This window comes from Ruditapes philippinarum, unplaced genomic scaffold, assembly GCF_026571515.1.
Source record: "Ruditapes philippinarum isolate M1 unplaced genomic scaffold, ASM2657151v2 ctg6012_1_1_1_1, whole genome shotgun sequence".
In the NCBI taxonomy this organism is placed as follows: domain Eukaryota; kingdom Metazoa; phylum Mollusca; class Bivalvia; order Venerida; family Veneridae; genus Ruditapes; species Ruditapes philippinarum.
This window is the reverse complement of record NW_026865643.1, coordinates 19,657-91,745: the sequence shown is the minus strand read 5'-3', so window position 1 is coordinate 91,745 and position 72,089 is coordinate 19,657. Positions and strand designations below refer to the sequence as shown.

At 33.0% G+C, this 72,089-nt stretch overlaps 3 protein-coding genes and 1 long non-coding RNA gene across 6 annotated transcripts; 1 reads left to right on the top strand and 3 right to left on the bottom strand.

Moving 5' to 3' along the window:
- Positions 1–2,631: 2,631 nt before the first annotated feature.
- LOC132729877 (uncharacterized) lies at positions 2,632–11,554 on the bottom strand. The gene is made up of 5 exons (XM_060715713.1): positions 11,392–11,554; positions 10,638–10,761; positions 8,029–8,218; positions 3,861–4,122; positions 2,632–3,261 (listed from the first exon to the last, which is right to left on the bottom strand). Exons 1-5 carry the CDS (start codon positions 11,477–11,479, stop codon positions 2,942–2,944), a joined length of 984 nt encoding a protein of 327 aa, XP_060571696.1. The 5' UTR covers positions 11,480–11,554; the 3' UTR covers positions 2,632–2,941.
- An 11,229-nt stretch (positions 11,555–22,783) lies between these two features.
- Positions 22,784–48,725, bottom strand: LOC132729879 (rho GTPase-activating protein gacF-like). 3 transcript variants are annotated; one of them, XM_060715716.1, is made up of 12 exons: positions 48,627–48,725; positions 47,694–47,783; positions 45,536–45,598; positions 38,707–38,742; positions 38,483–38,545; positions 37,660–37,759; positions 36,572–36,610; positions 35,057–35,190; positions 34,124–34,307; positions 26,373–26,552; positions 25,489–25,677; positions 22,784–24,143 (listed from the first exon to the last, which is right to left on the bottom strand). In XM_060715716.1, exons 4-12 carry the CDS (start codon positions 38,710–38,712, stop codon positions 23,566–23,568), a joined length of 1,473 nt encoding a protein of 490 aa, XP_060571699.1. In that variant the 5' UTR covers positions 38,713–38,742; positions 45,536–45,598; positions 47,694–47,783; positions 48,627–48,725; the 3' UTR covers positions 22,784–23,565. The 3 variants fall into 3 exon arrangements, with proteins under 3 accessions (XP_060571699.1, XP_060571698.1, XP_060571697.1); XM_060715715.1 differs by lacking the exons at positions 45,536–45,598; positions 47,694–47,783; positions 48,627–48,725 and adding an exon at positions 39,168–39,289 and having other exon boundaries at positions 35,063–35,190; XM_060715714.1 differs by lacking the exons at positions 45,536–45,598; positions 47,694–47,783; positions 48,627–48,725 and adding an exon at positions 39,168–39,287.
- Positions 48,726–49,083: 358 nt separating this feature from the next.
- LOC132729878 (uncharacterized) lies at positions 49,084–53,981 on the bottom strand. The gene is made up of 3 exons (XR_009625687.1): positions 53,406–53,981; positions 49,892–49,948; positions 49,084–49,172 (listed from the first exon to the last, which is right to left on the bottom strand). It is a non-coding gene; the product is annotated as an uncharacterized LOC132729878 (long non-coding RNA).
- Positions 53,982–56,165: 2,184 nt separating this feature from the next.
- LOC132729874 (sulfotransferase 1C2-like) lies at positions 56,166–62,371 on the top strand. Its single transcript, XM_060715709.1, has 6 exons — positions 56,166–56,229; positions 56,694–56,813; positions 58,979–59,205; positions 59,818–59,947; positions 60,382–60,651; positions 62,044–62,371. The coding sequence occupies exons 1-6, from the start codon at positions 56,166–56,168 to the stop codon at positions 62,163–62,165; spliced, it is 933 nt and encodes a 310-aa protein (XP_060571692.1). The 3' UTR covers positions 62,166–62,371.
- Positions 62,372–72,089: the final 9,718 nt, after the last annotated feature.

The window sequence follows — 72,089 nt, the reverse complement described above, 5'->3', positions numbered from 1 at the left end:
CGAAGAGGTTCCATAATTGCACTTCCAGAGGAGATTTTGAATTTAACTAGTTTTTCCAAAGGATGTCACAAGTAATATTTTTGCGCGATTTTCACTACTTTTGCGTGGTATTCACTAAAATTATAATTTTATATCAAAATCTAAGATGTGCTCCGCACACTAACCAAATCCAAGAGTTGTACAGTGTGGAGGGAGGTGGGGGGGGGGGTAGTTATGTTCCTTACCCCATTCCCCTTTCAAATTAAAAAAAAATATTGCAATGAAATGTTAAGAGAATAAGATTGTAAAATAGTTATATTTTGTATCATCTGATTATGTTGAATACATTTAGGAAGTTAATAAGGTTTGAATGTTTATTAGGGTTTAACGGCACACTGACACATTACTGGCCATACCACATCAACCACTAATTATTATATTAATATACTTAAAGATCCTGTATTGTTACCACACTTAAAGTGATATTTTATAAACATTGTATATGTATATAATCATGCTTCTAAAACAATTTTCAAACATCAAAGAATATGTATAATATGTACTGCAAATATTTGTGTACATTATATGTAATCATAAAAATATATGCATTCATTTCTTATTGGAAAACTTGACTCAGACTTTATAGAAAATAAATTTCTAATTACCCCCCTTTATTAACTTGAAATGTTAATTCGGTAATATCTTTAAAAATAATGCTTTTTGAAACTTATAATATAGAGAAATCTTCATTTGAGCATTATTTTATGATATAAAATCATAAAAAAATGAGTTACAGAATCTTTAAAATGAGTTCATACAAGTTTATAAAACATGTTGGATAAATCTCTCAGAAGACAAGTTTACTTCCTTTAAGTAATCGATCAGGGTTTTGAATGGAGCTGAGGCAAAAAAGATCTCTTAGTGAATGTATTGTAATATACTGAATTTGTCGCAGTCCTGTGCAAGACTGTTCAAGATTGAAATGTTTGACGTTGAAATTATTATCACAAGCTGTAAAAATGGGACATCGTCTCTAGACTGTGTCCGGTACGATATCTTGTACGACATACGATTCATGACGGTTTAGAAGAGATAGAGATGACGATACGTCAAGACAGAAGTTGATATCATGAACTTTTTTAAATACGGGTTGCCCCAATTCGAATTCTATTCAGTTGATATTTTAAGTAAATTAACGGAAGGTTTAAAATGTTATTTTGTAACGTATTTCTACTAATAATTCTTTAGCCTAAGTATCAACCTTTTTGATTTCCTCGTATTCTTGAGTGGCTTGGGAGCCTACATAATTGGAATGACAGTTTTTGTAAGACATTATGCAATCGCAACAGATGTTTCTTGATCATTATATTACAAGTGCAATTATTTTTTACATCACAAATTGATTACATTTTTTCTTCGAAATGTATGACAATGTCACACCAAGGGCTTTTGCTTCAGCAGTAAAGATGGATTCATTATCAGGTAGTCTTCATTCTAGATGTAAAATTATTTACAAAGCAATCCAATACCGTATTTTATAGAAAATTGTTTACACAAACCATCTTTATATAACCGCTTCTCGGATTATCGAAATGTAAAATATTTGGACAGATGTCTGCATTTGAATAAAATGTAATCCAAGAAATATTTTAACTTTAGACGGATGCGTTTATGTACGTTTATGTAATCTATTTTGGTGGATTGGAAAACAAAGCAATCGTACATACACATGAGTTACTTTTGAAGCTGAAAAGGGCTTATTTTTTCTGATTTGTTTTTCTTGCTTTTTAAAGATTTATCCATAGTTAGATATATCTTTGCGTTTCATCGTATCATTATTAATCTGTTGCATGCTTGGATGGTTATCGTCTGTTACATAATTTTGTCGTCTGCTTGATTTATGGATTTTATCTATATTTTTCTAAGTAACAAATAAAGGATGACTGTCACTTTGCTTGGCACCTGACAAGACACTGAAATAATCGGCATCTGTTCTTATACCAGTCTATTTGCAAATAGTCCTAGCAGGATTGGGACTCTTTGAACGTGACCTTGTCTTGTTGAACATTGTCTTTATTTTTCAGTTTATGAGTTATTTAAAAGCTAGAAACATTTTGAGAAATATATTCAAAGGGTACATGTAACGATTTAAGAGTTATATACACATACACTTTTAAGTGACATTCTTTGTAGTAAGATTTTATTAGATCTCAGAAATTTCATGATGATATTCCGCCAAGTTACGGCCTAATTTACCGCATTTAATGGCCACCTAGTAATGTCTATTTTATATAGTTACCAAAATACAGTAGGTTTCTTAAGATAAAAATTACTTTCATACGATTAATTTTTCTTTTTGCAAGAATGTATTTCAGACAAACGTTCAAACATTATGTGTAAAATATGAAAGAGAAGACCAAAATGTGAGAGAAACGCTCACGGAACGCAGTCACGGACAACATAGATTCACAAGAATCACTCGAAAGGCTTGGCTCCCAGTTGGGCACCGAACAGAAAATGGCAAAGACTTTTAAATGCAATATACTTATTTATAATTATATACACATGTCTATTTATCCTGTTCCAAAATTTTAATATAAAATCTATAAACAAAAACATACAAGAAATTTTTTTTTTCATGTTTTATTTATTTATATAAAACATCTAACAACAAAATCCCATACAAAGCAATACTGTCATTTATAAACTTATCAAATTAAATCATTTATAACATATAAAGTAGAGTCAAGGGGAAATCATTCTTATCTACTGAATACTAATGTACGTAATTGATAAAACACCTGTTTATTACTATTTTGTAGAATGGCACAATCTAAAGACTAAATTACCATTACACGACAAACTATAGGGCTTTTGAATGTACTAGTTTTAAAAACATATTTAAAATACTAAAATAAATAAGGTGTAACAAAATATCAAAATTTCGTTTTCTTTCAAACATTTAGTTTACTCTAGCCCTTGGGCCAACACCTAGCCAACCTACAAAATCACTATACGGTCCGCGATCGGCTGTTCTTGGGTCGATGATCGGGTCGCCGCTGTCATCAGTATTACGAGCTTCCGTTCTGCCGCTCTTGTGAGACCAGTAACCGTTGTTATCTAACCTATAGAAATGATAATCCTCACCCGGCCAGACGACGAGGGCTATAAGACATTCGGTACCAGCATCTGGTGCCCTCAGACCGGTGAGTCCGTCCCTCAGACAGGCCGAGTAAACTTCACCTCCAACGTTTTCTCTGTATCTTCTTCCAGATGCCCTACCTGTAAACATTAGACAACATTTTTATGATCAATTCCGTTTAAGAAGTAATCACATCATTGCTAAAACTCAATTGGAACTATTTATTAAAATGATTTATTTTATGATATTGAAAGTAAAATGAAATTATAATGTTATTCCCAGTATATGAGAGTAATCTCTAGATCACAATGACAACGAAAATTATACATGGAGTTGAAACATTGGAGAGTCTTTATTAGTGTGTATATTCATAAGAGATAATGATATGCGCAGCGTCCCTCATGCCCCCTAGCACCGTTTGGAGCAGTGATTCTAAATTCAAAGTTGTTTCTTACAATTGAAATTATACTGTACTCATTATTGATATTACTAGTGAAAAGATGGAATGCTTTAATCAGTGAAAGGGAACAATTATATGTAAAATTAAAGCGATTTGATATTTTGTATGGTATTCAAAATACTACATTGTTTACAATTTGCTACTTTTATGACAAACAAGTTCGTTTTAAGCACTACTTTCTTTGTGTGATTAGCAACATGCTCTAGAACAATATCATAACGTTTTAAAACTCTTGATTCGTTTCCAAGGCATAGTGTGTTTTGAAAGTAAATTACTTACCTGGCTGTGCAAATGTGTTTGTCTGTATGTTTGTGGCATAGTTGTAGCAGTTATTGCGTCTTTGGATGGGGTCTATATTCCAGTTCTCAGGCTGGAAACGTGTTGAGCAGACACGAGCAGCCTGGCGTTTCTTTCTGTAAAGTCTTTGCTTTATGATCACGTGGCTACTTTCGTCATCATTGTTCGTTGTTATGGAAACACGTGCGATAGGCTGTCTCACAATTTTTGATATTGGTGAATTTGGAAGAACTTTTCTACGGTACTGAAACAAGATAAAGACATGCTCAAAATTAATGATTAATCAAGCATATTTTTACTAATTCAAAGCTTATTGACATAATGCCATAATGGTTATCGAATTCATGCTTCGAAGCATAAGATAATGTCAAGGTTATAATTCATAAATGGACAGCATGCGAACCTATAGAAAATAGAAGACAAATGTTTACACGTATGTGAATAATAAAAAGGGAAAATCTTGAACGTCGTATATTAAGCATTGCCAAATTGATTTGTTTAAGCTTGATATAAGAAAGTATTTTTTGTGCAAGCTTTCGTCCACGCCCCCCCCCCGAGCACCGGGTAAGACATGCAATATTTTATTTCGCCATAATTGTGTAGCTGTATAACTAAAATGATACATTCTGATCGAGATCTTAAAAGCCTTTTAAAGCATTATAAAGATTACATTACTAAGCATACAGGCGTTTAAATTATTGCGTTTGGTTTTTATTTGGGTTTTATTAATGTATAACATGCGTTTGTAAATGTAACTCCTTGTGCATTGTGACGTTTACTTTGTTTGTATGTGACATCTTGCCTGGTTTTAAATATGTAAATCTTTTAGCAACATTGTCGACTTTCAATTTGGTTTTATTTTAGCTTGAATTACCACAACCGTAACTTTATCCCTTTTGCCGTTTTGGCGTTATCAAGTGACTTTTTTTCGTGTTTTTTTCTATTTTCTTGCATTGGTTGGACAAAAAGCATTTTATGTTTCCGGACCAGTGAAAGACCATCCTGTTTCTCTATATTCTTAATGTTGATTCAAATACCTTACTGTATAGTTGTATAGCCATAACAAGCAAAACATTTTATTTCTTATGATATTTAAAATACAAATTTTCACTTTAAGATAAAGTAAATTGAAGCCCAAATAAAGATCATTTTTCCTCACTGAAGGAAGAAATACAAGAAAGAATGACAAAAATGAATACATCTTTGTCAAAAATCGGGCAAGAATCCGATTAAGGAAATAATTACCCTTGCTATAAGTTCACTTTATCAATAAATCATTTTGAACTTTTTATTATCATCATCATTGTAATTATTACTATTGTACCTATAATAAGTGACAACACCTGTGTATGTTCCTTCTTCAATACCATTTACATATATTATACAACAATGATTTATGTTCAAGAAGTTGAGAAAAACAAAATACATGCTTACTGTATAGTATATATATAACTTTTTGCTCAGTATAATTTTAAACTAATATATTAAATTTGTACAGTTTCCTTTGACATTTTCGTTATTAAAGGTTAAGTTATTTTCATAAAAGAAACGAAGTGGTCATTAATTTTATTGTTGCATACATAAAACGCCTTTAAAAAAGATATAAATTATTTTGTGTGTATGGTTTATTTTCAGCAAAATGAAACTGTCAAATGTATGACAAATTTGACAGTTTGACAGCTTACTTGACAGGTCAACACAGCTGCACATATTATCCGACAAGTAATAAGCAACTCATTCGGCAAAAGTCCTTCAAAACTCAAAAAAATACAAATGTACAACAAGAGTGTTGCATAATTGATGCAATGTTAAAACCGAAGCGTACAGTACTCATACTTAATATTCGTGTGTTTTAGGCATTTAAGTGTGATAAAACAATAATTTTTTTGCAAAATACCTTTGTCATCACGAATCTGTATATATTAGTAACATTTATTGCATATCATATGGGAAAACGCTTTTTAGGGCAATGTTCGCTGAAACTGGGACATGTGGTGTCAATGTAGGTGTCAAATTCACACATACGAATACTGAAAGTGCATGGTCAAAAGATGACATCCCGTTTTCGATAAGGAATTCGATATTATAGATGATATATTAACACAAGCGTGAAGAAGAAATATTTATATAAATATAACCGAAATACAAAAGAATAAGGTGAAACAAATGATATGTAGACACTCATAAGCTTGTGTGGCTTTCTGTGCCATCCCAAAACGTATTTTGTAAATATTGTCCACATGCAAAATGTAATTGTGTTGAAAAAAATGTTTAAACTTAAATAGAATTGAAATGAATTTTATAAGACATATTACGTTACAAATATAATTGCTTGTTGTATAAAATAAAAAAATATTTTCATATCGTCAAAGCAGATCAATTTTGAAAAAACTGCGATAAATATAATATTTGAGTAATGAGATAAATTCACGTCCAACATCCTGTTTTTTTATACTTTATTAATATCACCTCGTGATTTATGCTGACTTTAGTGAAAATTGTTGAAATAATTTGAAATGTGGCAAAGTGTGCAAAGTAAGTCTTAGTACTTACCTTCCACAGAAAAAAACTTATGAGAGAATAGTGTCTCCTCTTATTCTGTTAGTAACGTGGGTATAATTTTTGTCGTGAAAATAACAATTTCTGTCATATATTACATTCAACGTTTCACATGGATTGTAAATATTTATAAATTCTCTATAAGTTAACTTTTTTATATAATCTGTCTATTTTTAAACTTTAAAGTCACAGGTATGTATATTGGTAGCTTTCACTTTACCATGCTTATTTATTATCTAAACATGATAAACATGAACAAAGTATCATCATGCTTTGATTTGAAGCAAAATACAAACATATGAAACTACATTTAGAACAAAGGATGTAAGAATTGAACTTAGGACACGTGTACAAAATGAATGAAAAACTTGTAAAACAACAGCAAAATTATTTACAAGAAAACAAATTTGTTTTTTTTTTGTGTAAAATATTTGCAACCAATCAGAATCATTGTAAAAGTAATATTATATACACTATAGGATAGTCTTTCCGTATACAACAGAAAAAACAACAACAATAGTACAATAGTTTTACCTTTACAAGCTTTCATGTATGTAAAAGTTAAGTTGTTCATATGGTAGTATTGTTTGTTTAACGAAGAAACACTTGTATTGCATGATGTACTAACATATGTTACAAGCCTTTCCCACGTCGTGGTAGTATTTTTGATAATTCATGTAAATCAACTTGCTTGTACGATGATATTTGATCGACCTTTTTAGATCAAACAAACTTCTTGATATTAACATGTTAAGTTTGCACGAGGATATTTGATTGACCTTTATAAATCAAATTTTGGCAGACGAATATTGCATAACAACAATGTTCTTAAGTAAATGATGAATGCTATTGAAGCGGTGCCTGGGAGGGGTCAGTACCATTGTCGCCAATTTAAAATGGTCCATTTAACCGTGTTTGCAACTTTTATCATTTTTTCCCATAAGAATAATATTGGACGACTTTAAGTTTCCCATTTTAACTAAATGTACTGTAAGGGTGTATTGTTTTGGTGAATAATGCATGACAGTTTTCCTGATTGAATTCCAGTTTCTGTTTCGTATAGTGGGTTTTGCTTTGATTCAATCTATAAGTACATCTTATTCCACCACAGCTTTTTTCTATCGGAGTGTATGTTTACTGTATTTTGATAGTTGGTTTACATTTTATTAATGTCTCTTTGGGTCCCTGCTTTTACTTTAGTAAATCACATAAATTGCAAAACGTATATTGCACACGGCTTTAAAGATTTAATTCCTTTGAACTTTCTTTAAGCATGTATTTGTTACACTAAGATCACGTTTAATTGCCAAATGGTTGTATAAAACATAACTTCCGTGATTCAAACAGAATTAAACGTTACCGTAAGTGGAAGGTACGTAATTAATTTGTCATGTCTGTTTTATCACAAAGGAAGTTCTGTCTACCAGAAATATTTACACATTCGAACCTCACAAAGCTTTTTACCAATTTTTTTTCTTGTTATTATTGCTGCTGGGTGTGTACATACATGGTATTTTATCGGCTTACCAGCATTTAAATGCAAGAGGAAATTGGAATGAAAAAAAAAAGAATACAAAAAATAACTTTTTACCTGGCCGACTATTCCAGAATAAACATGGTTCATTACAGATTGGCTGAGACCCTCAGAACTTGGGCAAGACCTTAGAAGGATGGACTCTAATCGACGGTTTGTGTGGCGGCCAATTGTTTTCCATGCCCTCTGTCCCATTGCGTTTGTTGCCTCAACTACGAAGCCCTCGTATCCGAGGCTATCATCCATTCTGAAAGAAAACACAGTATCGTTATACAGAAGATCTTGAATTATACAGCAATTGAATATATCTGTTGTAATTATTATTCTGTTATTAAATTATATATACTGCTCAGTTATTACTTTCACATAGAATATCTATATACTGCTCAGATATCACTTTCACATAATATTATATACCATAAGTACAGCTTGAATATTACTTTAACATACCAGTATAGATATAAACAACTTAGATATTACTTTCTTATATCATTACAAAAAATCATTTTTGCATTTCCTTATAACAAAAAACTGCATACACTTTACTTTCAGATTCTTTAACGTCAATACTAATTAAACTATACATTCATATTCTTTTACGTAAATACTACTTAAACTATACTTCTGGATACTTTTATGTAAATACAACTTAAACTATACTTTCAAATACTTTTACCTAAATACTTCTTAAACTAAACTTTCAGACACTTTTACGTAAATACTACTTAAACTATACTTTCAGATTATTTTATGTTAATACTACATAATCTAAACTTTCAGATTATTTTAGGTATACTACTTAAACTATACTTGCAGATACTTGTACATAAATACAACTTAAACTATACTTTCAGATACTTTTACGTAAATACTACTTAGATTAATTCAAGGTATTCAAATATAATGAGTGCATTCTTTAAACATATATATTAAGCTACAGGAATTCAGGTTTTTTATAAATCAAAGTATGTGAAGCATTTATTATATTTGTCAATTCATATACATTTAAGATTCAATTTTTTACATAGAATTATTTTTAAGTTCAATGACAATTAGAAAAAAATATACTTTATTTAGTATTAACATCTTTATTTTAATAAGGAAGTTCAAAACAATGATTAACGATTTTCATTTCCTAATTTAGCATGTATATTTAATTAAGTCATTAATTTGTTTTTTTTCAACTGTCCATTCGTCAAAGTACATGTCAATATAGATCGTAACTAAACCGATACAAAAAATAACAACATCGCTCACTTCAAATACATTAGACATATTACTAGTATGACATTCGTGACGTAATGAATTAAAGTATTTAAAACATGTATAAGTCACTGTTAAATATTTTAAATAAAACTGTTTACTATCTATATTTAACATAAAAGGTCAAAGACGGTGTAGGCTGTATAGGTGACATGTTAATTCGTCAATTTTTCGACCAAATTACTTTGATGTACAGAACAATGCTTGTATTGACAAATCAGAAATCGCGTGTGGATAAATCCATTGAAAATACATTATTGTAATTATATGTTCAAAACCACCACAAGACAAATTAAAACGTCAGAAATACCATAAAATGGGCACATGTTTATTGCCGCTGTTTAAATGACATTATTATTGTTAAATATTTCGTATGTAATCAAAAGCTAAAATTTATTGTGTTGCCCCTCCGTTCATTTTACACGATGTGTTAAGAAATTCTATAAACATTATTGGAACGAAACGGCTCGCAGGAGGGTACAAAAATTGCTTGGTGAAGAAACTCTAAGCATAGCTTGTTTGGGGGGTGGGGGGCAGGTTTTAACCCTGCGAGCAATGCAGACCAAAATCAGCCGACAAATCCGTGGTATTTGATCATGGTCTGCACTGTTTGCTATTCAGTGTCAGTGAAAATATAAGGTTAATTTTGCAATAACAACGATAAAACAGGACTTTTGCAAAAACAACGATAAAACAAGACAGAGCAAAATGTTTATAAATTTAAGTGGACATATATCTATTACAATTTGTACACGTTGGAGTGACCGGTGGTGATTTATTGTAAACTCGTGCTAATAAAGAACAAATATGTGCACTTCCATGACATTATGATGGGTAAACATACGTTTAATTAGTCTTGCATTTTTATTTTTTATAAGATTTTTTTTGACGTGTGTCTTTGTTAGGAAACAACATTGATGAAAGTTGATATATGTTTCTTCCTGCTTTTATTGAGGTTTACAAATGTCCAAATATTATTATTTCTTCATCAAGGTACATCAATAAATATTAGCGTCTATTGTCATAAAGATACAGAAAAAAAATGTCATATTTTGTTTTCCCGAACGTTCAAAAGTTTATTAAGAAAAATCAGTACATGATATTAATGGAAAGTTAAATTATATAATGACTCATAGATGCAATGCTTTCAGTAAAGAATTTTATAAAAAGATTCGAAGCACGTATAAACATTTGCAAGTTCAAATCTTAAGTTAAAAAATGACATCATCAACAAGTAATAATTTGAATTTAGAACCTAATAGGTCATTCATTTCTTTCCTCAAAAATTGGTGCAGATCTATTTTCGATACATTGTTATAGTTTTCTTATATTCCCGTCATTTCATTGAATTAAAAAAAATATTACATTTGAATATTTTATAAAACAAAAAAAAAATAACTTACGGTGTCGGGGGGCCTTCATTGACTAGCCACGATATGCGGTCGTACAGTGAATGTTTTTCATCGATATCCCATTCTGGATTTTGACGACCGGAGAATACATTCATACCAACTTTGTACCTGACACCTGAACAAGTTGTGTATATTCATTAGTACAATATAGAAATATCAAATATTGAATGTTTTTAATAATTGAATTGATAATTTTTTAATTCGTACATTGTCGGTGCAGTCCATGTGTTTGAAACATTAATGATATAATATATACAGACATATCAAATTTTGTACGATGTAAATATACTCAATAAATATATGGCACATTATATTTTTTTTAAAAACTGCATGCCTCTTAATACAAATACATTTAGGACTGAAATCTAATTAAAATTATGATATATATTTATAGCATTTTAGTGACATTTATTAGAAAAAGATAGTGTATTGATAAAGTGTGGTCACCCGCAATCATAAAAATTGTGTTAAAATTGACAACACATATATTAACCACATTTTTTTTATTTCGACGGTGCTCCATTTTTATAGAAACGACTGTATAATAAATTGTTATATATCATTATCATTAGTAGTAGCTTTAGTGACACCAGTGGAAATATTTTTTTTGAGGGTTATTGGTAAATAAAAATGAAGCAAAGTTTAATAGAAAAAAAACGTGCGCAAAAAAAATTATAAGAAAAAAAAACACGTAAAATATGACAAAAAGGAATAAAAAATATTAAAATAACATATATTTACTTACCAACATTGAGAAATGTGCATTGGACTAGTTCAGAAAATAAACAAATTCCAATGACAAAAAGAGACCACTGTACACCGGTCCGCGCCATGTTCGCGTTTGAAGGTATGAACGCCGTAACGTAAGAACGGAAACTAACGTGTGATTAATGACGTGCCGTCATGTTTATAGTACGGCAAGCAATTTAGGAAGGGGAATAAAGCTTTCTAGGTGACAATATGACAATTACAGGTTTACTGCCTTCTTAACAACTTTAGGGTCATTAAAGAAGTGTATACACGCATATAATATTCCGGACACTGCAATATCTTAGTATATAATTTTTACACTTATTTCTACATTTTACATAGAGAGACAGCTTGAATACATCATTGCAACATTCCTTTAATATACCATAACAGTTACTTCTTGTTGGGTTTAGTAAAATTGTTCTTCTATGCACAACAATGACATTGCAAATAAATAATTACTTTTGCTGTATTTCATACAGATGATAAATATATGTGTTTTTATCATACAATTCTATTTTAGATTCATACCAAGATAATATAGTACAATCCGTGATATGATTTATATTGTAGATAGTAGTCTGAAAATTTGAAGTTCAAGGAAAGATTTTGTTAGCAAATAAAAATGGGTTAAAACGCAATTTAGTTGAATATACAAATATAACAATAAATAAAACGTATATGTATTGCGGATTATGAAGAATAAATAACTCATTTATGGACAATTGCAAAATAAAAAATTAAAAATACTCCAGTATAGCTTTTTCTTTCTTTTTATCTCAATTTGATTTTTGTTGTTCATGTGATTTTCTTAGGGGGAGTTTGTTGGTTTAATTAATTTTTTATATTATTTATTGTATCTATTCTAAAAAAAAATGTTATCATTATTTTATTTTATTTAAAATTTATTTATTTACTTATCTATTTTAATTTATTTATTTATTTATTTATTTATTTATTTTATCTGTATATTTTTTTTCTTTGCTACGTCTTTACAATAAAAAATATCTGGTTTTCGGAGTAGATCTGATTCGCACTGATTTATAATGACAATTTAGGTGTAGGATTTAAGACTTCTTGAAGGTACGGTTATTACAGTTAGAAAAAAATCTTGAAAAATCTGTCTTCATTCCTAGCATTTTAACTCTGTATATGTGTTAATAAACGCTTCTTTAAATGTATCTATTGTTTAACAGAAGGGAGACTCTAACCATATGTGAGCACATGACTCTCATAAAATTTGAACACGTGGCTCTGACCGAAAATTAGAAAGTAACTCTAATCGAATATGAGCATAATGACAATTTCCGAACATAGGCATGAAACCCAAACCGAACATCAGGACGAATTCGAACTGGAATTGAGCACGTTATTGTAAACAAATATGGGCACGTGGCTGTAAACGAAAATGAGCACGTGCCTTACGGAATATTAGCACGTGCTTTTAACCGTGTATAAGTTTCGTGACTCTAACCGAATATGAGCGTTTGTCCGGAATTACTCCTAGCTTGGAACTCGTTAACTATTATGAAGCTGCCGATACTTCCTAAAACGCTAATTTAATGAAACAAAATGGCGGCAAAAAAGTATCGTTGGTATTACTTCGCATCAGTGTAAAATGTGCGTAGCTTTGCTTAATAGTGTCAGAAGAATTGTGGAAAGAGGCGGAAAGTTGCAAAGGAGCTAAATGCGAATAATGCATCCTTATCCTCTTTCAAGAAAGGCAATAAGATACGTAACTTCCTTTGCGTAAAGAAAGTTATATTGTATAAATATTGTAAAAAATTCATCTTGAAAGAAAGACAAATTAGTTACTTTATAGTTTTCGAGGTCCTTAACCGGAATGTGGCGGAGAGGGCCGGAAAGTTGCGGTCGGAGGCGGATAATACTTCCTTATCGTCAAATTGTCTCTATAAAATACAGCTTTATTGTATATATATTATAACAAATTGATCTTCTTTGAAGACAGAAAAAAATAGTTATTTTTCCCTTATTATGGTAAGGATGTCCTTTTTATGACAAAATTATGTTACCTTTGACATACTGCAATGGATAGGAAAGCATAACAATTTGTTCCCATTTTTCTTACATTAGCACGACTCCTTACTAATACTTCTTAATAAAGTAGATATGCGACAAGATCGGAATAAAAGCTTTCTGTCCACATCAAACTATGAATTAATAGAAATATCAAATAATTGGTATACTTGCGATTCTTTTTTTTTTCTTAAGACGCCAACGTCCTCATTTGACGCCAGGGTCCTTAAATGATTGAATTTATTCACATGTCCTTCCATCTGATATTGATATACGAAAATGAATATTGAATCCCTGTTAAGATATCTTACAAATAGCCTTTTTTGTCGATATTATGTGAATAAATATATATATATATGGAAATATTCGTACATTTTTTGCGTTTATGATCGTGTAACAAATATTCATTTCTAATAATTGTGTTAGTCTTTGAAAGTTTTGTATACGTTATTAGATACTTAATGTGTAGAATAAGAATGTTATGTTTATATGTATGTAATATCGTTAGCATAGGTAAGTTCTGCATGTATGTTTTGTTTATTATTTTGTTAGTTTAACACAATTGTGTTAGTGCAGAACTTTGTTGGTGTAGCATAATTGTATTAACGTACCATCATTATTTTACTATAGCATAATTGTATTTGTCAGTGTAGCATAATTGAGTTAACATAGAATAATTGTTTAACTGTAGCATAATTGTACTAATCAGGAAAACATAAATATGTAGCATTATTGTGTTAGTGTTACTGTACAATAATTTTGTCGGTGTACCATAATTGTGTTGGTGTAACAAATTTGTATTAGTGTCGCATAATATTTAAATGTTCGTGAAGCATAATTGTAGAACTGCGGGAAAGTTACACATACATTCTTTGCCTATATTTGTAGGTTTAAAATATTTTCAAGTAGCGAAAACTCACTTATGCAGACGAAACACTTCATTGTAGTTGTGTAGCAATTGGCTGAAATTAGGTGTCAGATAATAATCTGTCACCATGTCGCTGTCCCAAACATTCCTCGGCGGAAAAACAAAAAATGCAACATGTGCAAAATAAATGAGCGGTGATTTGTCTAACGTAGAAAGAAACAGGTTATTCGGGTTTAATTATTGCAGTTGTGTCAGGTTACGTGTTTGTTAAGTCACTTCCTGTCAGTGTTATTTATATCTAATTAGTCACCAGACTGGAAAAGACATATGTAAATAAACAAAAAAGGTCATTTGAATACACAGGTCATTGACATAACAGGTCGATATGACATAACAATTTACATAAATTGATGGTTGTTGGGACAAAATCTGTCAAAAGTATTCATATTTAGCATAAAGAGATGTGGTTACAAGAAAAAAATAAAGGCCAGTTGCGCATGCGCGATCCTTTGTGTCTGACATTTTTTTCTTGGGCATGTCTGGACAATTAACAAAATAAATTATCTCCGAGTAAAAGACAAAAAAGAAGAATGAAGAAAAGAAAAGAAAGAAAGAAACAATCAAAAAAGAAAGAAAGAAAGAAATCAAGATAAAGAAAGTAAAGAAAAAAAAATGTTTTAATATTCCAAAATTCCGATTAGACCTCTGAATCAGGTTTTTAATAAACTTAAATTATTGAAGGAAAAAACCAACAACAAATTATCAAAATATTTAACATTTACCGTGCTAAATGTATGGAATGGATTCGTCCTACTTTGAATTTGGGTCAAGCTATTGTTAATTGTAGGGGTTTTAGTTTTAAAATCTAAAACGAGCATAGAATGCAGAGGCTAGTTATACTGCAGATCTAGCAAAATCAGAAAGCTGGAGTTGTTACAAATTATTAACTTAAAATGGCCCGTTTATTGGATTTCAGAATTACAAAATTTTGTTAAAAATGCATAAATGAATAAAAATGTGCATATATGCTTCATTTCTAAAATTGTAGGGGTCTTTTTTGGCATTGAATTTCGTGTTTTCGGGAGAGATTTTTCTGAAGTTAAGGTAAGACGCGTTTAACGTGTATTTGATAAAGGGAACAAATTTAACTTATCTGGACGGTTACTAGTACATGCATTTTCAAAACACACATTTTTATATATCATATATATTTTGAAGTTGTTTAAGAAACTGTTAGCTGATGTTTGTTTCGTATCTTTCGGGAATATCTTAGCTATAATACCTGAAAATTTAACTATTTCGCAGAATTAATACCAACGATTATGCATAAGCATGCATCACGTAAAATCTACGAAAAACAATACAAGTCTTTAGTCTATGGAGGGCGATCGTTGCCAAAGTTCCAGACATGCAATGTGTTCCTTTTGAAAACTACTTTTGAAAATGCGAACGTGTATGTCTAGCATTTTTTATTGTATTCGTGCACAGCAAATGATATGCCTCTTAATCCAATCTTTTAATTGAAGGCACCCGCTTTTAAATAACAAGTTTACATGTAAATTTTAACAACTGACCTAACATGGAGAACAACAACAAAATTTACAGGTTTCGTATCTTCCATTGCATATAATACATAAGTATGTTTTTCACACTTGTAGATATCTTCTGTACCTGAAAAATACAAAATGAAATGTAAAACTCGAAAATACAGAAAATAGAATTTAATAAAACGTGTTTCCAGTCGTAGAACTACAACAGTAACGTTTACAACAGTTACAATGTTTAAAATGACACAAAAAGTAAAGATTCACAAGTTAAACGAATTTTAAGTCATGCATGAGACGCCCCCCCCTCCCTGATATTTACGATCTTTCTATTACGGAAAAATGTACAGACAGGTATATTACCCGTCGCCTCTCTCCTATTTCTCAATAAAGTGAAGGAAAACCCGGCGTCCCATTCTAAACTTTTCTTTTTATTTCTGTAAAAAGTCAAATATTTTTAGTGGTCAAATGAAAGAATTACTTCATAAGCTTTTCCCTATGATGCCCTCTGAAATAAAACTGAATTAAATAGAATGTATTGAAATTTTTTGTTTTCAAAAATTTTCATTTTTTCCTCTGAAATTACACTCTCGAATTGGTAAGAAAAAACACGGTAACGTTCCCTCATTTGTTTTTTTTTCGTAATCAATTTTGATAATTTTTTGGATTGAAATAAAGGTGTGCTTTATACGATTTTATGAAATATAATTATATAATGGCTAAAAAAAAAATGAAAATTAAATAAAATGAATTAACTTTTCGTTTTAAAGTTTATCAATGTTTATTTTCTGTAAAATAGAAGAAAATAAGAATCACCTAAAGAACGCTTAAAAACGGCCCAAAATTGAGAAATGTTTGCAAGCTCGGGTTTGGGATTGAGCCTGTTCATGGGAGGGTACTGGAAAGTGCAAAAGTTTACCCTCCACGCCCCCTAGCAACCCGGCTTTTAAGCAAAATTTCAAACATTTAACATGAACTGGTAGCAAATTTTGAAATTTTGAAACATCCGCAGATGTGTTAATATGACGATTATCATGGAACCTTCAATGTGACACGTAAGTGCCATTCCATGAAAAACGGCATATGGTCCCCAAGTAAAAAAACAAAACAAACTCTGAAATTCAGTAAGAGAAACATGGCGCCCCATCTAACTTTTTTTATTTAGACTCAAGTAAAAGAATCCTTCATGAACTTTTTAGTGATGCCTTAAAAATAAAAAAAATTACGTAGAAGTATTAAAAATTTTGTTTCAAACTTATCGTTGTTATTTTTTCTCTCTTAAAACCACACTCATATATTCGGCAAGAAAATCACGTCGCTTCCTTCAAAAAAGAAAATGAATATTGAATGAAAGTCAAGACCATAAGCTTTGAACAAGTATATTAAAAATCTGGAAACAAAGTGGTCCCTCAAAAGCATTAATCAGAACAAAATTACAAAGGAATTGCAGACTTGGTTTGATTGAGTCTGTACATGAGGGATAATGAACAAATGCAACATCCCTCACGCTGGCATCATTGATCCCGAAGGACCAGAAAAATATAACAACACTGAAGTGAAGTAAGGGGCAACTTTTTACAGCTGCCACACGGCACTTGACACCTGCTGTTGTGAAGTATAAAAATCTGGAAACAAAGTGATCCCTCGGAAGCATTAACAACAAAATTACATAAAAATTGCAGACTCGGTTTGATTGAGTCTGTACATGAGGGATAATGAACAAGTGCAAAAAGATTTTTATTTATACTGAAAAACTACCTTATTAAAGATTGTACATATGTGTACGGATAAGTATTTTTCTTGATTTCGGAAAGGAAAATCTCGGTGGCCCGTTTAAAATCCTATTTTTTGCAAATACTTGCATAGTTTTTGTTGAAATGAAATTTGTGCCATACATTTTTCAATGATACAATAAAAACATTGAATGGTTTTTTAGATTATCAATAAAAATTTACTCCTTGAAGTTGGTCATTGTTTCCCCTAAAAATTTCCAAATCGCCGATGTTTCTCAGGAAAACACGATGTTAAATAATAAGTTAATGCATAAGTTATCTTCATCATAAATGGTAAAATCAGCAATTTTCAAGTGATGTTGCTAGTGACAAAACTTTTGTAACAAATGTTACAAATATATGTTCAGAAAAATGCGGTATGTTGTCCTTCAGTTTTATTTAGAAATATGGGAGAGGCGTCGTTTTATGCCCGTCCGCAATAGAAGTTCGTAAATACTCCGAGAGGGGCGGGGCGTTATGCTTGACTTGAAATCGTTTAACTTTGTGAATCTACTTTTGTCATTTTAAACATGTTACTGTGTTATCGTACTCTTGTAGTTCTACAACTGGTAACACGTTTTCTTAAACTCTATTTTCTGTATTTAAGATTTACATTTCATTTGAATATTTCAGATCTATAAGTGTGCAAACATGCATATGTATTGCATGCAATGGAAGATACGAACTTGTAAATTTGTTGTCGTTTTAGATGTTATGTCAGTTGTTACTATCTATATGTAAACTTGTTATATAAAGGCGGGAACCTTCAATTAAAAGATTGAATTAAGAGGCATATTATGTGCTATGCACGGTACAATAAAAAATGGTAGGCATACAAGTTCGCATTTTCAAAAGCCATTTTAAAAAGGAACACTTTACATGTCTGGAATTTTGGCAACGAACGCCCTCCATAATAGTCTACGGAAATTTCTCGTTAATTTAAAGCATTATGCATAGGTCAGCACTTGAAAAGCACTTGAGTTGTATGGAAAATTTATGTACGAATTATGGATGTTTTGTGTATCAAGTCGTGCCTTTTCATTCAAAATATTAATAAATGATTGACAATTTATGAGAGAAATAAATATTACAATACTGAGGTTCAATTACGCCATTTTTGCCTTACATATTTTGTTTTCATATTATTTGAACATTTAAAATTCAGTTTCTTACAATAAAAAATCTTAAATCATAAGTAATTGTGACATTTGTGTAGTAAGTTATGTCCCCGCTATGTATTTGGTAATTTGTCAGTAATGTCCACTACGTCACTGGTGTAGTAAGCAATGTCCACTATGTCATTGGTGAACAGTCAGTAATGTCCACTATGTCATTGGTGAACAGTCAGTCAGTAATGTCATCTATGTCATAGGTGAACAGTCAGTAATGTCCACTATGATCAGTCAGTTATGTCCACCATGTCATTGATGAACAGTCAGTTATGTCAACTATGTCATTGATGAACAGTCAGTTATGTCAACTATGTCATTGGTGATCAGTCAGTAATGTCCACTATGTCATTGGTGATCAGTCAGTAATGTCCACTATGTCATTGGTGATCAGTCAGTAATGTCCACTATGTCATTGGTGATCAGTCAGTAATGTCCACTATGTCATTGATGAACAGTCAGTTATGCCCACCATGTCATTGGTGATCAGTCAGTTATGTCCACTATGTCATAGGTGATCAGTCAGTTATGTCCACTTTGTCATTGGTGATCAGTCAGTTATGTCCACTTTGTCATTGGTGATCAGTCATTTATGTTCACTATGTCATTGGTGATCAGTCAGTTATGTCCACTATGTCATTGGTGTAGTCAGTTATGTCCACTATGTCATTGTTCTAGTCAATTATGTCCACTATGTCATTGGTGTAGTCAGTTATGTCCACTATGTCATTGGTGTAGTTCACTATGTCATTGTGTCACTATGTCATTGGTGTAGTCAGTTATGTCCACTTTGTCATTGGTGATCAGTCAGTTATGTCCACTATGTCATTGGTGATCAGTCAGTTATGTCCACTATGTCATTGGTGATCAGCCAGTAATGTACACTATGTCATAGGTGATCAGTCAGTTATGTCCACTTTGTCATTGGTGATCAGTCCAGTTATGTCCACTATGTCATTGGTGATCAGTCAGTTATGTCCGCTATGTCATTGGTGATCAGTCAGTAATGTACACTATGTCATAGGTGATCAGTCAGTTATGTCCACTTTGTCATTGGTGATCAGTCAGTTATGTCCACTATGTCATTGGTGATCAGTCAGTTATGTCCACTATGTCATAGGTGATCAGTCAGTTATGTCCACTATGTCATTGGTGATCAGTCAGTTATGTCCACTTTGTCATTGGTGATCAGTCATTTATGTCCACTATGTCATAGGTGATCAGTCAGTTATGTCCACTATGTCATTGGTGATCAGTCAGTAATGTCCACTTTGTCATTGGTGATCAGTCAGTAATGTCCACTATGTCATTGGTGAACAGTCAGTTATATCCACTATGTCATTGGTGATCAGTCAGTAATGTCCACTATGTCATTGGTGAACAGTCAGTTATATCCACTATGTCATTGGTGATCAGTCAGTTATGTCAACTATGTCATTGGTGATCAGTCAGTAATGTCAACTATGTCATTGGTGATCAGTCAGTAATGTCCACCATGTCATTGGTGATCAGTCAGTTATGTCCATCATGTCATTGATGAACAGTCAGTTATGTCCACTATGTCATAGGTGATCAGTCAGTAATGTTCACTATGTCATTGGTGATCAGTCAGTTATGTCCACTATGTCATTGGTGATAAGTCAGTTATGTCCACTATGTCATAGGTGATCAGTCAGTAATGTCCACTATGTCATTGGTGATCAGTCAGTAATGTTCACTATGTCATTGGTGATAAGTCAGTTATGTCCACTATGTCATTGGTGATCAGTCAGTAATGTCAACTATGTCATTGGTGATCAGTCAGTAATGTCCAGTATGTCATAGGTGATCAGTCAGTTATGTCCACTTTGTCATTGGTGATCAGTCAGCAATGTCAACTATGTCATTGGTGATCAGTCAGTTATGTCCACTTTGTCATTGGTGATCAGTCAGTAATGTCAACTATGTCATAGGTGATCAGTCAGCAATGTCAACTATGTCATAGGTGATCAGTCAGTTATGTCAACTATGTCATAGGTGAACAGTCAGCAATGTCAACTATGTCATTGGTGATCAGTCAGTTATGTCCACTTTGTCATTGGTGATCAGTCAGTAATGTCAACTATGTCATTGGTGATCAGTCAGTTATGTCAACTATGTCATAGGTGATCAGTCAGTTATGTCAACTATGTCATAGGTGATCAGTCAGTAATGTCAACTATGTCATAGGTGAACAGTCAGTTATGTCAACTATGTCATTGATGAACAGTCAGTTATGTCAACTATGTCATTGGTGATCAGTCAGTAATGTCCACTATGTCATTGGTGATCAGTCAGGAATGTCCACTATGTCATTGGTGATCAGTCAGTTATGTCCACTATGTCATAGGTGATCAGTCAGTAATGTCCACTATGTCATAGGTGATCAGTCAGTTATGTCCACTATGTCATAGGTGATCAGTCAGTTATGTCCACTATGTCATTGGTGATCAGTCAGTAATGTCAGTAATGTCAACTATGTCATTGGTGAACAGTCAGTAATGTCCACTATGTCATTGGTGATCAGTCAGTCAGTAATGTCAACTATGTCATAGGTGAACAGTCAGTAATGTCCACTATGTCATTGGTGATCAGTCAGTTATGTCCACTATGTCATTGGTGATCTGTCAGTTATGTCCACTATGCCATTGGTGATCAGTCAGTTATGTCCACTATGTCATTGGTGATCAGTCAGTAATGTCCACTTTGTCATTGGTGATCAGTCTGTAATAGTCAGTTATGTGCACTATGTCACTGTTGTAGGCAGGCATGTCCACTATGTCACTGGTGTAGTCAGTTATGTTCACCATGTCATTAGTGTAGTCAGTTGTGTCCACTATGATATTGGTGTAGTAAGTTATGTCACTGTTCTAGTCAATCATGTTCACTATGTCATTGGTGTAGTCAGTTATGTCCACTATGTCATTTGTGTAGTCAGTTAGTACTAGTAATGTTCATTGTGTAATTGGTGATTAGTGAGTTATGTATTGATGTAGTAACGTACATGATTAACATTTTATGAGTTGTGATAGTGTAACCATACAGAAATTAGTTTTATTTGTGCTTTTAATCTGTAAATCGCGGGCAAAAGCTCTTTTTAAATTTACATCCTAAAGATTGTTAGTAATTTTATTGGAGTAGCGGGGGATCGAACTCGCAACCCCTTGATTCGTAGTCAAACAGTGTTACCACTGGACCACAGCGCCCGCTCTGATTTATAACTATTTTTGAAACTCCTATACACGTGATCACAATAAATGTGTGAACAAACGGATTAAGCTATTAAATATTAACACTTTAAAAGATACTATAGCTGTAAAGTAAAACATTTGTAATGTTTTTTTTGTCAGACAATTACTGACACTTGTGTCCTTGCTAGAAGGGGTTACAATATGCAAAACTTTACAGAAATATTTTTTTTTTAAATCAACAACGAATAAAGCCCTTGTCAAGCAAACAATACTAGTATCCCTTCCGGTACTATAAATAGATTTAAGTTAAAATACAAATATTGATAATGATTTGTGACTAACAGTTTGATAATAGTGATACATAAAAGTTCTTTTAAGTCTATTGGCCGGAATTATATGGAAAAAATCCCGTGACCACCTGATGACTTTAACGTATGCACGTGTAATAGATATCGCGAAGTCACGTAAGGGAGATACAGAAGTAGTGTAACATTTTTTTCATTATTTATTTATTTATTCGATCCTTTATTTATCTATTTACGTTTAAATTACAATTTCAGATATTTCTAAAATCCTTAGATTGTCATTATGAGTTGATGTGAAATATGTATCAAATAAAAAAATAAAAACGATATTTAACATTATTTGTTTAACACGTGAAAACTGATACAAAAAGGGTAATAAAATTCAAAGTTGTATGAGTGATAGCGGTAACGGGTGTTATGGTTCGGGGATCATCTATTCTGGTGGGGTCTTAAGGTTATCATACCTTAATTAACAATGGAAGACTTTCTTTGTTGTTATTTATTATTTATTACTTCACAGAATAACAGAAATTCATATCGTTGAAGCAACCAAACACCTAAATATATAAGCATTGCTCAATGATAACTTGAGCGATAAACATCATTAATTATACATCAAGTACTGTATGTTAAGTAACGAACACCATACTATGGTGGCTGACTTGTGTCATGTCGCGGGGATCCAGGCGAAGACACGTGAATAAAACAAAGTGGTAACATTGTCATATTATTCGTGTTTTCGGCTTGCACTCCGCGGAGCGAAAGTACGACAAAGTAATGACTTTGTCTTATTTTCGTGTTTTCGCCTTGCGCCCTGCGGAGCTAAAGTACGACATTGCACAAATCATCCACCATACCATACGCTTTCATCACCGTGATAATTGTTATTTAAGTTATAAACTCTTCAATAAAATTGCTCACTGAATTCAACAAAATAAGACACTGAGACTTGCTAACTGAACACTATCTATGGTTCCATGAATATTGTATTGCTCTCTTAACTCATGGTCTTAAATTTGATCATGATTTTCATAAAGCATTACAACTCCTTACACACTGGTTACTTGTAGCACACCTTTACATCACTCAGACTCCCTTGAACGTAACACAAGAAACAGAATAGTAATAGATTGCGGCAAGGAAGATAATTTGTGCAATCTTTTCTAGATAATTGTCTTGGATTATCTGTCCATGAAAATAATATCCGAAATAAAAGGTCAGAACATTTTCATTCACATACATTAAGTCTGAACGTGAGTTTATTTCTATTTTGATGTAGTTGGACGTGTAACAGTTTTTGAACTCGAAGACGAAGTTAAAGTCGAAGATGTTTGTGAAGGTGTAGTTGAAGAAGATGTTGTTGAAGTTATAGTTGAAGGTGTTATTGAAGATATAGTTGAAGTTGTTGTTGAAGTTTTAGTTGAAGTTGTTGTTGAAGTTTTAGTTGAAGTTGTTGTTGAAGTTATAGTTGCAGGTGTTGTTGAAGTTATAGTTGAAGATGTAGATGAACTTGAAGTCGATGTTGAAGTTGACACTGTAGTTGTAGGCGAAACGTATGGTTCATTAAAATTTTCTTTGCAAATTTCCTCGCCTGGAATCTCGTTTTTTGTTATTATTGTTCTGTAGTTTGCGCACCACGATAGTCTACATACGGGAACTACATTATCTTCGGAACATGTTAAATTCTCGTACCGATCTTTATTCAAGCTAAAAACCGTGCGTCCGGGTTTTAGACAGTTTTTCAATTTCTTTGCGTCACATTTCGCTTGAAGAAGATTTTGAAAATCTTTTGATGTCTTTGAACAGTCGAATCGCTCAGAATTTGGTTGTTTGTTGTCACATTCTGAAAATTTAAATATATCTATACAGTGTAATGAAATTAATAACTTTAACTACCGGAAATTTTCTTTCCGTTATTTTCACTGAAAAATGTTGTTATTTCCGTTAAGGAATACGCTTGTTATGTACCAAAGTGTTATACAACACGACTAAAAACCTCTTAATAAAATAGGGACCTCCCTGCCAGCCCCAAAAGTAATAAAAGTATTAAAGTATTAACTGTTTGTTAACTTATTAATGGGGTTGGTCCTCAAAATGTTAGGCGATCCTCAGTGGTGTGTGTGTTTGCTAATGCTGTGTTCTCATCGCCGATCAGATCACCTCGATCAAGCACGATCAAGCGATCGGGTACCGGTCTAGCTCGGTCTGCATGCGTGATCGGGGGTGGTCGGAGCGGTTTACCTTGGTCGGCATGGCTCGGGCTTCCTACCCGAATTTTTTTGACATGTCAAAAATATTCGAGTAGCGATCGAGTAGATAAGCGGACGAGTAGCGATCGTATAGTGATCGAGTAGAAGATCTAGTTGATCGAGAATAAATCGTGTAACGATCTAGTTTGGTCGGGTTTACGTCTCTTACCCGATCTGTACACGATCATCTCGACTTCTACTCGAGCATTATTCACGACTCGATTACGATCATTACGATCTGGTCGGGTGGAATCTGGCAACGATCGAACAGAGGTCCAGTTAGTCTAGTTGAGTTCGTGTATGACTCGCGTATAGTTTTGGGTGATCGTGAAGAAGTCGGGATTTTGGTCGGGTTGTCGTCGAGAAGAAGTCGTAAAACATCGTGTAGGGTCGACTTGATGTCGTGTAGGAGTCGTGAATTTGCGTTTAATCCAGCTTGGTCGGGCTTCATCGGGGAATTAATGTGATCGATTAAGGACGATCGAGTTGATCTGATCGGCGGTGAGAACATAGCATTATGCAATAAACTTGAATTGTTTTATTGTACTTAAATAGACACAGAATAATTCACATTTCCAGAGACTTCTGTAAAACGCGGGGATATTCGACAAAGTGAGAAACGTTCAATAAATTTAATCTTATTGATAAAATGTGTATTATAAATTATACTAATAGATCTACATTAACTGAAACAAGAGGGCCAAGATGGCCCTAGATCGCTCACCTGACACATCGAACTCATCCGAGCAATTTCTTAGGCAAGCATCCTGACCAAGTTTGATGACAATTGAGTCAAAAATGTGACATCTAGAGTGTAAAGTTTTTTCTAAATTTGGGCAGTGTGACCTAGTTTTTGACCAAGGTGGCCCTTCGTGGTCAGGTGAGCTAAAAAGTGTTCATATATCAATCTTAATACATTTTTCTTAAAAAAGACCTTACTTGAGTCAATGCCACACTCTGGTAATGTAAAGGGTGCGTTCAACTTCAACAGTTTGTTATTCGGCAGCCGCGTCTCCACTTTGCAGCCGAGGTATACGAAGTTTTCTACAAAGATGTCCGGCAAAGACGCTGAGCAGCTCATCATGTGACCGTCGGTGTCGGTAAAATTTCTTTCACATTTTAAATACTCTGAAAACATCAGAAGCTATTGTTAACAGTCTGACTTACTAACAAATTATGAAAACTTTTTTCGAGGAGCCGATTTTAATTAGAAAGCTATTGTAAATATTGTGTAAATGAAAATCTGGAAAAAGGGTGATCCCTCGGAAGCATTAAAAACAACAAAATTAAATTAAAATTGCAGACTCGGTTTGATTGAGTCTTTACATGAGGGATAATGAAAAAGTACAACATCCCTCACGTCCCCTAGCACCGACTTGAACGGTACTCAATTTCCAACAACTAATGTGATCAATATAAACAAATCTTTTTTCAAGACTCAAGAGTATGTCTTATCTAAACGCTGGTATAAAGTTAAAATATCTATTCAAAATAGGAATACAAGGTTGTATTTGATAAAAAAGATCTTAGCAATGAATATAATGACAGTTAATACTAAAGCATCTTCGAAATTCCAAACAGTTTACTGACGCAAAAATTATCCAAAACAAAATCATTTTGGAAACTTTCGCTTCCTTTCGGCAATTCTCGTCATATCTATTTTAAGTATATTTAAGTCACGTGACGTGGTGTTTTTTCCACTGTGACGTTATTGAGAAAATACCAATATGGCGACTGCCATAATTGCTCATTTGGGTTGTTTATAAATGGAGAAAGGTTGCATTTTCAAGAATAAGCGTTCTTGATCAAATTGATTGACTTACGAATCAAGCTTTCTTCTGATCCTGATTTTGTTCTTCTGTATATTGTTGTGTGATAGTTGTTACAACCATTGTGTAGATTACACGTGACCTCAAATTCTGTCACCAAATCACCGGAGTCTGTCTGCATACATCTGGAGCCTGTTAACACTTTCTGTGTCATTGTTGTTTTCAGGGTTGCTTCTGTTAAAACATTAAAAAATGTAAAATTTTGACTTATATTTTGTTTTTTTTAAATGGTGGATTAAAAAGAGACGGAAACGTTGTTGTTGACGATATAGAATCTCTGTCTTTACAGGGAGAAGCAGACTCTAAAAAAATCTCCTGTGAATGATGTCACTCACTGACCAGACTGATACATGTTTGTGGCGCCGTTATATGTCGCAATGACGCTAAATGCCGTAATTGCCGCTAAATGTCACACTATTGCCGCTAAATGTCGCAAACACCGCCAAATGTCTCGAAACATTTGCCGTAATGATGACGTTAAATGTCGCACCATTTCCCTTAATGTTAATTGTCACAACACTACCATTAAATGTCGCAATTTCTAAATTCAATTGACATTATGTCAATATGAACGTTATATAAGTAATCTGGGGACTAGCTATCTATAAGAAAGAGAAGGATATGTTATGGTGTACAAAATAATTGGTTGAAATTGATGTCATCTTAGTCGGTATTATAAATTGACTACCACAATTTATACCAAAGTACCCCTTGTTGATAAAACACATTTGTATACGGTTTTCATTTAGCAACCCTGATGTCGTGGATTCGAGCCGCGACACAAGATGAGTTGGATTTAACACATCATTTATACAAGAAAAAAATCAATTAAAATTCAATCTCAGATCAGAATTTTTTATATTTTGTGTCGGCCTTTCACCTACAAACATGTTTGCCCCCGGTTTTATCGGTATTATAATATTATTATTTTAGCACAATCAGATTACAGTTTTACACATTTCATTGATGCAGTCACCACTGTATGTATGCAAAATGTCAATCCCTGTCTTTTCTTGAGAATGTCATAGGCGTCCGGAGTGAAAATGATGCAGTTGTAGGCAGAAACGTAATTTCAAGGCTGACTATGATGACGGAAAATGTTCTGAAACTTGCTAACATTCTGACACAAAATCAAGCTAACTCTTTTTATATTTTTTTATTCGCACTGTACCTCTATCCTCAATTGAGGCTTTAAACTGGTATTTGTTAAAAAAAATCTGATGACAGAAAAATGTTAATGCGAAAGGTGCATCGAAAAAACTTTTTATTGACATACAGTTACATGACAAAACAAGATTCACTACGACCAATTGTTTCTATGTATGTAATATGTTATTTCACTGACTGTTGAGTTCATAGAGGTATGGTTATTCTTCACATTTTTAGGTAATGTGAAATGGCATTGAATTGATGGGCTCCGTCAGATTTGAAATTACGTTAACAGTGTATCTTTAAAAGTGTTTCTTCGATGTACATATCGCATTGATAACTTTTCTATTTTGAGAAAATATAACAAATGAAAGTTTAAAGGCATATGCAAATGAGCTTAGATCAAAAGCAAATGTGTAAATATGACTATTGTTAACAACACTGCTGGAACCGAATTGAATTCACCATTATAGAGATGCAAGTATACCAGGTTGCACATCCGTGCAGACTGAACCGGCTCTGTACTTATGGCTGACTAGAAATTACTATCTTGATATACGCAGATTGATAGACAGTTCCAAAAAACGGTAGCTTGAAAAGTGCATTTTACAAATGCAGCAATGGAAAGATTTGCAAATACGTGCAGTATTACCCGTGTCAGAATTGTCGTCTGCTCATGTTTAATCTACTTTGTTCTCATAGTCCATTACATTACCTTTTCTATTACAAGTAGAATAAATTAAATGCGCACTTTGGCAAAAATGCCCCCAGGTATTTGAAAACAAAGTGTTAAATATACCTGCAATATTAAATACATGTGAAACGTTTCTGATACGTTCAAGTTTTGCAAATTTAGAATAAAACTGTTATAATTCTGTTATATACAAAGAACGAAAAGTAGAAAAATCTTAACACTCAAAATTCACCAATAAATTAAATATGATCTTTTTAAAATTTCATAGCGGACTTAAAAGGACATACACTGAAACCCGCTTGGTTTGCATTACTATTGTTGTATATAAACCAATTTATGAGGTGACTCTGAAAATTAGCCTTCTTATTAATAACAATGAGAAAATGGCATATTTTTAGTCTGCCCTTTAATAAAAGGGCGGACAACTCTTTGTCCCTTCCTCGTAAGAGAAGGGGAATCCTGTGATGCGTGTATGTGGTCGCACGGTCACTTTCCTTGCAACATGTCCTCGATGCATGTATGTGGTCGCATGGTCGAAAATCTCTAGTTTTGGAACGAAACAGTCTGGTACTAATTCTTAATTTTAATTAATAAAATAAAAACCTGTTAAACTAGTTTCTAGTTACTAGTAGTCTTTTTAGTGAAAAGCCTGTTCAGAACTTAAAAACCAACCAATTCTAAAAAACAATATAGGTTTGGCTTTAATAGCTTCCTCAGTTCATTTAAGTATATTACTTTGTATTTTTCTAGTTAAACAGTTTTTTAAAAAAAATTAAATTAAGATTTAGTACCAAGCGGTTCCTTACCAAAACAATATTGAAACCGTTGTCGTTTAAATAGAGATTTTCCATCATGCGACCACATACATGCATTGAAGACATGTTGTAAGGAAAGTGAACGTGTGTCCACATACACGCATCACAAGATTCCCCTTCTCTTACGAGAAATGGACTAAGAGTTGTCCGCCCTATTAAAAAAGGGCTGAGTTGAAAATATGCCATTTCCTTATTGTTACTTATAAAGAGTAATATGAGCCGCGTCACGACAAAACCAACATAGTGGGTTTTCGACCAACATGGATCCAGACTGTTCGCTGTCAGTTTCTCCACTTGTAATAGCGTTGATAAGCGAACAGCATGGATGAACAATATGATCTCCTTTTTTGTTTATTTAGCTAGTCATAATTGTATTCTTATATTGTGATATTAGTGATTTTTGACAGTTATTTTTCTGTTTGTTTGTTGTTATAACCAGTTGCATATTATATGCCTTGGTTTAGTAAAAACTGAAACTGGATCCTGATCAGACTGCGCGGATGCGCAGGCTGGTCTGGATCCATGCTGGTCGCAAACGCATTAAGTTGGTTTTGTCGTGACGCGGCTCATATACTTCTGTTTATAACTTTTTAAAAAAGTTTTCACTTTTATTTAAGAGCTATAAAAGCCTAAGAGATTTTGTTACTACCAGTTACAACTAAATGGGAAAATTTATGGGAGAAATAAACCTAATTACAACTTTGTACCTGTTAATAAGAAGTTTTAAAACACCATAATTAGGAAAATAACGATATTATTAGGAGCTGGGAAATCAAATCTAAATCAGGAGGAATTTCAGATGACTAAATATAAAGTAGAAAATTAATAAGAATTTTGTACCTTCTTATCATTTTTATATGTAACCTGTGTATCGTTTTCTGTTTATCACTGGTATATTTTATCCTCCGCGTTATGTTGTATTTGGTTGGTATTCGCCTAACTGTTGTGTCGTCGTTTGTTTGCCTAACTGTGGTAATGTTTTGTATAGTCTGTTTCGTATGAGAGGTCACTGTAAGTTGAAAGGTTGTATGAATGTGTTCACTAATATTTCACGTGCATGACCCTAAAATCCCCGCGAAACATTTTCTTGCTTAAGTAAAATATTTCCCTTCGCCAGTTCCGCATTATACGAGTAACTGATAACTTACTTTACAGTATAGTTGTTGATAAAAGTAGTTACTTATTATAGTAAACTTGAACATCATTTATGGAAAGTTCTTGTATGCTGATCCTGGTAAGAATTTATATATTTCTAATGTCATATTTATTCTTTTCCATTGATGAATTGGATGAAATGTGTAATTTTATTATTTTGTAAATCAATTATTTGTAATTCCTTTGTATTTTGTTTGTAGGCTCGTTTTTGTATGTCCGACAATAAAATGATGAAATAGAAGCAAGTCTTCAATCATTTATCCCCGGTTACAAATGGCTCCCCGACGGGGAATTGAACCCCGGTCTCCCGCGTGACAGGCGGGGATACTCACCAGTATTAAGCAACCTGCTGTACAGAAGTACATTAGAGAAGCAAATCGGCTTTTCATACAAAATAATATTCTGTACAGAATCGCTACATTGGATGGTCAACAAGTCAAACAGCTTGTCATTCCTGAATCACATAGGAACATCGCCATGAAAGGTATTCATAATGATGCCGGGCACCAGGGCAAAGAGAAGACATTGTGGCTTGGTAGACAAAGGTTTTACTGGCCTGGCATGGAAAAGGACATTTTCAGTTGGGTTGAGAGATGCGACCGCTGTATCAAGCGTAAGACGCCATGTAACAAGCCTTTCGCCGAACTGAAACCTATCCATACTACCAGACCAATGGAATTGGTTTCCATAGACTTCTTAAAGCTTGAGCCCAGTAAAGGTGGTATTGAAAATATCCTTGTAATAGTGGACCATTTTACACGTTTCGCACAGGCCATTCCATGTAGGAACCAGACTGCAGCTACCACAGCGAAGGCACTCTATGAAGGGTATTTTCGATACTACGGGTTCCCAGAGCAATTGCATAGTGACCAAGGTCGCAACTTTTTAAGTCGCACCATTCAGGAGTTATGCAAGATTGCTGGCATTAAGAAGTCCAGAACTACTCCATATCACGCCATGGGAAATGGAGGTGCTGAACGTTGGAACCAAACACTCCTGAAAATGCTTGGAACCCTTGAAAACCACCAGAAGTATGACTGGAAGGCATACATAGGTCCATTGGTTCAGGCATACAATGCCACCAAAAATGATGCAACCGGATATGCCCCTCATTTTCTGATGTTTGGTTGGCACCCACGGCTTCCTGTAGATGCTTATCTTGGCACAGATCCTTCAGAAGAGCACACAGGGAATCAGTCCTCTTATGCATCAAAACTCCATCGGAGATTGCAGATAGCATACCGCAGGGCTGCAGAAGAAGCTGGTAGGATGGCTGCCAAAAACAAGACCATATATGATCAGAAAGTGAGGCATACTCGACTTGATGTTGGAGATAAGGTACTGATTCGGAAAGTTGGAGTGAAAGGGACTAACAAGTTGTCAGATCGTTGGGATGAGGAAATTTATATAGTCCTTTCTATACCCAATCCTGACATTCCCGTGTATAGAGTTCAGCAAGAAAACAAGAAGGGCCCAATTAAGACTCTACACCGGAATATGTTACTTCCCTATCCTTTTACTCAACTTGTGGAACAGGAGAGTATCAAACCTAGACCAGAAAGCAGCTCTCGCAAGAGAACTCCTAATAAGTTCAGGTCGACAGCCGATACTCTGTCCACTGAAATCGAGGATTCCACTGATTCCGATTCAGATAATACCGAAACATTATACCTACCTCCACCACTAAGATCTCAGAAACGTCCTAAAGAACAGTCCAGTAGGTCTAAACATACTGTGTCTGTGACCCCAGAACCTTCAAAGGCTCTGGAATCATTTCAGAGTGACCCCTCTACAGAGACCATTACTCTATCTGACCATTTTTCAAGAATCGATGGTTTATCACTGCAATCAGAGACTGAGACTAATTTGGTAAGTGATCAGGAAGTTGGCTCCACCCCAGTACCTAACCCTGAACCTCCTCCTCCAAGTCCTCGTCCTGTAAGGCGCAGAGTCCCACCGCAGAGATACGGTGAATGGGTTACCCCTATTGTAACAAATCCTAGCCAAGATTTGGAAGTATTTGTATGATTATCATATATTATTATATAATGTAAAATTTTGAATTTACTAAATTAATTTCTTCACAGAAATTAAGGTCAGTAAACCTGATTTATCAATGTTTCTATTTTAGAAATAACTAGGAACTATGTCTGAACAAATCATATATGTTTTCATGTGTTTATACAGTTTTAAAAAAAAAAATATATAAATAAAAAAAAAAAAAAAAATTCTCCACATCTGCCATATGTGAACAAGTTGTTGTTTGTATGTGGAGAAGTTGATCTTGAAGTATTAGAGAGGATGGCGGATTTATTATTGCATACTAGTACCAGTGTACTGTGATGCAACTTTGTCTATCCATTGTAAATATTTGTAAATAGATTTATTTGAATATAGAGCTGAATCATATATATGAACCTATTTCAATTAAAGAAATTAACTTATTAATTTCACATTACAATTGAAAATTCATTAGAAAGATATCAATAGATTTATATTTGTCATTTCATAAAGACAAGAAATAAACATAATTGTTGTGTATTATTATACACATAATTATGATTTATTGAAGATGATTATGTCCTGATGTTTTTATTTGAAACTAAAATATAACTGAGTTATGGAAATGTCAGGAGCCATTTCCTTAAAGGGAGGGAATGTGTAACCTGTGTATCGTTTTCTGTTTATCACTGGTATATTGTATCCTCCGTGTTATGTTGTATTTGGTTGGTATTCGCCTAACTGTTGTGTCGTCGTTTGTTTGCCTAACTGTGGTAATGTTTTGTATAGTCTGTTTCGTATGAGAGGTCACTGTAAGTTGAAAGGTTGTATGAATGTGTTCACTAATATTTCACGTGCATGACCCTAAAATCCCCGCGAAACATTTTCTTGCTTAAGTAAAATATTTCCCTTCGCCAGTTCCGCATTATACGAGTAACTGATAACTTACTTTACAGTATAGTTGTTGATAAAAGTAGTTACTTATTATAGTAAACTTGAACATCATTTATGGAAAGTTCTTGTATGCTGATCCTGGTAAGAATTTATATATTTCTAATGTCATATTTATTCTTTTCCATTGATGAATTGGATGAAATGTGTAATTTTATTATTTTGTAAATCAATTATTTGTAATTCCTTTGTATTTTGTTTGTAGGCTCGTTTTTGTATGTCCGACAATAAAATGATGAAATAGAAGCAAGTCTTCAATCATTTATCCCCGGTTACATATACAACAGATATAATAAGAGTTTTATTTCTCCTGGTTAGTTTTCAAAACGTATAATTTTGAATTATGTTAAAGACATTAAAACGTCACACCAACACAGCCAGGGAAAAAATTGTGCACATACAATACATGTGCAATACATTTAACATTACAACGGCAGAAGATTTTGCGACATTTAGCGGCGATTGCGACATTTAGCGGCAATCGTGCGACATTTAGCGGTAGGTGCGACATTAAGTGGCGTTTCGGCATATAACACCGGCACAATGAAAATTATCAACTGTCTATTGTAAACTATCTAGATAGTGTCATGTCAACTCTTCCCTACAAGATAGACCTACTAGATAGACTCTCAAGATATATCTACAAGACACACCTACAAGATAGACCTTCAAGATAGTCAAAAAAGAAAGTCCAGTTTTCAGCTCGCCTTCAAGGCTAGTTATCAACAATATATCCCAATACAGCTCGCTCATAGCAAGTTGCCTACCAGATAGTGACGTACAACTTGCCTATAAGGCAGGTTGCAACTAGCAAATCGTAAGTTGTCTTCAAGAATATCCGAAACAGCTCGCTTTCAAGTCCGGTAAACTTGCCTCGAATCGCGGCAAAAGCTTCCTTGCAAAATAATTTAGCTGCAATAACATAATATAACATAGACAACATATTAGAAACAAGTGTATGTTTATGATTAGTTATTTACCTTTTATTGCGAATCTAACATTTGCCGAGTGTATAGCTTCGTCATTTTCATCTTTGAATATGACGTCATATGTTCCATTTGAACTACATTTAGCACGTGATCCATTTGTGATAGTTATTTCGTAACGACTTGAAACGTCGTTAGTTATTTTCATTGAATACGTAAATAAGTTGTTGGCTAGAACCTGTAAAAGAAAAGAAGAATCAGGAATTATAGTGAATGGATTTTTATACGAAAGACGGCTAGGGACATTTCAATTTTATGAACTTCACGAATTTACTATTTCAACTTCACGAATTCACGATTTCAACTTCACGATTTCAACTTTATAAATTCGTGTTTTCACAGTATATTTTCCTGCAATACTTTTTAAGCTGTTCAAAGAACATTTCAAATTTAGCTAATTTTTGTACTCATAGTGTTCCAGATTCAAAACTGCAAATTCATTAACAACAAATTCAGCATGTTAATGATTAGTTTATCAAAAGATTATTGCAAGTTGTCGGAAATGGTTGTGATCTTGATCATAATTGTCACAGCATAGCAAAGACAGTAGAATAGAGAAAAACGGTACATGAAATAGAATAGAGAAAAACGGAAATAGAATAGAGAAAAACGGAAATAGAATAGAGAAAAACGGAATACATAAAGAACGGCCAGAATGACACATTTGAAATTGCTAAAAGTTCGGTTTGATTGAGCCTGTTGATGGACGGTACTTGAAAGTGCAAGTTATCGTCCATGCCCCCTAGCACCGGTTTAATCAGATTTCAACATTTAAACACAAAAATAGTAAAATTTTGAGTTTAGAAACATTCGCAGATGTGTTCATATACGGCGGTTATCATTGAACCTTCACTGTGACACTTTTTCATGAAAATCGGCGTATGGTCCTAATGTATAAATTGAAAGGTAAAGGAAATTTAGTCTTACATTTACCTTGTTTTGCGGTATAACTTCAACCTTTTTCGCTTTCGTCAGTATTTTTCTGTACTCGTGTGTGACGTCAAAGATACACGTGAAGTTCAATTTGTCTCCAAGGTAAAATGATCTACTCTTACACTCCTCTGAAAAGAAGAAAACATGCGGTCACGTGATCCAACAGTTATCACAGTTTAACCTTCTATAATATGTGTGTCTGTTAAAATATTTAATTAAACTTCATTTTCATGTTTAATTATTGAGGCATGTTTAAGCCGGTGCTAGGGGTATGGGAAATATTTATGGGAGCATAACTTTATCACTGCAGTTCTTGAACAGCCTTAATTGTGCAAAACCTGCAACACTTTCCATTTTGATGTTTTGAGCGTTCATTAGGACTTCCATTTCATCGATTTTAGAGGGCAACTTTTTTCTTTAATTGTTTTAATAATTCTACACAATGGGCACAGTCACAAATTAGGTCGAAGTCTATTAACTGAACGTTATATCTAATATAAAGTACCAGTTCCATAAACTTATTTTTTTTATTGTAGTGGACAACAGGCGCAATGACGATACATACTTGAACAAACGCAACAACGTGGTACCAACAATACAATACAAAACAATTCAATACAATACAGTACTATACAGAACAATAAAATATTATGCTATGCAGTGCACAAAACAATACAATGAATTATTCCATATACAATGTAATACAATACAATACAATATAATACAGTACTATACAATACAATACAATATTATGCTATGCTATGCAGTGCACAAAACAATACAATGAATTATTGCATATACAATGTAATACAATACAATACAATATAATACAGTACTATATAAAACAATATGAAATATGAAAAGGAATAAAATATAATACAACACAATATGTATTTGGCCTAGCCAATGGTATTGAAATAAAGTTGTCTTCTGTAACGTCTCAAGTCTGTTAAAAAGTCAAGCCAAAATATGTTTAGGATTTCGCTTTAAAATTTTACCAGAAAAAAGAACTGTACATCACTTCATAACTACACTCGGCGCCATTCAGTTACCATTAATCATAACAATGAAAAGTAACATAAATTTTAAAGAGATGTAACTAGAAATGTCTCCATGGGTCGCGTATGTAGCAACATCTTAGTACATTATCACTATAAGGACGACCAGCAGGACAGCGGTACGGACGGACAAAGGCAAATCCATACCCTCACCCCTCCCACACGGGTGTATAAACATGATGAATTCTGGGTAATACCCGTGTTTATGATGAGGCATACAGGAAGCAAATTATACAAACACGAAACTTTAACTTCCATTCAGGTAAAATTGTAGAACAAATTGAACTGATATATATGCATATGTTGTAAGCAAACCTTTAAGAGATTCAGGTGTAACTGCAAAATCTTAGATAATTCATAGATAGTAAAGTGAAAAACAAATTGAAGGGTTATTTTATTTATTGATACATGTTTATATGATACACTATAAACTATATACATATGAACTTACCATGTGTTATTGGATCAGGTATAACTTTACCCCTTGGTTCTAAAAAAGAAAAAGAAAAAATAATAATAATATTAATAAAAAAAAAAGAAATTTTTGAAAGAATTTCTCTATAATCAAAATATTTATACAAAACTTATAAAGTTTCTCACAATGACATGGATTGATTACTCGTCAACTGATTTCTAAATCAGCGGTGGGATACAAATGACCATTAGACTCATATGTTCAAGATCAGTTTTCGCGAACAAATTACGCCTTGCCCGAGGATTAAACCAGAGATCTCTGGAGTGCAAATCCGTTACTTTGTCTGCTTAGCCTGTTTAAACTGCTACTGTTTTTTTGTTGTTGTTGTTGTTGTTGTTTTTTTTTGTTTGTTTTTTTTGGGGGGGGGGGGGGGTGGGGGTGGGTGGTGGATGTTGTTGTTGTTTTGTTGTTGTTGATGATGATTTATTTGATGATGATGGTGATGATGATGATGATGATGTTGTTGTAGTTGTTGTTGTTGTTGTTATTCTTTTTGTTGTTCTTGTTTTTGTTCTTGTTGTTGATATTCTATTTTTTTTAGTATGGCATAGTAAGTTTAACTGATGCTAATTTGATTAAAAGGTAATGTTAAATTATGGTGTTGTTGTTATCTTTGTGTTTATGTTGTTTTTTCCAACTTTAGGTAAATACATTTAATGGATGATTATTTCTTAAGTGATAAATAACATAATGAAATCAATTTGCTAAATTTGTTGTTGTTTTTACTGTTTCTCCGTGCTGTTGTTTTTAAAATTTCAGGAAAAACTTGATAAATCATACATGAATAATACACTATTTATCAATTGACAAAGGTTAATGATGTATTATGCATATAAAATAAGTTTCAAGGTCAAACTTGAAACGTTGTTGTTTTTTATTATTTAAAAATCAATAATTAAAATAATTTATAGAAGTAACGACGTTATAAAGACGTATACTTACAGACATATATAGCTGAATTATTATTATTATTATTATTATTATTATTATTATTATTATTATTATTATTATTATTATTTGCTTAATTTTTCCGGCAAAGCTGGTGTATATAATATTTGGATTACCCGGTTCATCTTTATCAACGACAACAATCACTGCAACAATGCCAGCTATTAACATCATAACCGCTAGCATCAGAAGTAAACATTTTGGCCAGAATACCCTCTGTATAAATGTAAAAAAAATTTTTTTAATATGTATTTAGTTTATACAAATTTATTTTAGTTAGATTATATTGGAAGCTATAAGCTTATTAACACATTAGAGAATCCATTCCTGGAACCAACCAGTACTAAGCAATGAATGTAAAGTTTCTTGCTCACGAAAACAACGGCTTGCCCCTCACAGGGTTTGCCCCTGGTGCTGGCAGCAATCCTTAGATTACCAGTCTGACGCGTTAACCACTATGTCACGCCACTACTTAATTTGACAATATTTAAAACGAAATATGTTGTTATAACACTAAGCAAACTACTTAAATCATACCAAAGTGAGAAACTAAACTACAGAAATGACAAATGGGAAACAAATGGCTTGTTCATTTATAGAAGACACTTAAGGATAAACATTTGCACATGGTTTTGATGCCTAACTTTTTTTTTGTTTAGGTTTAACGCTGCACCAACACAGTAAAGGTCATTTGGAGATTTTCTCGCTTTTCTGGTATAGAAAGCACTCAGATGCCCCTCTGTGTGTGCATTATTTCATTCACGAACGGGCTCCTAAGTAGAACCGCTGACGTTCGGTATGCTAGCTGAATAGCTAGCTTCCTCACATAAAAAAATATTTATACCAATTAATTTTACCCATAAAGTTCTTTCTTTTTCTATGTTTACACCGCTTGTTTATTCAAAGAACTGTCGTAACAAACGTATGTGTGGTACTCACGTTTTTCTCGTCCTCATCGTCACGTGATGAGTTTCCGTCAGTGTCGTCTGCGTTTCTTTGCATCTATAACATAAAGATAATTTACAATTTTCTTAAGCAAGTAGTTATGATTTAAAACGGTTTAAGACCTCCAAGTATGTGTAAATCAAAGTTATTTCAAAACATTCAGTTCTAAAAAAGCAAAAGTTGAATTATAACACAAAGACAAAAAAATGCATATTTACCTCCATTGCTGACGCCTCCGCAGCCTCATTAGCTGACTGCAAATACAAGAATATGTTTATTTAGTGCTATTTTGTCATATTCGAATATTCAACAGATATTCGAATATTTGCCGCATATGTGAGGATTCGTTAGATATTCGAAAATTTGACGGATATTTTGAATATTCGAAAAATATTCAAGTATTACATATATTTGTTCCAGTCGGGGATTACTCCACGACTTCCTAATGCTATTTTTGTCTATGAGTAACACATTTTATTACCATAATCTTGTCAAGGATGTCAATACATGTACCTATTACATGCACCTACTTTTTTATTTTATTGGTCGCATATCTCGTATATTCAGAATTAATGCTCGGATTACTATAAATAAACTGAAACGTAAGCAAAGCATCCAAAGACAATATATATCTTTTCGCTTTAATAAATTTTATAAGGTATCAATAATAAAAACAAACCGTTAAACATCCACTAAACGACATCTTTGCTTAAAAATATAAAACTAGGAAGTTTGCCTTGCATAAAATCCATCAAGCATTATATGGCCAAGTTTTAATATAAATGTTTACAAAACAGGGTATTTCAATAATTCAGTAATTATGTGTCTCGTTTTACATAAATAAAAGGCAAATTTGACGAATACGTCAGAGGGAAGCATGAATTGATATGTCCAAAATACATCCTGTTTCAAAATGATATTCAAATGATGTAACAAAATGGTCTGTTTCGACCCAAATCTCTTAACAATTGAAAACAATATCACGTGATCTTTGATTTATTTTTAAATGGACGTGACTCACATCCGATACAGCGTGAAGATTTTAAAACTTTCACAAAGAAAAGTGTTATTAATGCGAACAAACTAAATAGAAAAGTGTGAATTCAACGGAAAACCTAAACTTAAATGTGCTACTATAGAGAAAAACTTAACAATGAGGAGACATTGCAAGGAATAAACTAGACGTTATTAACTCAACACATACGTATGCTATTGAAAATGAAAACTGGCACAGATATGTGTGCCATTACAAAATAAAACAAAACAAAGTTATGCCATTATAAAAGAAAACCAAAAAAAAGTGTTCCATAACAAAAAAAAAAAAACATCCAAACAAAGGTATTACATTTAAAAAGAAAACTTAACAAAAGTGTTCCATAGCAAAAACATCTAAACAAAGGTATGCCATTACAAAAGAAATCAAAACAAAAGTGATCCATTACAAAAATATCTAAACCACAGTCTTTAAAGACCCTGTCTCATTAAAGGTATGCCATTAAAAAGAGAAAAAAAAGTGTTCCATAGAAAAAGCATCTAATCAAAGGTATGCCATTACAAAAGAATACAAAACAAAAGTGTTCCATTACAAACACATCCATTAAAAAAAGAAAACAAAACAGACGTGTGCCAAAACAAAAGAAAACCAAAACAGTAGTATGTCATTACAAAGGAAACCTAAAATGAAGTAAATTATGCCATTACAAAAGAAAACAAAATAAAAATATGCCATGACAAATGACATCTCAACAAAACTGTGCCATTATACAGTTGAAAACTAAACAGATTTGTGACATTATAAAAGAAAACGAGATAGAAGTACTAGTATGCCATTACAGAGGACAGAAATGTGCCATTACAACATGCAAACTAAAAAGAAACGCCCCGTTTAAAGATAACAACCTTAACCGAAATGTGCCATTACGGAGTACAAACTTAACTGAAATGTGTGGTTTTAGTGCAACCTAAATAGAAATGTGTCATTTCAGGGGCGACAACCACAGCCGGAATGTGCCTTTATGGAGAACAAACTTAATAGAAATGTGTCATTTGAAGGGACAATCTTAACCGGAATGTGCCATTACGAAGTACAAACTAACAGAAATGTGTGGTTTTAGTGCAAACTAAATAGAAATGTGTCATTTCAGGGGCGACAACCATAACCGAAATGTGCCATTACAAAGTACAAACTTAATAGAAATGTATCGTTTCAGTGCAAACTAAGGAGAACAAACTAAACAGAAATGTGTCATTTCAAGGGACAATCTTAACCGAAATGTGCCATTACGAAGTACAAACTAAACAGAAATGGGTCGTTTCAGTGCAAACTAAACAGAAATGCGTCGTTTCAGTGTAAACTAAACAGAAATGTGTCATTTCAGGGGCGACAACCATAACCGAAATGTGCCATTACGGAGAACAAACTAAACAGAAATGGGTCATTTCAAGGGACAATATTAACCGGAATGTGCCATTACGAAGTACAAACTAACAGAAATGTGTCGTTTCAGTGCAAACTAAATAGAAATGTGTCATTTCAGGGGCGACAACCTTAACCGGAATGTGCCATTATTGAGAACAAACTAAACAGAAATGTGTTATTTCAGGGGCGACAACCTTAACCGAAATGTGCCTACGGAGTACAATCTAAACAGAAATGGGTCGTTTCAGTGCAAACTAAATAGAAATGTGTAATTTCAGAGGGGGGGGGGGGGGGGGCGGGGGGGCCTCAACCGGAATGGGCCATTACAGAGTACAAACTAAACAGAAATGTGCCATTTCAGGAACGCCAACTTTAACCGGAATGTGCCATTACGGAGTACAAACTAAACAGAAATATAATGATACAGCTGATAAACTAAGCAGATATGTTTTATAATAGCGACATAGCTCTATGTGTATGAATTATATGTTAAACTATTTATTATGTTGGTTCGTGTCTCTGGAGTTGATTTCGAATAGACAAACCCGAAGAGCGAGTGAATACAAAATTTTGCAATCAAAGAGGTTGATACAATCCATTAGGTCCATTAGAATAGCACAGTTATGCAATGTTCTATCTTTAAGATACATGAGGAAAATCTGAACAAGGAATGATTTTTTCCTTATGAACATGTGTATGAAGCCAGGGGAGAGAACTAGAACATTATGTTTTTCTTAAGTCTATAAAGATTACTCGCCCCTGGGAATATTGCAAACCCGGAAATATTAATTTACAGCATGTGATGTCATATTTAACAAATAAAACATGGGCTTGAGGGCAATATGCAAGTTTACGGACTGTTTGGTCAGACTGAGGAAGTTATATGGCCCGAAGCGCAGCTGAGGGACATACACCTTCCGAGGTCTGACCAACCAGTCCGTAAACTTGCATTTTGCCCGAAAGGCCATGTTTTATTTGTTATATTATACCGAATCTAAATCCTTTCATCCATTTGTTTTGTGCTGTTATTTTACTATTATTTGCTTTCAAATAATAATTTTACTTGTTCAGTGTGTGAAATATCTCAAACCCTAGTCGGATTTTGTTTAATTATTTTCAAGCGATGCAATAAAAAATCATGCTCTTCTTTTAATATTCCATTTTTGTTAATCAAATTAAATATTTTAATTTACTAGGCAAAAACCCGGACTTTTAGAATTTCACAAACTATAAATAACAGGGCTGGGAATCAAAACTGCGTCGTATCCTACAAAATGTAAACAAACGCCGCCATCTTGGAACGAAAAACGTATGTTTTTGTTTATAACTTTTTTTGTTGGAAATGACTGAAAACCAGATATATGTATTAACACGCTACACTATTTTCCGCTTCGTTCGGTATATGTTGCTTGCACAACTATTTTGTAAAACAAAAGTTATAGCGAACTTGCATCTCGAAGCGGGGCAGAATTTTTATGAAAATGTGTGGATACGACGCAGTTCTTATTGCTTTATCTATTGTTTTTTCCTTCAAATCAATTATTTATTTGTTTCAGAGTTCACCATAAACTTCGAAATATAATGTTGCATCATTTACTAAAATTTCATTAAAAAGAGATGTTTATTTTCTTAGAAAATAATGATTTTTACGAAATGATACGACGCAGTTGAAAATAAAATATGATACGACGCAGTTGTATTTTTGGCAGTCTTTTCAACAGGGATAATTTTGGCAAAATATTTCTATTTTATGGAATAATCACTTGCGCTAGATAAAAAAACCCAGATCATTTTTAGCAATGTTCTGTTGCTTTTGATTATTTAGAATACATTGTGTCATGTCCAATATAACATTTAATTTGAAAGTTTACATTGCGGAAGCTACTTTTCAGTTAAACATGAACATGTTACCTAATTGATCATAATATCTGAAATAATTTCTTATATTTTCCTATAGGTTTAAATTATCCCTATTTTTTCGCAAAAAAAATATAGAAATCTATTAACTTGAATTCATGTTGGCTAGCTACGCTCTAAGTTTGTTTGTTTGTTTCATTTTACGCCTTTTTCAACAGTATTTCAGTCATATAGGCGGGTAGTTTCCTAACCATCGTTCCTGGAGACGCTCTAAGTTAACTGTGGTTCTGCATGTTCTGGGTAATGACTGCTTTTTTGTGGTTTGTTTTCAAACTTTCACTCTACACATTAGCTTTACTAAGGGCGAGGACCTCAGGTGCGCCTTTGTGCATTATTTCAGGCAAAATGTTGCACCTGCAGAGAACCATCGTCATTTTAAAACTAGCTTGATAGGTTTTTCCACACGGAAGAAATAAAAAGAACCTGGGGTTTTCGAATTCCACACGGAAGAATAAAAAGAACCTGGGAGTTTTCAATGAATAATCCTCTGTAAAGTCATTTTCTGAAAACCTTTGTTTAAGTTTTCAGGCAATTCATTATCATGATATGTTAAGATGCCATGTCTCTAGTCTGTTGAAAATTCGATGCGATAATCTGACCTAAATTTTCTGTTCAATATTGTGAAAACTTCTTTAATACTGTTGAAAGATCATGCCTGCCTATATCATCGGTGCACAGCGTAAATACCTTTGCAAAACGGACACCTTCTTTACAAAATAATCTGTAGTTGTATCATATGTAACTCGATTTTGAAAATTTAAAGTTTTTTAATGGAGAAGAATGATACTAAAGTGCAAATATAGAAAAAACATTCCGTAGACCTTTCCTCATCGGCGATAAAGAAATGCAATACGACAAAATCAGAAGTAAAGTTTCGCGGCGCTGAAAACGGAACGCATAACCTACTTGCAAAAATTGTAGCTTAACCATTTATAATATAATTTTAAAAATTTAATGTTCAGTTTTAAATGATAAAGCTCATCTGTTCTCACCGATTATTAAGAAAAAGAATACAAAAAAATCGGCACGTAAAAGACATATTGACGGAAATTATTGCTAATTACAAGTAACAAAGGTAGGCATGCAATTTGCGCATAGCTCTCTTCCGATAGCAAGAGACCTTTTCAAATTTTGTAATTTTTTCTTTTTTTTTTTCTCTTTTTTAAAAAAGTCATTCCTGATTAATACTAGTACAGGGTCAAGGAGAGGTTACACTGGAATCAAAAATAGTAATCACTCCCATTTCGAACTCACGTGAACAATTTTAGAAGCATGCTAAGGCAACACTGGAACACGTTGTCATATGGGTGTGCGATCAAGTGTTTCAATGTATATTGTATTTGATACAGCTTTTCGGAATTTGAAGATGCTTATGATAGGTTCTTAAATGCGACTGAAAAATGCAGCCTTAATAGAATTGTATTACATTTCCATTTTTATGGAACCAATGAGTGACCTCTGCTTTTGACTTAAGTTGTAAACAAGAAATGTTGTTGGACGTTATTAGCATACCTAGCACATAATTTAAATAGTTTAAAACCAATATGCAGCCTGCAATGAAAATACAACTGCGTCGTATCATATTTTATTTTCAACTGCGTCGTATCATTTCGTAAAAATCATTATTTTCTTGGAAAATAAACATCTCTTTTTAATGGAAATTTAGTAAATGATGCAAAATTATGTTTTGAAGTTTATGGTGAACTCTGAAAACGAGTATATAATTGATTTGAAATAGAAACGATAGATAAAGCAATATGAACTGCGTCGTATCCACACATTTTTATAAAAATTCTGCTCCGCTTCGAGTTGCAAGTTCGCTATAACTTTTGTTTTACAAAATAGTTGTCCAAGCAACATATACCGAACGAAGCGGAAAATAGTGTAGCGTGTTAATACATATATCTGGTTTTCAGTCATTTCCAACAAAAAGAGTTATAAACAAAAACATACATTTTTCGTTCCAAGATGGCGGCGTTTGTTTACATTTTGTAGGATACGACGCAGTTTTGATTCCCAGCCCTGAATAAAATTTATGATTAAATTAAAGACAAATCATGACTTTTGATCAACATGTAATAAATTTATGTCTCTGATGAAAAGGCGAATCGCCTGGCCATTTTGACAGTTTGTGTCGTCGTCAAATTCGCACGTCGTGAAAGTTTCGTTTAAACGGTCTTCATAACAATTATGGACCGCCCCCGGTCTGTATGCGGTTTATGGACCGGGTGACGTCATATTAAATATAGAAGAGCATATGCAAATGAGGTATAATATTATTAGTTATAAATTTTTGACAGGCTATATGGCCCTATATAATTGGTTGTTTTTAAATATAATATAATATTATATTGCAAACAACCGTTTATATACGACCATATAACCTGTCAGAAATATTTATTACGAATGTATACTACAGCAAGCATCATTTTTAGAGAAAAAAAGCGAGATTTCTTTATAAATCAACTTTATAGTACTGCACGTTTGTAACGTCGCTTTTCATTGGATAATCATGACGTTATAACAATCATTGACATGTTATATGGCCCTATATAAACGGCTATTTGTAAATATATCCGAGCTGGGGTTATATTTACAAATAGCCGTTTATATAGGGCCATATAACCTGTCAACGGTCTTTATAACTAATAATATAAAGGTTACGATTATCTAATGAAAAGCTTATGCCAGGTATAATAAAAAATAATTACCGTGATAGCGTATACAAACGCTCTAGTGGACACGGTCAGATCTTGGCTATGATTGTTTGTCTTCTGAAACACGAAATAAAGATAATAAATTAAAATTTATACTTATCTCTTGACACAAATAAACTGTTTCATGTAAAATAATATAAATTATTTTAATGAACGTAAAATATCTTAAAGGCACATTATGCCTCACAAACAACATTTTTGTTTCTTCAATAGAAAAGTCAATCATAAGTTTTATATCGTTGAAATAACTGTTTTAAAGCATATCATACTTTTAACCTGTGGAAAGTAATGCTGAATCTGAAATTACTGGTCATGAAAGTAGTAAAATGTAAACAAAGTTGTATTTTGACTTCCATACAATATATTAAATCAATCTAATTGTTATCAAACAAAAGAAGCGAATGGTTCGGGAAAATGGCCAATGAATATTTCTTTTTTCTTTCTTTATTTTTTTATTTTTTTTTGGAATTAAAAATAAAACATAAAAATCTTTTGAGAAATAAAAATAAAGCATTTCTGGGGCATAATGGGCCAGTAATTGATAGAAATTTCTATTTTCTTTAGTATTAGGCAAAGCAAAAGCATTTATGTCGATGCTCACACGAACATGAATATATTTCTTTTAAAGGCACACTCATTTTTTGGCAACACCAATCCAATTATGGAAAAAGAAATTAAGTATAATAACAGTTAATACATCAGTACTTGACATCCATCCGAGATAATCTTTTGCGCTTTTCAGAAAATAGTTTCAGGAGAAATAACGAAAAATTATTTGAATAAGAAATACCTCTGTCATTTTAATCTTTTTTTATCAATGTTTTTTACGGAAGAGCATTAGTGCCAGGTGTATGTTTTTTATTAACTCGAAATTTCGAGTTACTAACTCGAAATTTCGACTTACTAACTCGAAATTTCGACTTATTAACTCGAAATTTCGACTTACTAACTCGACATTTCGACTTAGTAACTCGAAATTTCGACTTACTAACTCGAAATTTCGAGTTACACTGCACGACTTTCATTGGTTGCCGGTGAAAACAAGGATTGAATTCAAGATACTTTCTTTCGTGTGTAGCTGTTGCACATTGACAGAGCACCTTTAACATTTATTTAGCAGAACAATTTTATAGGGTCAAATTGTCCACACATACTGAACATATCCTTCGCTTTTTTGTGGGGGGGGGGGGGGGGTTGTAAAATCACACTTTCCACATTTCCGTGTTAACCGGGTGTTTCTTTTTCTTAAGCACACATACAACCATCATGTGGAGAAACAACAAGTCCAAAACCCACCCTATTGTAAACTGTGCAATATCATGTGTTAAATAAGTTTTAAATGGCGTGTATACGCCAGTTAGTCTGTCACGTTTCTTTATACTAATAATGTTTTTGTAACATTATTCATTATTTGCTAATACTTTGATTCATATTGTGTTGATAAAAGTTGATAAAAGTGATACTTGTTGTTATATATATGTTGGGAATATTATAAAAGAAATATAGTCAGTCCAACAATTTTGACAAAGGCCTCAGCACGCCCTATTTTAGCCACGCCGCGATACTTTCCTCAGATGTCCCACACGTGAAGTATAGGATCGGTTTTTTTTTACAGGGATGAGAAGAATATGATTAGTGAAAAGATAATATGTTCGAACAGATGGGATACAATACAACGTCTGAAGAACGCCTGAACGTACAAATTAAAGGAAGCCTTGTATTTTTTATGTCGGGTGTGTACATGCCATTACTAAGTTTTAGTTAAATTTCAATAGTTTTTGTCCAGGCACCCGTTTCTCCATCTCCATCGTTCAAAGGCACTGCCTACTATATCTTATACCATCTAACTAATAACTTTGGTCATTCTTGTAATGTTACTAAGTCGAAATTTCGAGTTACTAAGTCGAAATTTCGAGATAAGTAACTCGAAATTTCGAGATAAGTTACTCGAAATTTCGAGTTAGTAAGTCGAAATTTCGAGTTAGTAACTCGAAATTTCGAGTTAATAAAAAACATACACTTGGCACTAATGCTCTTCCGTAGTTTCTATATTGTTGTAATTGAAATTCAATATTTTTTCCAGTTTAAAAAAGGTCTTTAAAAAGTTAAAGACTGCTATTCATGAACTATATTGATTAACTTTGGTAATTACATTTTCGGAATTTTTCTGTAGGTTACCGGTGTCAATGAACTTTTCTTCTCCGCCCCCAGATTTGAGCAGGATTTTACCAACACTTGCAACCTAAATAAATAAGCACATGATTATTTTGTATAAGAAGCACGAATACTTTTATGTAAGTGGGTACAAAATATATATAGTGGGTACAACATATATGTGTGTTTTGTTGTTGTTTTTGTTGTGGTGTTGTTGTTTATATTACTGTAATTATTAAACCGTGTCAATCTTGAAACGTTTGTGATTTGCTGCTGTTGTTGTTGTTTCGTTATTATTAATTGTAGTAATTTAATTGTGTTAATTAAATCTTGATAAAAAAGTTTGGGATTTGTAACTTAAACTAAGAAATGTTATATATTAAAAGAAAGATCATAGCACATTTGTTCACGATTGAATAAACGAATAAGATGTTTATATTATTTACAGCAGTTGTTTCACATGATGAGTTACAACTGTGTCGCACGTCTATTTATTTATTTTAGCAGGTATAGGGGGTTAAGTCATACCGACACTGCAAATGTCATTTGCCACACCTTGCCAAACTTGAGGATTCGAACCTACAGCGTAAATAGACAGTGGTTAAGAACAGCAACCATAACGCCAAAACCATTGAACATTAACAATTTATAAGCAATAAGATGTTCATTGGACAACGCGACGTACATCGTTTGATAAGACATTGTTATGGTGACTGTTTTGTGCTATGTCGTTTTGGTGCTCCGAGGGGCGCCAGATGAAAACACGAAAATACGACAATGTGACCATTTTGTTGTGCTTGTGCTCTACAGGGTGCCAGGAGAAAACACGACAAGGTGATCACATTTTCTTATGCTCGTGTTTTCGCCTGGCGCCCCTCGGAGCAAAAATACGACATGGCGTAAATCAGCCACCATATATTATAGAACTTACCCTGTCCGGCGTGCTTCCTCTTACGTGAGACGGTATCACGTCAACAGATGGGTTTAAAATCTGCTCTGTTCTCTCTGATCTGCCGTTAGTCTAAACGGGAAACGTACATACATTTTAACATTAGCTCAAATGATCATTTACATAACATATGTACGGACACATGGACAGAAGAAGACAGCCGACCGTAAAACTGATCAGAAAAACTAACTGTTTAAGCACTTAAGACTAAGATTAGCTTCCAAGTGAAGATTTTGTAAATTCATCTTAAACATAATATTACAGTGTTTTCAGTGTACCAAAGTTCTGAATGAAATTCCTTCATAATCAAATTAACAAAACATTTAACAAAGTTTTCTTTTACTTTTTAATTTCGTTTAATACTCGAAGTTTTGGCACGAGTTACCAGTAATCAGAAATTAGAACAACTAGCTTAATAAGCAGTTAAGCTTTCAAATTCTAAGTATGAATATTTTGGCATACCAATACGGGTGTTCTTTTGGAACTGGTTGCCCTGTCAAGGTCCTTCATTAGGTTGTCGGAAGGTTTCTGAAAACAAAAATTGATCAATTACATGTAGTTGTAGTCGGTTTTTTTTTGTTTTGTTTTGTTTTTTTGTTCTTTTTTTGTTGTTTTAACTTGAAAGATGGGCAGGGTTTTCATATCAAGATAAATCATAGATGTGTGTTGTACTTCGTCATTAAAAGATGGGTGTCTCAAACGTGCAACAGCACTTACAAATGTTCTAAATTTCTATATTGCTAATAAATACATCAGAGGCCATCAAATCAAATAAAAAAGTTATATGTTCCTGCATGCGAAACTATATAGTTGACAAGATGCGACATTAGTCCATGTAAATAATTTAAAGTGGTCAAGTTTTTCAACATTTGGGCTCTTGCAAACATGTTAGTGTTGGTGATTGGAACTGACGTCAGAGCACGAGCGGGTACCTGAGTAGGACTTTTGACTTTCCTTAGCTGGCATAGTAGCTCCATCACACGAAAAGACAAAATTTGAACTCACGGTGTGTGAGGCGCAAATTAAAGTCGGCTCCCTATAGAAGTCCGATTGCTATTTTAGATAACATTCTCGACCAATGTTAGACCCACTTATTATTTTAAGATTTACCTCAATAAAGTGTTAATATTTTTATAATAATTTATCATGTTATCGTAAGCACTTTGTCAAACAAATTAGCTTTTAAAATCAATGCAAGAGGTACTTAATAAAATAACTACTAAAAGCACTTCAAGAAATTCATTTACCCAACTGTGCATAAAGTCTGGTGTTCCGTATCGTTCCATCCTAAAATCTCGTTCACCCTGCAACAAATATAATATTATATACAAAATATATATATTGATATCAATAAACATGTACTGCAAAACCATTATTATACGTAGGGAACTAATTTTTGTGATTTTCATGAATAGGTCAATCCAAGAATTTAAGATCCAACGAAATTTCATTTCGTCTGCTGTAAGATTATTTTGCAGGACATAATTTATATTTTGCCTTTTGGAAAAATAAACAGTCCATGAATTTAAGAACCCATGAAAATGTTCTTTGTGACAAAACCACGAAATTTCATGCCCACCAAATTTAGTGAATTCACAATATATTAATATCAATAAACTTGTTAGTACGTATGACTCCACAAGATATACCTGTCATTTATTGTTGACAAGGAATCATTGTTGAAATCATTGTTTTCTTTCAGAGAATCAAAATGCGAGATATTTCAAAAAAACTATGTGTTTTCATATGATTTTGAAATACATTTTTTTCACTGACAAAAATATGCATAGCGGTCACTGTTTACAATGAAATTCTATACAAAGCTATCATAGAGATTCGCTGGACACGAAGTCCAACTGTTTTAAGCGTCGTCTGTAAATTTTCAAAATTTAAATTTCAAAATAACTTATGCAAGGGAGATAATTCAATCATTTTCTAAATCGTAAATTTTAATAGAGTTACTCGCCCTGGCGTGATAATCTACGATTGTTATACACCTACTCTCCAATACAAATTGGTTACTCATTTCTTTTCTTTATTTTCTATTTTCTTTTTCAGCCTTTGATAACGTCTGTTTTTTTAATTGTTATTTTGGCTTTTGTATTCACCACCTTTTCTTGAAAACATTGTAGACGGGACAAATTTAATTCGTGAAATTATTTGCTTAATTGGTCTGTAAATAGGTGTTTCGCCCTGTCAATTACATATCTAAATTTTGTTGAATCGTCAATTAAACTTTAAAATTTAAAAAATGACATAAGCATAATTAGATGTATTTTGTTGTTGTTGCTGCTGCTGTTTTTGTTGTTTCTCTTTATGATGTAGTATTTAATGTTAAATGAACCCATTGGATACATCCGGTCTCTCAAATATCAGTAAGACCGGTGTACACAATGCAACGAACCAGAGATGACATCTTATCAGGAGTTTCAATGTTTGCATGCATAAGTTATTTTTAACATATTCATTTATGTCCTTTTTCGGAGTGTCGAAGATATGCCATATTAATATAAATAACAGCGCTGTCGAGCTACAAGTGCGGGTTCGATTCTTCGCTGAGTACACTCTTTTCACGAGACAAACACTCTCATTTTTCTTTTTTTCTATCTTTCTTTCCGTCTTTCTTTTTTTCTTTCTTTCCTGTTTTCTCTCATTTATTCTTTCTTTTCTTTCGTTCTATCTTCTCTACTTTTTGTTCTTTAATAACACACCTGGTATGTTAAGGCGTTTACAGAAAATTTAACATTATTAGAATTATATTCTTAATTAGATGTAAGTATGTGAAGTGCGAACTTTTATCATTCAAAATCACTCTTCTATATTAAAATCAGTGATTTTATTTACTTAATGTCAAAAATTAATGGAAAAAGAGGTTCAGACGTTAATGACAGTGTCTCGAATGTGGGTGTATATTTTAATGTGGTCGTTAAAATTATTCCGTTAATTGAGGAATCAAGCAAAATGCACCGAAAACAGCGGTTACCTTCCTAACTTGTTACAATCGAGCACACTCTGGTCGCTTATGCTAGCCAGGTTAACCAGTTTATTTGACAGACTCCATTTTTTACGATATTGGGAAAACACATCATTTTTTAAAGGCCCATTAAGCCTTAGAAATGCTATCTTTTTTTCAAGAGCTTTTATTTTTTGATATTTTGTCACAGTTTCTAAAAAAAATACTCATTTGCCAAATTGCCATGTAGATAAACTATATTTTCTTCTTTTGCTCTGTTGGTATTTAGTATAATTATAGTGTATTTAGTATTTTGTATGGAAGTCAAAATACTTCATTTTGCCACCTTAAGGACACATTGCTGAACGTTCAGTGTTACTTTCTTCAGTTGTTTAACATCTAGCATGCTTTTAATCAATTATTGAAACATTATCAAACATATGTTTGACATTTCTGAAGATTTTTAAAAAAATGGATTTCTTAGGCATAATGTGCCTTTAAAGGAAAGCACTCAGCATGTGAGAAGATTGAAAAATAAAATGATTGTTTAACTATGAACATTTTTCCATGGTCATGCTTGATTTATTTCGGGAAAACGTATTCAGTTAACTAATTCGGACATGGTAAAAGGTGTTGGAATTCAAATTTTATGTTTAACTTCAACATGTTGAAATATTTACACACTGGTTAGCTAATATTTAACCAAATAGCGTACAATTGGACCTTGAATAAGTTCGTATTTTAATATTTGCGTTGGCTTAAGTTATTTCTCTCGTTTTGTTAAAAAGTAAGCGTCTACTTTTTCAGTATTTCTACCCTTTAAAATGTAGTTAAATGAAATATGTACTAAAGTATCAAGTATGTACTCAAAATGCAAAACCTTTTCGCTCGAAAGATCAAAGAGATTATGAAAGTATGGAGTTTTCGTGGAAACAAAAAAAGCAAAGCATTCAAAAGATTGTAAATGTTATGTTTGACTTTACACTTCTTCGATTTCAATAGACACTTTAAAGCTGCACATTTCCACATGACTTAACAAATTGTCAAACTGAATTAAAAAAAAAGAAAAAGATACGAGCAAGTGCAATTGTCCTGCCTTAGGCTTGGCAATATAACGTGATTAAACAAATTAAAACAGTTTTAGAATTTTCATAAAAGTTAACTTGAATCTAAAGGCGTGCTCCTTTAATGCTTTTACAAAAGAAAATTGTCTCCACATTAGTTTTAACCGAGTAATAATAATATGTTAGATGTCCTGGAGATAAAACAGTTGTCAGTTTTGATAATTGAATAAGATATTTTACGTTTAAAGTGTCGAAACCCAAGACGAGGTTATTCGGTTTTAGACCACATTTCTTTGTACTCAACCGGTATAATTATCAATTTGATACCCAAAAGCTCATCACCACCAAGAGCTTAATATATTTTATAGATACATAGAAATATAAAAAATATCATGTCTGCTTAAATGATATCGTTTAACTTTATTGTTTTTCATTCTGGACAAAGTGTCGTCTGCAATAAAAGTCGTCTGCTTAATTTCTTATCGTCTGCTTAATTTCTGATGTATCGTAATTTCCTGAAATCGTAAAAAAATGGTGTCTGTCAGACAGACTGGTATCTGACTCGACACCTTGGTTCCCAGCGTCTGCTTCGGTAACCAACCCGTCTCCCAATCCACTCCCCCAACGTCCCCAAGCTATTTGCTAATGATATCTGGTCGCTCTATGCAGGCTATGGTTAAAAAAAAGTTATGGCGCATTCTTTTAAGAAAAAAAGATATAAAAGGAAAAAAACTTAACACATACCTTTCCATGTGAAACAAATTGAAAATATCAGAGATATCCGCAGAATTTTTTTTAATTTATTTGTGTTATCACTTCACTTTAACAATCTCAAAAAGTCAAATAACTGTTAACATTTTTTTAAAATATTTATTTTATAATTATTTCCTCTTTTCTATGTTATATATCACAATAATCATTATCTTTAAAATCTGCTGTCATAACAACGATTATTTCACAAATAATTAAATAAATATAATAGAATACAAGTCCTTGCGTTGAAAATGAAAATCAAACTGAAACTAGATCGAACACATGTATCTGAACATTTACGCGTCTTTTTTAAAGTAGGAAGTTTAAATAATAGTCAACCATCCTTTCTCTATTCAATAATTCATGGTATAATGGATATCGGAGTTGGTAGTTATTTGGGGTTAAATTATTCTTATTATTTAAAGTATCTTTTTATTATCCAAAGTATCTTCTTTTCACAACTGAATGTAAAATTTACATTTATACGTTCTTGAAAAGCTGCGTAAAAGTTGAGGAAAATATTCATTTATTACAAGAAATCGGAAACGAAAAGTAAACGAAGCGTAAAATAATCTTTTATACTGCGCATGAGGGTAGTCGAACGCTTGACAATATTTGTCAAATCGCTTTACAGCGGTTACTTCCCTTACATTGTAGTTATGTCGGAGAATGAAGGGGAGACAACTGTGTGGAGTATGGTACTACAGAATGTCAAGGGAGGTAACTTGTCATATTTTGCCAATATAAAAATCCGCGACAAAAGTACTTTCATGATATTCTTTATCTTCAAGGATGCTAAATGGTAAATATCTTACCATTATTATCAATTTACGATCAGTATATCAAACAATTATCTTGAGAATCTAGATCAAGGCCCTATAAGATGACTTATGACTCTGGGGTCATTAAAGAATGGTAAATGTTTTCTGAACCTATGGTTAACTTGATATTATGAAAATATCTTAAAATTGATATAAACTGGGTATATATTTATACTTGGTTACTCTGTTTTCGTCAGGCGGAGTGAAAATATGACACGGAACAAATCAGCTTCATATTATATTGATAATATATTTTCATTATAAAGCATGAGAAATTACCGATCAACTGACACGCTAAGTTAAGACCGAGTCCATTTTTTTAATTTTTATTCTTCTTCTAAATATGCACAACGTATTTATTTCAGCTCGACTGTGAATCAAGTTGTTGCAAGTTAGACTAATTTTTTTTTAGTCTGGCTCAACTCAGCGATCCTTTTGTACCGTTACCACTATGCCTCCGCTCCGTGAAGTCCAAATATGTAATCCAGGGGTGGCTGGTTCGATTTTCGGGCAAGCCAGAATTTGCTCGTGCCATGGCCGTTGATCAAATGGGCATTTGTCTCTTACGGCTGATCTAGAAATCAGGTGGGATAAGTAACCGGTGAATTGCGATGAAATTGGTAATTACTGGTTAGTTATCCAGGAAAGCCGGTTGTGTGGATCGTCCGGCTTCATATGACCAAAAACATGTGATAAATGGGCGTGAAACCAGAAATTAGATCTTAAAATGTGAGCTCTTTTTAATGATGATTCCATTTGATGCAAAATACAGCATACAAAGGCAATGTTGCGTCGGCATTATTTCACATAACCACTTTCTCATGATACATATTTTCATTTGTTTCATTGAATTTGTCGGTCAAAGAAGACGCTTATTCATGCAATCTACGGACGACAGCTTATGTCTTTAAAACTTCCCGTAAATCAAGTGTCATGCTAATAAAAAACAAATATTTTCTCTCTCCAATATTCCACTTAGTTCTCTAACGAGCTAATACAGATGATTGCCTATCAACAATAAGTATCTGCGATCACTTTAACATTGCCTCCAAGCTTTACTGTCAACATCAGTAATAAAATCGTCGCAGAGTTTTACCACAGGGCATTGATTTCCGATTGTATATTTTAAAATTTTCTGCCCATTTCTGTTTAGTTGTCTCAATCGCAACTTTGCGGCCTCTCCCGTCAAACATCGGGTTAAAACTTTCACGATTAGTGGTAATCGGAGATGCATTCCGGATGGCACCGTGTTTAGTTATAAAGTGATGTAAAAGCTTTTTTCCTGGTAATTTTGTAAAGCGAAATCCGAAACATATTGGGCTTGACTTTCTTAACAGTCTTACAGACGACATATTTATATCACTGTAAGATGTGCTGTTTTATGAATTATATGGGGACATCTTTACTTCATTTATTCACTATTACATCCAAATTCATATATTTAGCGTTACAGCTCAACGAAACTATTCGACTTCAAGAATTCTCGATTGAAGAATTATTTTTGAATTCTTGGTTTCAGTTTCATTAATTAAGAATTGTGTATTTTTAAGCTGAAGACATGAAGACAAGTTGTAAAGTAAATTATGTTGAAATTTAGACTTCGTGATTTCGTTATTGTGTATTCATAAAACTGAAATCGTTAATATTTATCATTCATCAAGTTGTAACCATGAATTGATTTTATCAACTGTTTTAAATGATGTTTATAGAAAATTGGATATTATTATTTCACTTTCCAATAATACAAACCCCTGTGTTATCGAACAAATTGTCTATAAATATAGAAAATGCATTAGTCCATCGTGTTTTATTATTAAAACATTGATTCAGTGATTACATGTGATCAATGTTAGCAGGCGTTTGTGATTTTAATGAATAAATCGTGTCAAAACTGATGTCAAACATCATAACTGGCACACAATTATTAGAAATGGGTGAAAAAGATCAGGAACAATGCGAGGGAGCCGAGAATACGTACCGACATGTTTTACCAGGTAAGCATTTTCTGTATTTTACTTTTTTAAATATAATCATAAATGAAGAAGAAAATATTAATTTCATGAGTAAAAATGGGTTTCACATTATATTCTAAATAGGTGTTTTAACATATAAAGTATAGCTTGGTCAGCTATTTTTTTTACTGAATTTACTATATTGGTGTTTGTAAAGGTACGGATTTGAAGGAACGTAAAACAAGTTTTCTTATGGGTGTTTCAGACTTTTATGTTGTTGGGTTTTGTGTGTTTATTTTCCTTGCTTTCTTATGTTTTAATTGCCATTTTTTCTGTTTCTTGATTTTATGTAAATCTTTTGTTGCTCAAAGCATAAAAGTAAATCACAAACTGATCTATTTATTCGCAGAATATATGAATTTGATTTTGTTTATAGAGATATCAAACTTTCATACTTTTTGCATACTTATTGCACAGTAAATGGTTTCTTTTCTTATTTATTAAAGGGGAACACGTTTACGAAGATGTTCTGTTCTTCGGTTATACCCCTGCCGATATTCTGGATGCTGTGAAAGACTTCCAAGTGAGAAATGATGACGTCATCATAGCAACGTATCCTAAAGCTGGTAACCTTGACAATAATATAAAGTTTGTGTTGTTTTATTATTAAAAAATAATAAGTGGAAGCACGTAAATTATTTCCGTGAGCAATTATTACACCATGCGTGCAAATAACGTTTTCTAGTTCATTATCATTGACAATTTGTAAACATTAACCTTCGTGCAAATTACAATGTTAGATCCATATATTATCTTTCATGCAGTGAAATTTGTCGAGCCCAAACATGTGTATGAAACCTATTTCAGGTCCAAAAAGCAAATCCTAGTTTCTATTTTATTGTAATAAATATGTAAGTCAATTTCGCATTAAGAAAAAAACGCAAATTTCAATTTCTGACCGAACTTTGTTTATCCTACGGTTAGAAACCGCTTAATTCTTGTCACTCATTGGCATTTTTTTTAAAATTTCTTTAATAGTTAAATTCGTCTCATTGTAACAATTATCTTATTCGGCCTTAACACACATTCTTTAACATTTGCAGGACCTTGTTTTAGAATAGTTTGTATTTATACCAAAGGTGCCTTCATTTCAATAAATTTCCATCAATGTTCCATTAACATGTATCAAAATACAGGAACATTACGAGAAATCAATGTGACTGCAACGAGTCTAATGGGTTTTACTTGTCTAAGCTCCTTGAAGCTTTCAGTAGTTGTTGTTTCAATAAAATCCCAATAAAAACAGTTAAATGTATCGATGTCAAATGTTAACATGAGCATTTGCTCTGTTGTTTATAAAAAAATAATAATGGGACACCCCAGATATAAGTCATTGATGGAATTATCAAAGCTTATCAAAGCATGTAACAAAGCGACCTGATTATGGGTTATTATAGATTTTAAATCTGTCTACATTTGCCTGCAACTTCATTATTAGAAATTGTAAAACAATACATCTAAAATTCCTCTTGAAAAAAAGCAACTAAATATATCAACAAGAACTGTCGGAGGACAGTAACGCTCGACTATTCGAAAATTTGTCACAAGGGTGTTTAATTGAGTATAATAATGCTTACCTATATGAATACATAAAATTGTCCGAAAAGGTACAAACCCTTCAAGTTTCAATACATTCCCTTCAGTAGTTATGGAGATACAAGATTACACACAAAAACTTAACCAAGAATTTATTAATCGAAAAAGGGGCATAATTATGCGAAAAAGTAAATCAGAGTTATGGGACTTGTGCCAATCATCTTAGATAATCACAGACAAAAAGAGTGTGAAGTTTCAATCCATTCCCTTCAGTAGTTATGGAGATACCAGCTTACACGCAAAAACTTAAGCAAGAATTTCTAAGTCAAAAAAGGGGCATAATTATGCAAAAAAGCAAATCAGAGTTATGGGACTTGTGCCAATCATCTTAGATAATCACAGAGACCAAGTGTGTGAAGTTTCAATCCATTCTGTTCAGTAGTTATGGAGATACCAGCTTACACGCAAAAACTTAACCAAGAATTTCTAAGTTGAAAAAGGGGCATAATTATGTAAAAAAGCAAATCAGAGTTATGGGACTTGTGCCAATCATCTAAGATAATCACAGAGAACAAGTGTGTGAAGTTTCAATCCATTCTGTTCAGTAGTTATGGAGATACCAGCTTACATGCAAAAACTTAACCAAGAATTTCTAAGTCAAAAAAGGGGCATAATTATGTAAAAAAGCAAATCAGAGTTATGGGACTTGTGCCAATCATCTTAGATAATCACAAAGAACAAGCGTGGGAAGTTTCAATCCATTCCCTTCAGTAGTTATGGAGATACCAGCTTACACGCAAAAACTTAACCAAGAATTTCTAAGTCGAAAAATGGGCATAATTATGTAAAAAAGCAAATCAGAGTTATGGGACGTGTGCCAATCATCTTAGATAATCACAGAGAACAAGTGTGTGAAGTTTCAATCCATTCCCTTCAGTAGTTATGGAGATACCAGCTTACATACAAAAACTTAACCACAGGGACGCCGACGCCGACAAATGGGTGACTGCATTAGCTCGATTATTCTGCGAATAGTCGAGCTAAAAAAATCTAAATTTATCCGTAAATTAAAGTTAAATGTTCTCAATAAATTATTCTTCAACAATACAATTTAGTAGACTACAGTCTAGCTAGAAACAAAGTTATTTCAATCTGTTGAGAAAGAGACTTCTTACATTTGACATGTATTCTCCAGGAACAACGTGGTTACAGGAAATAGCATGGCTGATAATGCATGATGGGGATTTTGATGGCGCTTACCGAAAACCTGTCTACTTCCGGTCACCATTTTTAGAGTTCAAGGACAAAGTTTTAAACGAGGTTGGCCTTGACATTGCTAATCCAATGACGTCACCAAGGGTGATCAAGAGCCATTTACCAGTTAAACTAATGCCAAAACAAATTCAGGAAAAAGACTGTAAGGTAAGAAACAATTGGAATAAATGAAGGGGGCGGAAATTGTGCGGTAAAATTTATATCAAAGCACTTGCTCATCACCGCTGTGGGTTCGAATCACGAAAGAGACTTTAGATTCTTTCATGTGAGGAAACTATCCAACTAGCTTACGAAACGTCGGTGGTTCTACTCAGGTGCCCGTTCGTGCCTGAAATTATGCATAGAAAGGTCCCCTGAGGTCTTCCTCCACCTTCAATAGTGGAAAGCTGCCATATGACCTATACTGTGTTGGTGCGACGCAAAACCCAGCCAAAAAAGATTATGTTAGTGTACCAGTGTGTTACCATAACTTTTGTTGATACACAGTCATGTATATCTTAGGCTGGTTAATGGAAAAAAACATGAAGTGCTCCCATTAATACAATAGATGTTATATTAACCATTTGTTAATCTAGATAAAAAACAAAATACGCTCTTTCGTTGTATATATGTCACTTAATCAAGTGTCTTAATTCCATTACTATTGTTTTTGTTATGAAAGGCGTTTAAAGCTACATTTCTACAAATTTAAGATTTTTAAAAATACACTACATTTGTATATTACAGTAGTTACATATGATATGTTAAATTAATTCACAGATAATAGTTTTATTCCGAAACCCAAAAGACTTGTGCGTTTCTTACTACCATTTCTACCGGTCTAGTTCATCGTTTGGCAAGTTTACAGGAACTTGGGAAGATTTCTTTGACATGTTTATGGAGGGTCATGGTAAGATCTAAATATGTTGTCAGGGCTTTGCTTTCCATTCATTGCATTTGCTTTCAGACTCCTGAAAAAGAATCATACACTAAATGCTGTAACTAAATTGATATGATCGGGCTAAATATTGACGGATTGAACTGTTGTGACTTGCAAACAATCTCAATAAATCATTCAAAAGTTTTACTGTTATAATTTAAGTTTATAATGAAGTTGTACAGCATGACTATTAGCTACTGAATTCCATATATCCAGTCTCCAGGAATGCGTAAAGTTGAATATTGGTCATGTAACTTCGTAACACAATTCAAATGCTTTAGCAATAGCTTTATTTTCCTTTTACACGATCCTGTTCATATTTTAACTATTATTATACAGTTCTGCATCTTTTTTGTATACCGTTTTTATCTCTAAATCAAAAACATCTACTTCTTAATCTTTAGTTGACCACGGCTCCTGGTTTGACTACACTAAGAGTTGGTGGGAATTACGAGATCGGTCAAACATTAAAATCATATTTTACGAAGAAATAAAAGAAGACCTGCACAGAGAGGTTGCAGAAATATGTAAATTTCTGGATAAAGATCTATCCGGTGATTTGTTAACAAGAATTGTGGAGCACTGTCAGTTTGAGAGTATGAAAAGAAATCCAATGACCAACCATCTAGATGTGTACTCTATCAACGCAAAAGTCTCACCACTTCTTAGAAAAGGTACTTGTTCGTATATACGTAGAAACTGTAATTTTACAGTACATTTACACATATCGCGTGTCCAGCACATACCGTTATGTATGACAGACTTCGCTTTGAAATTTAAACCGTCCAAAATCAATTCATCGAATTTCATTGTGAAAAGTTTAAAGGAACTCTACTGAGGTCCAAAAGCCTAAAACCATAAATTCTAAAATTCTTTAATAGACCAACTGCGGCAGTTAAACAGGAAGATATACAATAGATACATAAGATATAGACTCAGAAAAAATAGAAAATCGTTCTTTTATGCTATTCTTAGACCGATTAAAGTGAAATGCGTTGCAACGCTTTTTAATTTTGGGTCATTATTCACCATTAGAATAATAACTCTGAAACTCGGTTTATTCACTATCGCATTTCAGTTGAACATATCTGTGTCTGTGAACACTGTTAATTGTTTTTTTTTTTTCAGAGTGCATGAATATATCTGTAATTTACTTTCCTATTGTGAAATAACGATACATAGGATCTCGGTTTTAAAGGTATCATCTAGAAATATTTAAATTGTTAATGGTGAAGCGGGGGATCGAACCTTCGTGCACCGAGATTTATGAATAGTGTATGCATAGTGTCCTCGGTATTGTAATGGTTATATAACTTTTGATTTTTATTACATTTGTATATTGATTTTCTTATATTGAATTGTATAGTATCTAATTGTACTGGATAATTTTGTATTGTATCGCATTAAATAATATTTTCTAAACATATAGCTGTCATACCACAACAGGAAAATCATGATTAGCAAAATAGAATTTAACTGTCACAATGACCAAATAAAATTCTTAAAAAGATTTCCCAAGATACTGCTTAATTGTCTGGTTTTAATTTCCTGGATCCTTTCCTTAAAATAAGGCAGAATTGTGAAAATATATTATGTCACCGAGTAACTATAACGGAAACCTATTTGTTTGGGGTTAGAGTCACCGAACTGTCAAGGTAGTATGGCATTTTAAAGATACTAGTATACTGTTGATGAAAACATCACGTGCCTCTGTATGCATTATCCGCTTATACAAAGAGACTAAATTCTATTAAAAACTTCAATAAAATCGTATACATATACGAGTATGTAATCCACGTGGATGTCCGGTATAGCCGTTCAACGAGACGAATTTTAACTTTCAACTTGATGGGAAAATTGAACGGTTTATTTAGCGCCAGAACATCAGGGATGTGGGGCCGCGGATGTATCTGACACTGTGGGGACATATTGTGGGAATTGTACTCACAGTATGGGGACACTTCGCGTAGTTTTTATCATTTATGATGGACATTAGGAAAGGGATAAAAAATGAAAGTTATAGTACTAACTATTAGTTCCTAACCAAATGATTTTTTCTATTTCAGGAACGGTTGGTGATTGGAAGACACATTTTACTGTGTCACAGAATGAAAGATTTGATAAATTCTATAATGATGTACTTGGAGGTCTAGATATACCTTTCAAATACACTATACACCAGAAATGAACAATTGAAAATATAATATGTCGTGATGTAGTAAACTAATAACAATATTAGATATAATCGCTGTCATAGAAAAAGGCAAGGATGTTAATTAGTCACATTATTATTTTAATCATGTTGTTGTTGTTTTGTTTAAACAAATGGTAGCCATGTTAATACAATGTACATGTTTAACTATAGACCTACTGAATTTATATAACGGAATGATATTGCTTTGAATGTGGGTCAGTCTATTTGAAAATTAAAGGATCTTAATATAAATTACAAGCATTGAGCTACAAACAGTTAAAAGGTTGTTCAGACTTGTGGAAATCCAGGCTGGCCTGGCTCTATAGTGATGTCATATGCCAATCACATTCGGTTTCAACAGGTGAAGAAACGCTACACTATAAATGAACAATTAAACATTCGTCGTGATTTTATAATGTCAACAATATTTGATATAGTTGTTGTAAATGTTTAACTCTTAACCTACTGGATTTATTAATGTAATGAACCTGGTTTGAATGTGGATCAGACTTTTTGAAAATTAAAGGATTTCAATAACAAAATACAAAAACAAATTAGGCTGCAAACACGAGTCTGATCAGACTACACAGGTGTGGAGGCTGGCCTTTTCTTTAACCTGGCGGAAAATGCAACTCACTTTTGTTTGAAAATATCAGTCAACAAAATCTATATTACTAAAAGGTCAATGTCAAATACCATGTTTTTTGTAATTACAATATACGCAAATAGACTTCTATAATAAGATAATTCTAACTGTATATGGTTAATACAAAAAAGAGTTATGAATCTAAGCTCTTTCCTTCAATAAGTTGTGTCCATCTGTGAAACTTAAAATTGATAGCAAGATTTTGGTAAACCCCGGTTGCGCTTTTATTTGAACCCTCTGTAGACTTATGGTCACTATTTATAAGAAAAGAAATATCGTCTCCGGACAATAACTAGAGTTAAGAATGATATATTGTTATTGAACTTGGTATATAGCAAGCAAATGTGAATACCTCACTTGGGATCGCTTTCAGACACACTAGGATCAAGGTTAAGGTCACTTTTATTAAAAATAGACAAATTGTTTCCAGCTGATGTCCAGAGTTAGGATCGAGATATTATAATAAAACTTGTTATATAGCAAGCTTAAGTAGAGACCTTCTTTGGAATTGCTTTCAAAACCCCTAAGGTCAAGGTCAATGTCACAAAAAGTAGAAAAATCGTTTCTAGAAGATAACTAGTTAGGAATAAGATACTATGATTAAACTTGGTATATAGCAAGCTTATATAGGAACATCGCTTTCGGTTGCTGTTGGACCATCTAAGGTCAATGTCAAGGTCACTTTTACTTAAAAATAGAAAAATGCTTCCTGACGATATCTAAAGCTAGGAGTGGGATTTTGTAATCAGACTTGGTGTAAAGCAAGCTTATGTATAGACCTTGCATGGTTCCTTCTTGTCCTTTTTTATTAAAAGAACTCTTCCAATTTCAAGTGATTACTCTTTATAAAATAAGACAATGAACTGTAATATTTTTTACATAAATGTTACATGATCATAAACGGGTTTAATTCAAATTTGGCATCAGACAATTTTTATGGCTGATAGGGATTTGATTCACCATTATTGATACCTATACATGTAGTTATTTTAGTTGTGATATATGAAGTTAAATGGTAATACTATTCACATCCAAATTGAAGAAAGAACTAAAAAAACAATATATATTATTAGGCGGATGCGTTTGGTCAAGATCGTAACATCTAAAAATGATAGCATAATCAGAACAGTCAGAACAGATTGAAAACTGGCATTATGTCTTTGACGGAAAGATTAACATCGTTACATTATATGAAGTCGACTTAAAGTTCTTTTTTTGTTTGGTAGTTGTTTTTGGGAGTGTTGTTTGTTTGTTGTTGTTGTTAGTGTTTTTTTTTGTGGGGGAGGGGGTGTGGATCGGGTTTTATTGGCCCAGACTCAAATTTGAAGAACATCATTCCTAAAAGAATAACTTCTGCATTAAAAGTTGGTTTGTTTTATGCCAAGCTCCAATGATCTCCATATTGTATTGTAGAAAGGGTAGCATTCACAAGATTAAGCTTGTGGATAAAATGGCAAAGGACACATTCTGATTCCAGTATACCCCATGCCCCTCATGCAGTTTATATTATATTATATTATATTATATTATATCATATTATATCATATCATATTATATTATATCGATTTCTTTCATTGCAGAAGCCAGTGAAAATATAGATATTGATAACAACTGTTAAATCTACGGCGGCAGAAAGGGGACATCAGAAATATTTTATCTAACACGTGCGCATTCGAAAGCTACTTCGAACGCACGCGATAGCCCCTACGTTGGTCAATCATTACATGCGCACGTAATAGCTATCGTGTGCGCTCGTTATAGCTTGTACGTGCGCACGTAGTATGTATCGCGTACAAACGTGGTAGCTATTAAGTACACTAGTTAAGCTATCGCGTGCGCACGTGGTAGATAATTAATTTCTGATGTTCCCTTTATGCCACCCTATAAATCCAATTTAAATGTGCTGTTCTAAATGTTTTTATGTCTTTGTTGAACTGGCTTTTGGCAGAATTTCAAAAAGTTCAATCAATCGGAAAACAAGAAGGCCTCTACCTACCCTCATCGAATTACTATCTGTTTAGATTATTTGTCAATTCTTTAAATATGGATCAATTTATATCTGTAAACATATGAATGTAATTAATGACACTTAAACGATCGCAATGTATAACTAATTAACATTTTATTATGTGTTATACCTTACTATATATTTTGGGACAGAGATCGTGCTGTACAAATAAATGATTTAAGTTGAATTGAGTTGTAAAAACAGGCTATACATTGAAAGATATTTTTTAACAATAAGAATTTGTCAAAACTGTCGATTATATTAAATATTTAATAATGATAAAATAAAATAAAAACTGTTTCGATAAATTACTTTGGAAATAAAGAAGGTATGATGCTTTGATTTTTTATACCTTTTTAACTCTACTAGGTGGAGTACATCTATTTTATTTTCTATTTACATGAAGGTCAAGTTAAGACATAGAAACATCATAATAGAAAAGAAAAATACTGTTAAAGTTGATAAAGCTTAATGCCTGCTGCCTTTCGTGTACAAAATAAAAATTTGAATTAAAAATAATATTTCTGAAAAACTTGTTTTAATACAAAGAAAATATGTTTTTATATTTCCTTAATAGCCACTGGGTTATGTACAGACTAATTGCTAAACAATTAAAATAGAGAAAAAAAGAATCCCTACTTTAAACAGCAGCATAATATTTAGTTCTGTTAACGTACAATTGTCATGTGTGGTTAAAAAAGGGAACATTTTTATGAAAAGAATATAATTTTACCTTTTATAAATTCATTCGATATAGCTATATATTATACCTTTCAAATGGAAAAGGACCTTTCTTATAAGATTTTAGGCTATGTCTCTAACTAATCATAAATTGAAGAAAATAAACATTCTGTCAGCTATGCTATTCTCACAACCTGCCATTATTGTTTTGTAATTACATGTGCTTGTTATATTGTAGGCAATTAATCCATACATTCATTGTAAAAGATATACGAGTATATGTAAATTTAAACCAATCTTATAGTTCTTTCTTTATTTCAATTATGTATCTCACATCATTCTTGCATGGTTAGTTTTTATGTGTCATCAGATCGTTGATCTTATATATACTCCAGGGACGCCATGGCTGTCCAAGGTAAAAAAGCCACAGGACAATTTCCATCATCAACAACTTCTAATGAAGATCTTAAAGTCTATTGTCAGCCATGTGATGAGGACGGAGACAGACTTCCTGCTCATGGCTTTTGTACAAACTGCTCAGAGCATTTGTGTGAAACATGTTTTACACATCACAAAAGACACAAATTGTCTAGACACCATACTCTTTTAGACAAAACCAACATGCCTCAGACCCTGTCGCATGCAACTCCAAGACAGAAAGATATCTTTACAAGACCGTGTCCTAGTCACAACTTTGAGATGATCAAGTATTACTGTCAAAATCACAACAAGCTACTCTGTAGTGTTTGTGTTACACTTGAGCACACCGTAACATCTTGCAAAGTCAGTTATATACCTGATATTTCAGGTCAGATCACCAATAGCACAAATTGTCAAGATACTTTGAAGGATATCAATGACATGACTGAGAGATGTAGCAAAACCCGTCAAGACATGAAGATGATGAATGAAGAATTAAACAAATCTTTGACAGATGTATTGATAGACATCAATAAATTCCGAGCAAAAATCAACAAAAGACTAAATGAATTAGAAAGACATTTTGTAAAGACAATAAAAATCATTCAGGAAAACAATCATAAGAATTATAAAAGAGTAAGACAAATATGTAGAGATTTATCAAAATCTCTGAAGTCATCAGCTGTTGCAATTGAAAATTTCAACAAGACCAAACAAGCAAATGATTTGTTCATGGAACTAAAACAAGCAGAACAGATTAAAGAAGATTATGAGCAGAATGTTGCTAAGCTTTCAGATTCAGATTTTGATGTCAAAAAGTACAAGTTTGAACCTAATGAGGCCATATTAAATCTACTTGATAAAGAAAAGTCAATTGGCACATTGAAAGATAGAACACTTAACCCTCGTCTGAAATCCAGACAATGCTTACACGCGGATAAAATTTGTATTAAAACATCACAAGATAACAAACCATGCACAATAACAGGAATGACTCTCATTTCGTCTGGTCTTCTAATCCTTACTGATAGGTATAGTAAGGCCATAAAAATGGTTGATGTCAGAAGAAGGTCTGTACTAGATCAGCAATGCTTTGATAATGATCCTTCGGATGTCACATCAGTTTTAAAAAATGAGCTTGCTGTCACTTTTCCTCACGAACGAGCTATTCAGTTTCTATCTGTCTCTGGAAATAACCTTAAAAAAGAGCACATCCTGAAGGTTGATGGGAAATGTTATGGTATTAGCTGTCATAAAGATAAAATGGTGGTGTCATTTTGCTCTCCTGCTAAAGTCCAAATCCTTCAAATGGAAGGCACTGTATTACAGACCATCCAAGATGAAAATAAATTTGAAAGCCCATTATACATTACAGCAAAAGAAAATTGTATTTATGTTTCTGATTATCAAATGAAAACAGTTACCAAACTAAACTGGCAGTGTAAGGTGCAAGGTAAACATGATTTTACAAGCCACCCGGTTGGTTTGACAATGTCAGATGAGGGATCTGTGTTTGTTTGTTGTGACAACAACACCATTGAAGAAATATCAGGGGACTGCACTATAGGACATGTTGTTGTAAAGGATGTAGAAAACCCTCAGGCAATCTACTGGTCTGCTGAAAAAAGTATTTTGTTTACAAGCACTTGGACTGCTATAGGAAACAGAGAAGAAGATAACAGTGTCAAACTTTTCAAATTGTCACAGTGAATGAATTTAAACAAGCAAAATAGTATTAACATTTTTTGTAGTTTTTCCATCAAAATGTCATTGACTGGTCAGCAAGACTATAATGACGAGCACAGTCCTTTAAAAACATGATACAAGAAATGCAAAATTTAGTCATGACGCAGTAATTCTATATGACAAACAACATTACTCCGTACAAAGATACTTGATGATAATGAGAAGACTAGACTATATTTATTGGCAACAGAAAACATGCTTAAATAGAGGATATTGAATGAGTGTAAGTTCAATACTGAATTTATTGCACGAGTTGAATAAAATTAAAATAATATTATTTTATTCAATGAGTGCAATAAATTCAGTAATGAACTTACACGAATTTAATATTCTTTTTATCACATACCCAAAATAAATACCGTTTAAAGTGAAATAAGTCATTTTTCATTGACGCGCCTATAGTAAAGCGCGTCTTTACACTATGTTTGTATAACGCTAATGACGTCACGTCAAAATATATGCACGGCCGTGCAATACCATTTTTACGGAGTCGCAAAATCGGCACGGGTGTGTGATAAAAAAGTATATGTAACCACAACATGAGCTGGTAAAAACTAGGGTCGCAAGAATATTGGCAACGATCCAAAACTGACGTATCTTCTTACCAGAGCGATTCTAGTATTTGTGTGATAGAAGAACACGAGGCTTTGCTTTTTCCGATTATTTATTTGTTTTTTGACGTTTTTTTTTTGTTTTTGTTTTTTTTGGGGGGGGGGGTTGTTGTTGAAGTTTTGTTTTTTTATTGATTTCGTCGATGACTCAAGACTACAAAGAAGCACTTCTTCTTTCTGTAAATATATTTATTGTCATATATCATTTGCTTACATTTGCGACAACCCTGCTAGTTGCTGCTTGAATACAGAAACAATCCCGGTTCTTTTACGTGTCTTTTGTATTATAGTTTGGAGACCTTTCTGTTGAAAATGTATCCGGGTTAAATCGTATACATATACATGCACAGTGCGTTAACTGGAGTGCGGATATTAGTTACCCGCACTCCAGAGCATGCCCATTGATTGGCTCATTTTTGCTGGGGTTTACATATTGTGACGACAGTGAAAGTGAAATCGACAGAAATGTCATATTTAGATGCTCGTTCATTGGTTCATTTTTGCCGGGGTTTCATATTGTTACAACAGGGAACGTGTTTTTATGTTTGACTATGATACAAAAGGGAAAGAACATCAAAACACTCGGTATTCTGATTAATACTCGGGGGGCTACGCCCCCTCGTATAAATCAGATAACCTCGTGTTTCGGTGCTCTTTCTATTACTTAAATAGCGCTGTTGCATGGGACCTCGGTATCTTTATCGTCGGTGGTGGAGCAGGGGACGCAGCTTAATTTCATAAGTTTCTCGTGAATGTTTGCGAATGTATATTTAAATGTTTGATTAATGTTTGCTGAATCTAGGGTCATTTTAGCATTATAATGTTTTATGAATACTTGGGTCAATGTGGCATGATGAATACTTTTCTGAATCTGTGGCAAATGCGATTTGATAAATGTTTGTTGAATGTTTTAAATGTGACTTGACGACTATTTCTGAATCTCAGATCACTATTAAATGATATAATTACATGTATATGATTTTTGATGGGTGCTTTTATTAATGTGACGTGTTGAATGTTTGTTTGGACCATTCATATATCACGTCATGATCATAATGGAATCAATTCGAATGGTAAATTTCAAGATTATCAAAGTTGTGTATACTGATTAGTGTGGCATTTAATATAATACTTGTAAAATCTATGAGTTAATGCAATTTATCAGCTTTTCATAGTTTTATCGGCCAAAAGCTGTCTGTTTTTACCCTGACAACAGTTAAACGTAGCTTTTGCTATTTTTCCCGGTACTTGACGGACATGGTTTTTGTGTGTTCCGTCAATACAACAGAAATATTACGAATATTGAAATTAAGTTAATATTGTTTATTATTATTATGTTCATAGACAAAAAAATATATAGACTGAAAATATATAGTGTTAGTGCTAACAATAAACTATTACGAAAGGATAACATATAATTTTAGAGTCTTTTAGAATTTTAAATAAGACACATGATTCACTCCGGAATCGTCAATAAAAACAATTATATACAAAAAACATTCACATTCACCAGCTTTACACTTAGGGACCAATTTAAAATTGCTTACTTTGTTGCAAAACATTTTTCACATTCACATTATCCTCAAATGGAAAGAAAATGTTTTCTATAATGGACTGTGCAAATGTCTGTAATTAATCGAGATTTAATATCGTGGAACCAGGCTAAAATTAAATCATGTATAGCCGGCCTCCGGTTAGCTCAATATGTAGAGCGTTGGACTGTGAATCGGACGACCCTGGTTCGATTCCCGGACGGCGCATGTCACTTTTCTACTTTGTCAATGGTTGCAATTCACTTTGTGATTGATCATGAAATCTAGAAGGCAACTAGTACTGGTAAACTGCTTGACAGCTAGTTCTGGCTTCCAAAACTTTATAAGCCGCTCTTTAACATTTTTGTTTTTCATCTGATGCGGCATTAAAGTTTTGGATAAGACCCGTTACGAAACCTAACCAGAATAACATAAGTTGATTTATTCTTGTTTTTCACTTGCAAATACACTTGACCCAATCAATTCTTGTGCATTTTACGATATAACAATCATTTTAATATCATTCTATACCAATTAAAGTATCAAAATATTAATACCGTCATTAAAATTGCCTATTTAACTGTAAAATATCAATTTACGCCGACTACAGTTGGCCATGACATTCAGGTGCCACGCGAGATCTCGTATGACGTCATTCGCGGGAACAGATTTGAATAGAGTCGTGTACTATATTTAGAACATTGTGTTGACATGATTTCGATACTTTTATTCAAGATAATGTTTTTATTTATTTTCATTAATTTTTTAGTACTTAAATTCGATTGTATTGAATATAAAAGTCAGTAAATCACCTTTTTCAATATCTTTAAAAAAAGTAATTTATAAAAATATTGGAGGCACCTGGGTTCGTAAAGGTCAATCTCGTAATCACGTGATCAAACATTTTGGCAATATGGCGGCCAAGTGCCGAAAATTTTACCTGTCGGAAACTATTGGGTAGTTTATGTTCGTAATAAGATTTTTATTTGTCCATCCTTGGCTTATCAACAGATTATATATAGTTTTATCAAGGTATGCTTCACTTTACTTCATGGCATGTTCGATGAATAAATACGAGCGTGTCAGATTCCTGGCACGATTATTGGTGGACTTTCCCTATGGGGTTATCTTCAGCGTTCACGTCATGTCATAGTATATAAACGGGTACGCTGAAGACCTTAAGCTACTTGACAGCCTGCCTAGGAACGATGCGGTGGTTGAACTGTGCTCTGGTGAATTCAATGTGGCCTATTGTCGTGATCCGGAGTAAAAACTACCAACACCACCACCATCAAAGGTTGGAACAAAACCAACCGGAACGTACTTTGCTATTATCTATAATGACCTCGGAGTTATTACGGATTGAAAGTAGTTCTACCACGTTATTGAAACAGAGAGTAAAGTGTAATATGTAATGTATATATTTGTATTTGACATCAAAAGGAAAATAAAGTATGTTTCGGTACTAGTATGATTGAAAAAAAAGTCTGACAACACTTTTTTAATTAAGAAATGCCCAGTGATGTTATTGAACAAATCTTACTAAATGTCAACAGGTTGGACTTTTTGTACTTTCGGTTCCTACAACCATAATAATAAATATAGAAAAAGTGTATTGTTTGCTTTTGTATCTATTGAATTCACTTATTTTAGGTGGACTTTTACTTGATATTGTAATGGAATACCTCCCATGACAATTTACGTTATACTTTCAACAGAAATCAACATGTGCATATATAATTCTATAAATCATGAACTGTTCTTACTTAAAAATGTATTAACAATTATCAAATAGTGCTACCTTTTTAACAAATGGACTTTATTCCACGAAACACAACGTAAAACTTGAATATCAGCATTGTTGACAGTTCTCTTTTAAGAAGAGTATCACATTAGGATAGATAACTCTCGCCACAAAATGGTCAGATGACCCTAATTTATTTCCTGATGAATATCTAATAATTTGGAACATTTACAGTTACTATAATATATCACAAAGTGAATATCTACAGACATTATTGGAAGATTCAGACGGCGCTTTCTTCTGTCATTTTCCATGTTTAAAAATGGCGGACACAGAACTTTGGAACTACTTATTTGTATTTCAGTCTGGCTTTTTATGAATGTATATTTGTTTACATTTAAACTTTCAGGATTTCTTATTTATGTAAAAATAATTGTAAGCCTGATTTGAGCCGGATGATTTTCTGTCATTATCATATTTTATTAAGTGAGAACTGTATTTTATCTGCGTAATGGAATACGTCTGCATAT

Excerpts from the sequence above, each read along its gene's own strand:
- LOC132729877 (XM_060715713.1), bottom strand. The coding sequence starts at position 11,479 with ATGGCGCGGACCGGTGTACAGTGGTCTCTTTTTGTCATTGGAATTTGT. Across the intron at positions 4,123-8,028 it reads ATTCTGGAATAGTCGGCCAG|TACCGTAGAAAAGTTCTTCC; the intron begins GTAAAAAGTTAT and ends ATCTTGTTTCAG. Across the intron at positions 3,262-3,860 it reads AAACACATTTGCACAGCCAG|GTAGGGCATCTGGAAGAAGA; the intron begins GTAAGTAATTTA and ends TAATGTTTACAG.
- LOC132729879 (XM_060715714.1), bottom strand. The coding sequence starts at position 39,191 with ATGTCGTTTAGTGGATGTTTAACG. Across the intron at positions 36,611-37,659 it reads CGTTGATAAAGATGAACCGG|AACCAAGGGGTAAAGTTATA; the intron begins GTAATCCAAATA and ends TTTCTTTTTTAG. Across the intron at positions 34,308-35,056 it reads TACCGCAAAACAAGGTAAAT|GTTCTAGCCAACAACTTATT; the intron begins GTAAGACTAAAT and ends TTTCTTTTACAG.
- LOC132729874 (XM_060715709.1), top strand. The coding sequence starts at position 56,166 with ATGGGTGAAAAAGATCAGGAACAATGCGAGGGAGCCGAGAATACGTAC. Across the intron at positions 59,206-59,817 it reads TTCAGGAAAAAGACTGTAAG|ATAATAGTTTTATTCCGAAA; the intron begins GTAAGAAACAAT and ends ATTAATTCACAG. Across the intron at positions 59,948-60,381 it reads CATGTTTATGGAGGGTCATG|TTGACCACGGCTCCTGGTTT; the intron begins GTAAGATCTAAA and ends CTTAATCTTTAG.